Source organism: Miniopterus schreibersii (genome assembly GCF_964146895.1).
Source record: "Miniopterus schreibersii genome assembly, chromosome: 18".
NCBI classification, from domain to species: Eukaryota; Metazoa; Chordata; class Mammalia; order Chiroptera; family Miniopteridae; genus Miniopterus; species Miniopterus schreibersii.
Genome location: NC_138121.1, coordinates 837,976 through 906,100, shown reverse-complemented (window position 1 = coordinate 906,100; position 68,125 = coordinate 837,976). Strand labels below are relative to the sequence as shown.

At 54.0% G+C, this 68,125-nt stretch overlaps 4 protein-coding genes across 11 annotated transcripts; 3 read left to right on the top strand and 1 right to left on the bottom strand.

Annotated features, from left to right (window-relative positions):
- Positions 1-13,588: 13,588 nt before the first annotated feature.
- On the bottom strand, positions 13,589-17,016 carry LOC308548229 (class I histocompatibility antigen, Gogo-B*0102 alpha chain-like). Of its 4 annotated transcripts, none has more exons than XM_081119416.1 (8): positions 16,811-17,016; positions 16,430-16,714; positions 15,883-16,158; positions 15,015-15,290; positions 14,787-14,891; positions 14,348-14,398; positions 14,166-14,213; positions 13,589-14,014 (listed from the first exon to the last, which is right to left on the bottom strand). In XM_081119416.1, the coding sequence occupies exons 1-8, from the start codon at positions 17,010-17,012 to the stop codon at positions 14,010-14,012; spliced, it is 1,248 nt and encodes a 415-aa protein (XP_080975542.1). In that variant the 5' UTR covers positions 17,013-17,016; the 3' UTR covers positions 13,589-14,009. The 4 variants fall into 4 exon arrangements, with proteins under 4 accessions (XP_080975542.1, XP_080975543.1, XP_080975544.1 ...); XM_081119417.1 differs by having other exon boundaries at positions 14,348-14,380; XM_081119418.1 differs by lacking the exon at positions 14,166-14,213 and having other exon boundaries at positions 13,924-14,014.
- Positions 17,017-26,132: 9,116 nt separating this feature from the next.
- Positions 26,133-38,239, top strand: ZFP28 (ZFP28 zinc finger protein; the record flags this gene model as incomplete). The annotated part of the gene is made up of 8 exons (XM_081118995.1): positions 26,133-26,319; positions 26,592-26,683; positions 28,924-29,050; positions 29,200-29,295; positions 30,818-30,981; positions 31,739-31,850; positions 32,144-32,239; positions 35,688-38,239. The coding sequence occupies 8 exons, from the start codon at positions 26,133-26,135 to the stop codon at positions 37,391-37,393; spliced, it is 2,580 nt and encodes an 859-aa protein (XP_080975121.1). The 3' UTR covers positions 37,394-38,239.
- A 5,790-nt stretch (positions 38,240-44,029) lies between these two features.
- Positions 44,030-52,782, top strand: ZNF470 (zinc finger protein 470). Of its 3 annotated transcripts, XM_081119295.1 has the most exons (5): positions 44,030-44,232; positions 45,872-45,952; positions 48,676-48,802; positions 48,976-49,071; positions 50,715-52,782. In XM_081119295.1, the coding sequence occupies exons 2-5, from the start codon at positions 45,896-45,898 to the stop codon at positions 52,583-52,585; spliced, it is 2,151 nt and encodes a 716-aa protein (XP_080975421.1). In that variant the 5' UTR covers positions 44,030-44,232; positions 45,872-45,895; the 3' UTR covers positions 52,586-52,782. The 3 variants fall into 3 exon arrangements, with proteins under 3 accessions (XP_080975421.1, XP_080975420.1, XP_080975422.1); XM_081119294.1 differs by lacking the exon at positions 44,030-44,232 and having other exon boundaries at positions 45,800-45,952; XM_081119296.1 differs by lacking the exons at positions 44,030-44,232; positions 45,872-45,952 and adding an exon at positions 48,436-48,590.
- A 98-nt stretch (positions 52,783-52,880) lies between these two features.
- On the top strand, positions 52,881-63,331 carry ZNF71 (zinc finger protein 71). 3 transcript variants are annotated; one of them, XM_081119300.1, is made up of 4 exons: positions 52,881-52,945; positions 58,098-58,165; positions 58,759-58,885; positions 61,174-63,331. In XM_081119300.1, the coding sequence occupies exons 2-4, from the start codon at positions 58,133-58,135 to the stop codon at positions 62,637-62,639; spliced, it is 1,626 nt and encodes a 541-aa protein (XP_080975426.1). In that variant the 5' UTR covers positions 52,881-52,945; positions 58,098-58,132; the 3' UTR covers positions 62,640-63,331. The 3 variants fall into 3 exon arrangements, with proteins under 3 accessions (XP_080975426.1, XP_080975424.1, XP_080975425.1); XM_081119298.1 differs by lacking the exon at positions 52,881-52,945 and adding an exon at positions 56,159-56,200; XM_081119299.1 differs by lacking the exon at positions 52,881-52,945 and adding an exon at positions 57,802-57,900.
- The last annotated feature ends 4,794 nt before the right edge of the window (positions 63,332-68,125 follow it).

The following is a 68,125-nucleotide window of genomic DNA, read 5'->3' as shown; positions in this document are numbered from 1 at the left end:
ACTTTATTTCCCCACAAGGAAAGACCTATGAATCAGGGTCTAAAATGACATGCGATGAGCCTAATGGCAATATAACTAACAATTGTAATACATCCCAACACTGATGGCAGCCACGGCAGCAGATATAGAAGTGATGTCCGTCTAAATCTTTAGGGTCAAATATAGTGATAAAATTGGAATAGATAAAAAAGCTATCAATTAACACCACTAAAGTGTGAAGGACATTTTGGTGGTTTGGGGGTGGTTTAAACCGCTGGTATTTGGGCAGTTCCAGTATGTAAACCTCCATAGTGCTGGCTTTCACTTAGAAAACATGCTTGAAACTTAGATGCCAAGAAACATAGTTTAAAATACTATAAATTTTCAGCACACACATGATCCAGAAATATTTTTCTTTAATAAAGATCTCACATGTTATGCGTTTAATGGAAAACAATTATTGAAATGTTATGTAAACAGTCCAGTAAATAAATTTTTAATATTTGCTTCAGATCATATAATTTTTCTTCAAAATCTGTGCATCTTCCCGTGACGCTTTCACAAGTAGATCTTGATGTGAAGTTCACTGAGCAACGGATCCGACAGGATAAGCTCTAAAGGATTCAGATTCCGATGCAGCAGCACCTGGAAAGAAAAGGGAAACTATATTCTTTATCTACACCGCCACTAAGTGTAAGTGTTAAGAAGAATGAAAACATCTGTACGTGACGACAGTGCACAGCACAAGGTTGCTGTGGCCTGTGGTCTGCCCGCGATGCACACGGGGTGAAGGGCCACTGTGGACACAGCCGCCCTGTGCTGGCTGCCGGAGCGGAGGGGTGGGGGCGCAGGGGGGCCTTCACATACGGTGACGGGGGAAGGTATGACTCTGAGTGGGGCACACAGAGCAATAGGCAGATCTTGTGGCAGAAACCCAGCCCTGACACCTGTGTGTTCATAGTAACCAATAAGTTTAATGAAGTGTTATATATAAAACCAAAGCAAAACTAAACTAAACACAACAGAATTGCTATCACGGCAAAGTAGCAGGCGCCTGGCTGCCTTGAGGCTCATTCATTGTCTCAGCAGCACACAGTCAGGGGCTCGGCCGGCGCTGGGGTCAGGGGGCAGCTGCTCAGGCCGGCCCTGGACAGTCACCCGCCGGAAGCTGGACGGCCGGGTGAGCCTGGCGGGTGTAAAACAGGCCCCGGGCCCACCGAAGGCACACTCCAGCTGTGCGTCAGTGTGGCTGGCCTCGGGGGGCGGGATGTGTAAGCTGACACCCGAAGGACACGGGAAACCTGTGCCAGAAAGAGAAGGGCGGCGGGGCCGAGACTGGGGGTGCGGGGGCTCCTGCGGGGCCGAATCGCCCGTTTGCCAGACGCTGAGCAGAGGGGCGGAGGGGGGAAGTGGCGCCGAGAGACAAGTCGGAGCTGTTTGGCCAAAACAGTGGACTTGGTGTTTTTCCTCCACGCAAAGGAACCTGGAGATGTCCCTGAGGGTAGAGGGAAGTGACTGACAGTCAGCGGCGCAGATCTAACCGTCGCCCGGGGGGCAGCCGGGAGAACCAGCTGCTGCACTGGGTCCTGGTCCCTGGGGAGCCTGAGACGTGGGTGACGCCCAGGTTTCTGGCACAGTTCCAGCTGACATCCATCAGCATCGGAGGAAAGGCCGGGGGTGGCCAGAAAGGAGAGACGCGCGGCCGGCTGGGGGCTCAGCTGTGGGACTGTCCCTCGCAGCTAAAGGTTGCGGGTTCGATTCCCATCAGGGCACACACCTAGGTGTCCGGTTTGCTCTCTGGTGGGGGCAGGAACGGGAGGTAATCAATCGATGTTTACCTCTCACATCGATGCTTCTCTCTCTATCTCGCTCTCTCCCTCCCTCCCTCTCTCTCTAAAATCAGTAAAAACATCTCCTCGGGGGAGGACTGAAAAGAGAGAGAGACGCACGGACTGTTGAGGTCCCTAAAAGCTACGGGACGCGACGAGCAGATGCAGAATAAGCGGATCTTCCTCACGCTGCGCTTGCACTGTTCACTCGCTTTGGACAAGAAAACACGCGGTGCAGTCAGCGCCTGTCACCCGGACATGGAAAGCGCCCTTCCCCACTCACAGTGTGTTTCAGAAATCAGTGCTGTTTCAATTTCATTAGCAAATTTTGGCAACATACCTTCTTTTAGTTTTCTAGTTAGATTTTTCAAGCTCCTGCTGCATCTGCAGGAAGTCAAATATATTTATACGATTTCCGTTTAATAAGAGACATTATCATAGGAATGAGAAAGAGCTTATGAAATGCGTCCTTTAAATAATGCTTTCAGAGACTAGACCTAACTTGGGATTGCGTAAACAGAAAAATAATCACATAAATAAAATGGGGAAGAGATGCAAACTGTCCTGGACTAACATTTGATAGACAAGTTCATTTACTAACATAATTTTCCAAAGTTATACTCCTTAGTTAGCTTCCATCCCTACTAATCTCATGAACCTGGCTTGATAAAAATTATGCTTGAGAAACTAATTATGAGGTAAATTTATTTTCTCTGATTTTGTGTCTTGACTTACTCGAGTCGTTGACGTGACAGTGACTTTGTCCATTGGTTTTCTCTCTGGTGGAGTTGGTCATATTTTTCGAATTTGGAAAGTTCAGATTCCAGCTCTTTCATTATGAGTTCTAACTCCCTTATTAACGAAGCTTTGGTATTCTCTCCTAACTGCTGTAGATTTTCTTGAGGTAATGATTGCATCTGAAGCAAATAAGAAAGATACATTTTTTAAAAAGCATAATTTGAATAATTATATTTGTTTCCTTTCATTTTGAGTCAATAATTCACAGAGCAGCTTTTAACATGAAAGTAAGCTGGTTTGAAATATTAGGTTAACTAAATTAAATCTAAATTATAAAAAGAAAGTTAAATCTTTCTTTTTTATTTAAATTTTATATTGTTAACACTACTGTAGATGTCCCCCGTTTGCTGCCCCTTTGCCGCCTCTAACCAGCCCCCACCCCCCTCCCACCTTGGCCATCACCACAGTGTTGTCTGTGTCCATGGTCTATGCATACATGTTCTTTAGCTAATCCCTTAACCTTCCTTTCTCCAGGCCCCCCGAACCCCCTCCCCTCTGACCTCTGTCAGTCTGGTCCATGTATCCACGCCTCTTGTTCTATTTTGTTCGTCACTTTATTTTGTTCATTAGATTCCACTTATTAGTAGCGTCATATGGCATCTGTCTTTCTCTGACTTCCTCATTTCACCTAGCCTAAAATCTTTCTTTTATTAGTACTCATGTATTCTGATAACTCAAGAAATATTAGAATCAATTTACATTTTTAAAAATCGAACAATAGAACTTATAATAGTATAATTTTTAAATCAAAATTTTTACTTTTCTTCCTTAGAGTCTTGATTTACATCAATTGGTCTTAAAAATAAAATGATCCTCTAGTAAGAATCCTTCTGAATGGTCAATTTAGTGATAATAATGATGGAAATTAAAATACTGAAATGAGAAACATGCCACCTTCCTTCCTGAAATCTACAGAACAAATTGCTATTAAGGGAAGTGGAGAAAACACATACAATGTCTATGTCCAAAGTAAAATTTGCAGTGAAATGAAATAAAGCACATTAAAGATCAAGAAATTAACCTGTAACAACAGATGGGCTTGTTTTAATTTTTCGTTTAAATGCTGTACTGTTTTCTCCCCAGTCGTCTGTTCATGCTGTTCTGTTTCTGACATCTTCATTTCCATTTTTTTTCTGAGCACTTTTGCTTTTTGTTTCCACTTCTGTTTTTTATCCTCTAGTTTTTCACATTTCTTTTGAATTGCTTTCACTGATGGTAATGTCCGTTGACGTGTATTTTCTTCATCCAGATGTGCCCATGCTGAAGATGCAGGTTCCTCTATTGCTATGAAATCATCAGTCTGCGTGAATGAAATAATATAGTTTGGTTATGAAGCTGTGGACTGAGAATAGTCTTAATTCAACACCAGTTAGTTGTGACATTTTGAAATGAATTCAGTTGCAGTAAAATGTTATCCGTACTGTAGAAGAGTCTTAGAATGTGGAACCTTGGATTACTCAGAATCAAGACCAAAGTTAAAACAACCAGGAGTCACAAACATATATTTGCTGTCATCATATTTGCCACACAGAGTCTGCAGTTGATTTTATACTCTTTTTTTCTGTGACTGTTTCATGTCTTTCCTCCACAAAATGACTCTATGTCACCTCTTAGGAGAAAGCCTCTTACCTCTTCCCCCACCTTAACTCTTCATAATTTTTGAAGAAGTGCAGGGATATCCTTTTGAGGTATTTAGGACTGAGTCAACAAATGCATCCCAAAATAAGACTTTCAAAATGAGACTCTAATTAATGAATCTTCTAAATATGGATTCTAACGCCATAAGTCTTGTATTGACCTACAAACGGTTGATGCTCATTTGAATTGCATTCCAAGAAAAAATGATCCCATGGATTGCGGAGAAATCACACCTCTCACTGTAAAAGTTTAAGCGAGATGAGCCCTAAAAAAGTGGGGCTTCAATCAATAGGGAAATATTGAAATTCTTTGTTACTTCCCACAAAACAAGGGACCATACTAAACAAAAAGAACAGCAGCGTCAACAACAAACCTGCTGGAATGTCAGTGATAGTGGGAGGAACAGCTTCCTTGGAGACGATGAGTGTTTGCTAAGACAAGGCGAGCGAGGCAGTTACTGAAACATGTCTGCAACTAACTCCTTTGCACTTCATGAAGCAGTGCTGGCCTTAGTCACTGGTTTCTAGTGAAGAGGATGTGGTGGACCTGCTGTGTGGCTGCTGTGTCTGGTGACACAGCTCCCATCTGATATACGGCCGGGGCCTCCCGTCGGCTGGGGCTGGGGCGGGTCCCGCAGGTGCGCGGGTCTGGGAGGGAGGCGGGTCCCGCAGGTGCTGCGGGTCTGGGAGGGAGGCGGGTCCCGCAGGTGCTGCGGGTCTGGGAGGGAGGCGGGTCCCGCAGGTGCTGCGGGTCTGGGAGGGAGGCGGGTCCCGCAGGTGCTGCGGGTCTGGGAGGGAGGCGGGTCCCAAAGGTGCTGTGGGTCTGGGAGGGAGGCGGGTCCCGCAGGTGCTGCGGGTCTGGGAGGGAGGCGGGTCCCGCAGGTGCTGCGGGTCTGGGAGGGAGGCGGGTCCCAAAGGTGCTGTGGGTCTGGGAGGGAGGCGGGTCCCGCAGGTGCTGCGGGTCTGGGAGGGAGGCGGGTCCCGCAGGTGCTGCGGGTCTGGGAGGGAGGCGGGTCCCGCAGGTGCTGCGGGTCTGGGAAGCGAAGCCCGGGCTGCCTTTTAGATCCGGGAGGTGGCGGGTCTGCAGAGCTCCCCGACTCCTAGCTCCCCCAATGCTCGCTTTCCACTTGGAAGCATCGAGAGCAACCCCCGCCTCGTCTTCCTCCCCTGTCCCATCTCCCCCACTTGAAGGCTCACTCTGAGCAAAAGGGGGGCCTCCGGGTCACCAGGACCCAACGTGGGGCCCAAAGCAACAGGCCCTGTGAACGGGAGAGGAGAGATGGAGCGTGTGGGACACACACGCACACGCACACGCAATCCTAGGAGCTGTTCCTGTTTGGGGGGTTATGCAAGATGCAAACAGGGACCCAGACAGCTTTCCCTGCTCCTTCCCGATTCTTTATTTCTTTTTATCTTTTCAGTTCTCAGCCGAGGATATATTGTCCTTGCTTTTCGGAGAGTGGAAGGGAGGGAGGGAGGGAGAGAACATCCATGTGAGGGACACACCAACTGGTTGCCTCCCGCGCTCACCCCGAGCCTGCGACCGAGGTGGGTGGGCTCGGACAGAATCGAACCAGGGGCCCTTCAGCCTGGGGGCGCCCCGCTGACCCCTGAGAAACCGGCCAGGGCTCCAGTCCTTTAACTAACGAATGACTGAGAGAAGGAACCCGGTCCTGTGTCTCCCATCGAAGCCACGGCTCGGCATCGACACACCCAGGGATCCCGGTGACCAGAGAACACAAGTCTCTTGAGCAGTGAGAGTGGACTGTACTTACTGCTGCAGATTAGTGAATCCCAGGTGACACACGACCTTGTACTAGTTTCAGGTGTGCAGCAGAGTGACCGGACAACCGTGCACGTCATGAAGTGACCCCTGGATCGTCCCAGTGCCCACCGACACCACACGTAGTGATGACACTGTTATGGACCAGATTCCTTGGAAAGCGGCACGGAGGCTCCTCAAAAAATAAAAAAATAAAAAATAGAACTATCTTACGACCCAGAGATTCCACTTCTGGGTACTTATCTGAGGCAATCCAAAACGCTAATTCGAAAAGACGTGTGCATTCTGTCTAATTCTTAGGCCTTTCTCCGATGGCTCCCTGGTTGCCCCTTTCAAACGGCTTGTTTCAATTAGAAACTGCCGATGCCACTGGCGGGCCCTGCGCTGGACACAGTGGGGCCCTCAGGCCAGGCTCCTGGCTCCGGGTCCCGACTTGGGTGGGGAAGGTGTCAGGTCTCCCATGAAATGGCTTCACGGGGCGTTTCCCGGGGCTGCGAGAGGACAGGCCCACTTCACTGGGATTTTATCTTGTTGATTTATGACTTTTTCAAAGCCAATTTATAAAATAAGCTTTAAAATACCACCCCCCCCCCCAAAAGAAAGGTTGAACAACATAAACGAGTGAACATTTACATCCACTGTGCTTGTCACACTCAGATTTCTCCGGGAGCCTCGGTGGCCGCCAGGGTGCCCGGGAACAGCGCCCCCTCCGTGCTGGTCTTTGGGACCCGAAAAGGGTCTCCCCAGCCCGCTGAGCCCTTGATAAAGAACTCACCCCGACCCGGCCGTCTCCCCGGGGTCTCCGCTCTCCGACCTTGGTTGCCGGCTGCCCTCCAGCTGGTCCTCAGTGGGTTGCTCAGGAAGGTTTTCTGCGTTTTGGGTGAAAGTCCAGTTGGTCCTGGGAGAGGGTCAGCGCGGCTTCCGCTCAGTCCACCGCCATCTTCGAATTTCTTTCTTCTGTGTCGGTTTATTTTTGAATCTGCTTTTCAGTGGCAGTTTCCGCGCAGCGTTGCTCCTCCGCTCGCAGCCTCCTCCAGCGCTCGCTGCTCTGGGCGGCTCCCCGGTGCCCGGGAGGTGCTCCCCCCGTGGCCTGTGGCTGGGGGGAGGGCTCCCTTTACCCCGGGGCGGAGCGGTTTGTCTTTTTAGTATGTTTTTTATTGACTTCTAGAGAGGGGAGGGCGAGGAGAGAGAGAAACATGGATTGGTTGCCTTCCATATGGGACGCAAAGGACTGGAGAACTTTTAGGACATTAGAGGGGCACCTCTGTCTCAGTGAACAGATGGACAATTCTGCCTTCATGAAGCTTACACTGTGCTGGAGAAACACCTGAACGATCAGGATAGTGTATGAGATGGTGACATCCCCGAAGAAGGAGATCAGTTTCCTAAGAAGGGCCTCCCCATCTGAAAAACAACCACAACAACTGGAGGAAAGACCTAGTCGCTGGAATGGAAGCATAGTGCTGGTCCTCCTGGTCCCCCAGCGTGATGGAAGCAGAAATGGCAGGGTCTCGAGTCCTGGGTGAGGGTAGGAAGAGCGAGTGGGGGAGGTGGGCCGGCAGGAGAAGCCAGGGCAGAAACGCCCGAGCGAGGCCAGAGCGAGCCAGGCTGAGGCTGAGGCTGAGGCGGCATTTGGTTGGCTGCTCTGGACTCTTGGTCAACAACTGTCTGCTGTTTGCCCACCAACCCGTCAGAGCTCCAGGCCTAAACCAATCAGTCCCGTGCCCACTGGACGAATTCAGAGCAGGCTTGGCGGTCACGGCTTCTCTCAGACGTCGGTGTGTCGGAGGAGCCGGACCAAGTGCACAGGAGTCGGCTGACACAGTGGCGTCCTTCGCCCTGGGCTTGCTTTCTTTCTCCCCATTTTGGTTCTGCCACTTAGTCCTCAAGATAAGAAGAAACAGGCTCAAAAGCAAAACAAAACAACAGGCACACGAACAAAACACCCAGGGGGAGCGGTTCTCACCACACGGGCCTCTCCGGGTGGACCTAGGAGGTCCCCTTCCGAGAGGAGGAGGTGGCCCAGGACCTCTTCATGGCAGACTAGGGAAGGGGAGCAGTTTGATTGACTCTGGACTTCATTATTTTTTAAATTTTATTTATTGATTTGAGAGAGAGACATCAACTTGTTGTTCCTCTTACGTACGCGGCGTTGGTTGATCCTTGCATGGGCCCTGACCTGGGATCAAGCCTGCCACCTTGGCGTTTGGGGACGATGCTCTGACCAGCTGAGCCCCCGCCCGGCCAGGGCTGACTCCTGACTTTGTACGGCCGACGGAGCTCGGTGACTCTTTGGGGAGTATATTTTTAGGTCACCTCTTCAAAGGTTCAGTATCATGACCCAGAAATCAAATCTGGGGCTCCTCTTCTATCTGGCACATCGGTGAGGGTCTCTGTGTGGGTTTATGGTCGAAAGGCAAGGCAAGGACGCAGTCGGCGTCCCCCGCCCCACGCCCGCGGGCTCCCTCCCTGCCCGTCTTCCTCGGGTGAGATCCAGGCCCGTGAGGGTTCTGAAGGCGCGGGTCCTGGTCCTCGGTGCTAACCACAGGCTGACCCACCTGAGCTGGAGCTCTAACGACCTGCGAGTTCCTTTGTCCATGGTGATTTTTAGAAACTTGAGGCACTCAGCAAGCAACCTCAAGTATCTGTGGTAAGTCTGTGGCTTCCCAGGGCTGCCCCCAAGGCCACCCCTTGGTTTGAGGAGTCATTGGGAGAACAGGAGTCAGCACGGCACCACGGATACGGAGGAAGATGAGCAGAGGGGAAACACATGGTGTAGAGCAGGGATTGTCATGTTTTATTTTTATTTATTTTTTATTTTTTAAATATATCTTTATCGATTTCAGAGAGAGGAAAGGAGAGGGAGAGACAGAGACAGAAACATCAACGATGAGAGAGTCATTGATCGAGCCTGCAACCTGCGCATGTGCTCTGACCAGGAATCGAACCCTGATCGCCTGGATCCCAGGTCGACGCTCAACCGCTGAGCCACGCCTGGCGAGGCTCATGTTTTATTTTTAAATTGAATTTACGAGGGTGACATGGGTTAATGAAATCATGCAGGCTTCAGGTGTACAGTTCTATCACATCATCTGCACACTGCATCGTGTGTTCACCTCCCCAAGTCACGTCTCCTTCCACCACCATTTGCCCCCTTTTCCTTCCTTCTAGCCCCCTCCCCCCTTCCCTCTGGCAGTCACCCCACTGCTGTCTGTGTCCAGGAGTCTTTTTTTTCTCTGCTTAATCCCTTCACCTTCTCCTCCAGCCCCCAGGCCCCTCCGCTCTGACAGCTGTCAGTCTGTTCTTCGTGCCCATGTGTCTGTCTCCACTTTGTTAGTTTACTTTGTTCACTGGATTCCACATATGAGTGAGACCATATGGGACTTGTCTTCCTCTGACTGGCTTATTTCAGCTGGCATAATACTCGCCAGGCCCACCCATGTTGTCACAAAAGGTAAGATTTCCTTCCCTCTTACGGCCGCGTACTATTCCACGGTGTAAATGTCCCACAGCTTTTTCATCCACTCGTGTACTGATGGGCACTCGGGCTGCTTCTAAATCTTGGCTATTGGAAATAACGCTGCCATGAACACAGGGGTGCACATGTTCTTTTGAATTAGTGTTTCGGGTTTCTTTGGATAGATTCCCAGAAGTGGAATTGCTGGGTCATAAAATTTCAGAAGCATCGGGTGGGGTGGAGGTGGTAAAACACAGATTCCTGGAACCCCTCCTCTGAGATCCGGCAACGGGGCGCCGGCTCGGACGTGGTGCTGGGCCTGGGCCGCACTGTGAGCTGCGCTGCCTGGGAGGCCACCCTGCCTCTGGACGGGCTCAGGCCTGGGGAGACGTCGGCGTCTGATAGAGGGACCCGAAACGCAGACCCCTCCACCCAGGGTCACTGCCTGTCCGGCTGGCTCTCCGACAGGTCGCGGTCGTGTGGCCCGGCCTCCGCGGCTGGTGGCCGTCTCTGTCTGGAACTCGGCAAGAGCTCCAGTCTGCGCTTCCTCGGCCTGGGCGACAACGATCTCCGATATCAAGGTGAAGAGCTTTCGGAAGTCCTTCCACACGTCAGCGTGTGCCCTGGGGAGCTCTCGCAAGTCTCTCCCTTTACCAAGTATCTGCAAGTGTGAGTGGCCTGGAGTGAATGTTTCGAAGCCTTGGGGCTCCCCGCTGTGTTTACCTATCCTGGGGACACACTTCTTTATTTCTTTTGGTTTGTTGTTGTTAATCCTCAGCTGAGGATATTTTTGTCCTTGATTTTTAGAGAGTGGAAGGGAGGGAAGGGGACGGAGAGAGCGAGAGGCATCCAAGTGACAGCGACTGGCTGCCTCCCCCGCGAGCCTCGGCTGCGCCCGGGGATGGAACCTGCAACCCAGGTACGTGCCCTGCACTGGGAATCGAACCCGCGTCCCTTTGGTGCGGGCCGAGGCCATAACCACGGAGCGACGGTGGCCACGGCGTCTTAGCCTATTTTAGGCGTCGACACAGGGCCGTTAGCTGTCCGCTGATGCCCAGTCCCGGGCCTCCAGACCTCACTGACCCTGCGAAGCTGAGACTTTGCCCCGTCCGACCAGCATTCTTTTATTTTTGCTTTTACCATGAGGAGGGCACAGGCTCCTCCACCTGCCGCCTGAGCTGAGGCTGGAACCGGACGCACGCAGGGCCCTGGGCACGTCGGGGGCCAGGGAGGCACCGTGGAGACTGGAGGCGCCCAGGCTCGTTCCTGGGGGGGGGGGGCCCTCAAAGGTCCTGCATGTGCTCCTGGTGGGACCGGAGGCAGCTGGGGAAACGATGGCGATAAGAGGGGCACTGTCCCATGGGCAGGGGCGAGACCTGCAGGACGCTGTCCCCTACGCCGTTCACACCACTTCTCACCACGTCAACCACATGGCGACAGAGGCTCGGTGGCGCTGATCTCCCAGGACAGCCCGGTGCCAGCCTCCCCCTGCGGACATCCTGTCAGGTCCCCAGAGGCCCTGTCCATTCTCAAGGACGTGGGCCACCCGGAGATGGACCTGCATATGGACGAGCCTGCTGGGTAGTGACTGCAGGCAGCAGGGGCCGGTGCCGGTCCCCTGGCCAGTTTGCTGTCGGGAAAGACGGCTCCAGGCTGCCCCTTCCTTGTCTCATCCGGGCCACACGGCGGGACGGCCACGTGGGCGCTCAGGAAGATGACGGACACGCTCTCGATCCTGCCGATCTTCTAGGAAAAGAGGCAGAACAGCCATGGGGTTGTTCCCGACCCTGAGGACAGATGTCCGGCTGTGTCCCCAGGTCAGTCCCGGGAGAAAGGAGGCCCAGGGTCAGCTGCAAGCTGGGGCCTGAGGGCCTCTCAGCCGGTCCTGGGGCTGCCGGGCGGCCTTGGCGTCCACGCGCTTCCCACGAGGCCACAGGGCAGACCCAGGACCAAATCAGCCCCGGACCCTGAGACCCTCCCTCCGCCCGTCCTGCCCACAACCTGCTGGGCATGGATCCCGACCGCGGCTGGGCCCCGGGAACCTCAGTCAGGTTTCCCCTCAGTGCTGTCTGCTGACTGCGTGGAGTCCAGCGCTCTCTCTATGAAATTCCCACACTGTCCACAGAGAAATAAAAAGATCACGTGAAGTAATAAAAGGTCAAAATACACTGGAGAAAAGTTTGTTTGGGGGGACAGTGTGGAGTCAGCATAGAATTGCACACCCATGGTCCCGCCACCCCGGTCAAGGCAGAGTGGCCCAAGGGACCCTCGGAGCCCCTGGGAAAGCGGCCCTCAGGTCCCACTCCTTCCCCTCTGTCCCCCCACCCACTGCTTCCCCCCATTTCCTTACCTCAGGGGGCACAGGTTCCTTCTCTAACCCCCTCTGCTCTCAGACTCACAGGTGTCCCCTGGGGCGATCAGGGACTTCCCCCAAAATTCGGAGGAAGGCGAGGTCCCTGGGGTCTCATAAAGTCCTGTCCCTTTTACTATTTCGAGGGGGGAGCAAGGAAGTGGGTCTCCTTGCATAATGTTCCCGGCTGGACAGCAGGTCTGTGGCCCCCACCTGTGAGCATCGGGAGACCCTGCCCCTCAGAGCCAGCAGGGATCTCCAGGTCAGTCCATCTGTCCTCCTGACGTTTTGTGTGTTTTTAATTCCTCCACCGAGGATATTTTTTCCATTGCTTTTCAGAGAGAATGAAAGAGACAGAGAGAGAGAGGAACATGGATGTGAGAGACACACAGGGCTGGTTGCCTCCCGCACATGCTGCCACCAGGGCCCAGGATGGAGCCTGCAACCGAGGTCCTGCCCTTGTTGGAATCCACCCCTCAGACCTTCAGCCTGGGGGCCGACACTAACCACTGACCCAAACTGCCCAGGGCCCTTCTGGCTTTTGACTCCCTGCCCTCTCATCTGTGTCTCTGTCAGTCTCTGGTGTATGTAGTGAGTCTGCCAAAGGGGTTTCAAAGTATTGAAACCACGGACTCTCACACTAGCAACATGAGAGGGGATGAGTCCAAGTTCCTGCTGACAGCTGATTGTCTGGCTTCGTAATTTCCCCAGCCTGGGAGTTGAGCAGCGATGTCACATTATGGCTTAATTTTAATTCCCCCTCTGAAACTGCTGGGAAACTTTCATAAATGAATGGGCCACAAGACATCCTCAATAGGACGATGACTGGACTCCTGGTCATGACTGGGGGGGACCGAGTAATGTGCCAGCGTCTCTAACTGTTGTGACACTTTTGCTATTGACGGATCTCTGGTCAGAGGCCTGGGGGATGAGAGGAAAGGTCTGGTCTTGGCCCCGGTTCCTGGCACCCAGCTCCTAAAACCTGGGCATCTCCTGAGGGACAGGTGACTCTGGGATGCTACTGAGATGGCTCCTGGCTGAGGGACCTGGAAGCTTCAGGATGGGGCTGGTCCCAGGAAGACCAAGCTGGTCAGAGGGAGGGAACTTTCAGGCCCTGGAAGGAGGAGAGCAGGATGGGCCTGAAAATCCATCTCCAGACACCAGACTCACGGTGCAGGGACCGTGGGGCCTTGTGGACAATGACAGGGAAGCGACCCTGTTGCTGTCAGAGGGGAGGGAGCCACCAAGAGAGCGAGACCAAAACTCACACAAACAGTCACAGGCGGAATCTCCACAGAAAAGAGAAACAACAAACACCCAGAAGATGGGGCTGAGGGGGGCCCAGGCCTGAGTCCAGGCTGACCAGGCCCCTCCCGCCCACACTGTCCAGGGTCCTGGAGATGAGCTTCACGAGGACGAGTGACAGGGCCTGGGATGTGTGAGTCCCTGTGACCATGGGTCCTGGTGGGACAAGGTTCCCTGAAGGCACAAGGTCAAAGCAGCAGAGAGGTGACCCAGCTGGGCAGTGACCACGTCAAAGCCCACGAGGCCCTGGGTGCCCACTGGGCACAGGCCCTGACCTCACTCGGTCCTCACAGCCTCTCCCGTCCCCCTGCCCAGGCTCAGCACAGCACACACAGGGCTTCTGGAAAGTCCTAGGTGCTCCCCTGTATTTCCTCTCAGACTTTAGGGCCCTCTCCTCTAATTACCCATCAGCCCTCATGGCAAGAAGTCAACAAAGTCATAGCCAGGGTCTCATTTCGTTGGATTTTTTTTTAATGTTTGTACTGATTTCATGGAGGAAGGGACAGGGAGAGACAGAAACAGCGATGAGAGAGAAACATTGATTGGCTGCCTCCTGCACGCCCCCAACTGGGGATCCAGCCAACACCCCGGGATGAGACAACTGGGAATCAACCAGAGACCTCCTGGTGGACGGGAGACATTCAACCACTGAGCCACACAGGCCGGGAGGGGTCTCATTTCAATACAGGAGTAAGAAGCTGCAGATCAGTGCAATCGAAGGGGGGGGGGCAGCCCCGCCTCTGCTGGACAGGGAAGTGTGGGGAGGGGACCTGGGGGCAGGGCCGGGACAGCCTCCCAATCTGAGGTTCTTGAGTCACCAAGTGGGAGCCTGAACAGATCTTCCATCACTCAGGCCCCACAGGCAGCTGCCTCACGCTGTGGAAGGAAACCATCAGGAACAAGTTCAGGGCAGTGGCTCTAACTGGTCACATTCTCAAAGGTCCACTTCATGCTCACAATGTCCACAGAGTCCCTGTAACCCAGTCCCGTCCCCTCTGCCCCAAACCCTCCCCATTCAGGGTCTCACCTTTAGAAGCCGAGAGAGACACATCAGAGCGCTGGGAGCTGTCACTGCCTGGGGTGGACACAGCAGGACGTGATCAGAACCAAGGACAGGAGGCTAAAGGAGGGACTATGGGGTGGCGGGGTCCCCATGGGCTCCCGTCTGCACTGTCTCAGGGTCTCAGGGGGCACCCCCTCCATACTCACTGGCAGCCTGAGCGTAGCTCCCTCCTTTCCCACCTGCAGGAAGGAAACATCCTGTGAGAGACCAGGGAGGGGGCAGGGCCATGAGGTCCTAAAGGAGCCTAGTCCTGGGCCCAGAGAAGTTCCCAGAACCCTGTGTCTGTACAGACCCAGGGCAGGGTCAGGAGACCTGAGGAAAGTGCATGTGCAGGGACTGGACCCACCTCCCTCCTGCAGGTCTGTCCTCAGCAGGGACTTGCACTCTTCCCATCACTAGACCCATCAGGTGACGCATGTGTCCCTCAGTGTCACACCTGCCTCACTAAACAGGAGGTCAGCACACAGGGCCCCACACTGGCAATCCCAGGCCTGGGGACGGTGCTTCCCATGAATGAAGCAGGACACACGTCTCCCTGGGATGACACCCCAGGGGGACACGAAACTCACACCCCCCCTTCCCCACCTGAGCGCCTCCTCGCCCACATCACAGCTCCAGCCACCACAGCTCCGAGGACAACCAGGCCAACAACAGCGCCCATGATGATGAAGGGGGTCTGAGAGGGAGGCTCTGGGAACAGAGGGGAAGGGAGGGTGAGGCCCCGACCCCCAGGCCTCAGCCCTGAGCCCCCTGGATCCCCCAGAGGCCCCTGCTTCCCTGGGAAGAGGCTCTGTGCCCACGTCCCCTCCTCACCCCATTTCAGGGCCCGGGGCCCTGGCAGCCCCTCGTGCTGCACAACACAGGTGTATCTCTGCTCCTCTCCAGGGGGCACCCCCAGGGACGCCCACTTCTGGAAGGTCCCGTCCCCCGCGGGCCTGGTCTCCACAAACTCCATGTCCTGGGTCTGGTCCTGCCCGTCACGCTGCCAGGTCAGGCTGATGTCCGCAGGGTAGAAGCCCAGGGCCCAGCACCTCAGGGTGACCTCATGCTCAGAGAAGGGGTGGCGGGTCACGTGTGTCTCTGGAGGGTCTGAGGGAAGGGGGAGAAGATTCAGGACCTTTGTTTCCACCCTGGGACCCTCCAGCAGGGCTCAGGTGACCATCCTGAGAAGGGACAGGACACTGGGGTGGGGGAAGGGACACAACCCAGACACCAGCCTGGACAGAGGCAGGGGGATGACCTATTGGTCTCTTAGGAACTTCCAGGGTCAGAGCAGCACAGCCCAGGGCGGGAGGGAGGCAGGTCTCTGGGGGCAGAAAAGGCATTTCTGGTCCTGACCTGGGGGGAGGCCAAGGACTCAGAGCAGCGGGGCTCAGACCTCAGACAGGGGGTGTGGGGCAGGGAACAGGCCCGAGAGAAAGGCCCCCTGGGGCCCAGAGCCACCCCAGGGTCATGGGAACCGCTGAGCGCCTGTTTCAGGGGTGGTCTCCCCTGCACCCCCGGAGACTGCACCCTAACAGTCCCTGAGAGGAGGGCGGGGGTCCCTCTCTGGTCCCTGACCTCAAAGCCCGGGCGGACTCCCTCCCTGCACCTAAAGCAGGGGTGTCTGACACGGACCCCATTTCCCGTCTCCTCGCGGGAGCCCCACCCGAGGGAGAGGAGGGCGCCGCGGGCCCTGTACCTGTGCGCAGCAGGGTCTCCTTCCCCTTCTCCAGGTAACGGCGCAGCCACTCCACGCACAGGCCCTCCAGGTAGTTCCTCCATCTCTCCGCATCACCGGCCGCCTCCCACTTGCGCCGGGTGATCTGAGCCGCCGTGTCGGCCGCGGTCCAGGAGCGCAGGTCCTCGTTCAGGGCGATGTAGTCGGCGCCGTCGTAGGCGAACTGACTGTACCCGCGGAGGAGGCGCCCGTCGGGTCCCAGGTCACAGCCGAACAGGGTCTGGAAGGTGTGAGACCCTGACCCCGCCCCCGGGTCAGCCCCGCCCACTCACCCCGCCCGGGTCAGCCCCGCCCACTCACCCCGCCCCCGGGTCAGCCCCGCCCCCGCCCCGCCCGCGGGGACTGAACCTCAACTGAAAGTGAAACCGGGTCAAAGTCCCCGCGGGCCCCTCCCGGGTGGGGGCAGGGCGGTTCCGCAGACTCGGGGTGAAGCTCGGACCCCGACACTGGGGGCGACCCGGCCCGTCCGTGGGGATGGGGGTGGTGACGGGGCGGCCGCGGGGCTCACCGTCCTCGCTCTGGTTGTAGTAGCCGAGGGCGGTCTTCAGGTTCACTCGGAAAGTCTGTGCATCTTCCTTGCTGATCCGCGTGTTCCGGTCCCAATACCCCGGCATCTCCTGCTCCACCCACGGCTGCTCCATCCACGGCGCCCGCGGCTCCATCCTCGGATTCGCGGCGTCGCTGTCGAACCGCACGAACTGCGTGTCGTCCACGTAGCCCACGGAGAGGAAGCGGGGCTCCCCGCGGCCGGGCCGGGACACGGCGGTGTAGAAATATCTCAGGGAGTGGGGGTCTGGGGGGGACACGGGAGACGGGGGGCCGGTGGACACGCGCTTCCGGGTCCCGCGCTCCTCCCCGCACAGGCCGCGCCCTCCGACCCCGCACTCACCGGCCCGGGTGCGGGTCAGGACCAGGGCCCCCGCGAGCAGCAGGAGGAGGGGTGGGGACCCCATGACGCGCACCTTCGGGGTTCGGGGAGGATCTGAGTCCGGGCGGGTCCGCGGAGCCTTATAACCGGGACGGGCGGTGACGCTGATTGGCTGGTCCAGGAACCGCACAGCCAATGGGAGTGAGCAGTGTGTGCGCGTCATGAGTATCCGGGCAGGAGGCCCCCGCACAGGTTGGGAGAAGGGAAGTGAAACCGGGGAGCTGGGGACTCCCCAGCCCTGAGCCCCGCGCCCCAGACTCCGCCCTCGGGCTGAGACCTGAGAGCCAGGCCTGGGGGCCCGGGGCCGAGCCCTGACCCTCCCGCAGGGGGCGCGCTGATCACCCCGTCGCCCCGAGTCCCGGCCCAGGGGCTGTGTTCTCAGCGACTCCCCAGGTTCTGGGTTCGGCACCTCTGTCCCGTCTTACAAATGAGGGGGGACCCCAAATTAGTGCTGTTTATGGGGTGACAGCTGTCACACTGGCCACACAGGCATCAAACAGTCTGAACAATTATTAACTCAGTTTGAACATTAATAACCTATGACGTGTTAGCAGAAATCATGTTTTCATGAAAAATGACTGTTTCCCAGATAAGGTGACAGGAAGGGACCTGCTCCCGTTTCACATCCTCGCGGGTCTCGGCTCTGGTCCCGTCACTAGAAGTCCACAGGGTTCATATTTGTCTGTGCATTTAATCTCCTGATTGGGTTGTGGGGTATAAATATGCACAGCTTCAGGGACCATGGAGAGGGAGCATTTTCATAACCTTTCGGACCGTTGTTGACACTCGTCTTTGATCGTCCACTGGAACCACACGAGTGGCACGTCCCGAAATGCTCTGCACAGTGAAAGCTGGCACAGGACTGAGTGTGTCCTGCCCGGCTGTGTTGAAACCCTCGGGCTGTCCTGCGAGGGGCTCTGGTGCTCACGAGGGCATTGAAAGGGGTGCGTTGTTTCTCTGAGTTGGGGGATCTTCCTGTGGGGACGCATTTAATACATGTCACCAAACACTCCCGTCTGTTAATATCACCGCAGATGCCACTAGAAAAGTCTCAGAACTGGGGCGCTGTGTAGAGCACGTGGTGGGGCCCGAGTTTTCCAAAGCCCTGGTTTTCTCTTGAGAGTTTACATTTTATCAGGAAACCAGGACTGTCTTTCACCAACGGTCGGTTCATTTTTCCTGAGGTAGAAGCTCAGGTTGGTTGTTGAGAACGTGAACGTCAATCCTCCAAATCTCAGTAACGGCAGTTTCTGTACAAACACGGTATCCCCCAAAAAAGAGGCTGGCTCCGCCCCCACAAAGCACTTTCCTGGCACATAATCCTCTGGAAAGTAGCAGAAGAGGTTTTGTGGACTTCCCAGGTCATCATATGAGACTTTTTTTCTTCATTTTTATTAAGGACAGTTAAGAAATTAATCCATCTGCATAATGAATTCAAGGTCTATATAAAAACATCTCCCTTGAAAACTGTATTTTATTGTTCAGTTGTAGTTGATGTGCAATATTACGTTGGTTTCAGGTGTGCAGCCCTGTGATGAGACATTTATGTCACAAAGTGGTGGCCCTGGTGAGCCCAGTGCCCGGTGACATCCCATGCAGTTGGTACATTATTGACCCTGTTCCTGTGCTGCACTGGACACCCTGGTGCCTACACTGAAGCCACCAGCTTGAGCTCCGGGATCCCTTCACCTTTCTCGCCCAGTCCCCCAGCCCTCCTCCCTCTGGCAACTGTCAAAATGTTCTCTGTGTCCATGGGCCTGTTTCTGTTCTGCTGGTGGGATGGTTTGGTTTTGTTTTCAGACCCACATGTAAGTGACCTCACCTGGCATTGGTCTTTCCGTGTCTGACTTATTTCACTCAGCACAGCACCCTTAGGGCCCATCCAGGTTGTTGCCATGGCAAGAGTCTGTCCCTCTGTGTGGCTGAGTCACATCCCAGAGCACATCTTCCCAGTTCTTTTTCTTACAGTCCACACCCCAGGATATTTTCCATGGATTTTAGGGAGGGTGGCAGGGAGGGGTGGGGAGAGAGAGAGGAGCCTGAGACACATCCCTGGGAGAGAGCCCCCTGAATTGGTTCCTCCCCCAGGAGTCCCAGCCAGGAGGTGGGGGTGGGGTGGGGTGGGTAACCTGCAGCCCAGGGACTTGTCCTTGGCCAGGACTCCAACCCTCAACCCTTCCCAGGGGGGCCGAAGCTCTGACCACACTGGCCTGAGCCCAGCACTTCTTCTAATTCCAGGCGCCTACTGATGGACACTTAGGTGGCTCCATATCTTGCTCCTGAAAATGATGCCGCAGTGAGCACGTGGGTGCCTGTGTCTCTCCCACTAGTGTTGGGGCTTCTTCAGACAAGTGCCCAGGAGCAGAATTGCTGGGTCCTTCTCTGTCTCCTGTTGTACGGCCTTTGTCTGAAAATCTATGTTGTCTGCTCTAAGTATTGCTACCCCTGGTTTCCTTGTTTGTGTTTTGTTTCCATTTTCATGAAACACCTTTTTCATTTCCTGTCTGTCTATGTGTGTCTTTTAAAGTAATTATTTTAAATATATATCTTTATTGATTTCAGAGAGAGGAAGGGAGAGGGAGAGAGAGAGAGAGAGAGATCCAAACGTCAATGGTGAGTCATTGATCCGCTGCCTCCGGCACACTGTGGACTGGGGATGAAGCCTGAAATCCTGGCTTGTGCCCTGACCGGGAATCGAACCGTAACCTCCTGGATCCCAGGGTGATGCTCAACCGCTGAGCCACGCCCGGCCGGGCATAAAGTAATTTTGATAGATTCGTGTTTATTGCTGTTTTATTGTTCGTATTTTTTATTTTTCGTCTTAAAGAAGACCCTTTGACATTCCTAGTAATTTGGGGGGTGGCGGTGAACTCCTTTAGCTTTTCTTGAGTGGGAAGCCCCTTTTCTGTTCTTCAATTAAAAATGATAGTTTTGCTGGGTAGAGCAACCTTGGTCGTAGGTCCTGGCTTTTCACCACTTTGAATATTTCTTTCCAGTCTCTTTTGGCCTGAAAAGTTTCTGTTGAGAGACAGCTGACAGTCTTACGGGAGCCCTTTGTAGGTAACTAACTGCGTCTGTCCCGGTGCTTCTGAGATGCTCTGTCTTGGCCTTTGCGTTTCAGCGATGCCGTGTCTTGCTGTGCACCTCTGCGGTTCCTCCGTTGGGTCTCTGCAGTCCCGGGCCCTGGGCGTCCGTTTCCCTGACCAGGTTGGGGAGTTTCCCATCGTTACTTTGCCACGTTGGGTGTGACTCCCCTGCTCTCTCCTCCCGCCCAGCCCCTCGCCCAGGTGATGCGAATGCCGGTTCCCTTGGCGCCGTCCCGGAGGCGCCGGGTTCTGTGGCTGTTTTTGGTCCTGTTTCCTTTGTGCGGCTCTGACTGTGCTCTGCTCCCTCGCCCTCCCCGTGCTGGCTGGGTCCTGCGCTGTGGCTGCTCTCCCGTGGTCCCCGTGAGGGATCCTCCGTCCCAGTGACTGTTGTTCATTTCTCACTGTTCTATGTTCCCGTCTCTTTGCTGAAGTTCACACAAAGCTCTTCTCTCCCCTCAGATCTCTGAGCATTTTCATAACCAGTGTTCTGACCTCTGCGTCCGGGCGATTGCTGGTCTCCATCCGTTTAGTTATTTTCTGGGAGGTTGTGCTCTCCTTGCACTTGGACCTGTTTCTTTGTCTCCTGGTTCTGGCCGTTGCCCTGTGTTTGCTTCTGTGGGGTAGGCAGAGCTGCTGCGCCCTGGTCTCGGCAGAGTGGCCTTATGTAGCGAGTGTCCTGAGGGCCCAGCGCTGCGGCCTCCCTGGTCCCCCAACCTGGGCATTCCAGGTGCACCCCTGTGGGCTGTGTGCCCCCCCCGTTGAAGCTGAGGAATGATTTTTGTTAGCCATGGAGGACGGTCCCCAGCCAGGCTGAGGAGCTGTGAGGCCTGGCTGTGACCACCCTGGAGGCCCTGGTCCTGCTGAGTCTGCCCCTGGAGTGTGTCCATTGTGGGTTGTCTGGGTCGTGCTTTGCTGTGGTCTGAAGCTGTCCCCCAGGTCCACTGCCTCTGGGGCCCCTTGGGAAGTGCAGGCCAAGGTCAACCGCCACCTGTGCCCTACCCGGGCCACCTGTCACGAGCAACAGAGTGACCTGCAGGTGGCTGTGACTTGTGCCTGACGTGGAGGTGCCTGGGAGAGGCCAACCTGTGAACCAAGGCTGCCTGCCCTGAGTGCCGGGCCTGGGGCCACGGAGCTGCAGGTGGAGGGCATGGGGAGGCCAGATGCTGCTGGTTGGACAGATTTTAGGAAAGTCCACAGCGTGAGTCAATACAGTCCGTTTGTGTGAAAATAAACTACAGGGATGGAAACAGCAAGGGTGGGTCCAAAACCTGGGTGGGGCAGGGCCTCAGGGAATCCCTAGGGTGGCCAGGGCCTCAGGGAATCCCTAGGGTGGGCAGGGCCTCAGGGAATCCCTAGGGTGGGCAGGGCCTCAGGGAATCCCTAGGGTGGGCCAGGGCCTCAGGGAATCCCTAGGGTGGGGCAAACAGTGTGAGCCAGGTGGCTGGAGACTCAGGTGGAGCCTGGGTGCTGGCTGTGGGGAGGGCTCAGCAAAGGGACCTGTGCCTCAGCCGGCACTTCTGCCTGGAGACCGCGGCCCCAGCCCAGCCCAGCTCTTGACCTGATGCCAGAGGCGTCAGCCCTCCCTGGGGCCCTGGCTCCTTTCAAGCTGCTGCTGAGGCCTGGGGCTCAGAGGGGGGGTCTGACCCAGCCTGTGCCCTGGCCCTTTAAGAGGAGCACCTGGGCCTGCAGCAGCCTCGGTCTCACTCAGACTCCCCCCCCCTCCAGTATTTTACAGCCCCAAGTGGTGGGGACTCCTCTTCCTGGCACTGGAACCCCGGGTGGGGGCCTGTGACCTGGAGCCCTCAGGGGGAGCCTCCGCAGCTGAGATGTCCCTCGGAATTTTCCCCCACACCCGGGTGCGGGTGGGACCCCCTGTGCCATGTCTCCGCCCCTCCCACAGTCTCCCGGTGGCTGCGTTATATCCCTGGTGGCAGGACTGCTCTGTGCAGCCGGATTTCAGGAGCTTCTGAATGATGGTGGTTGCAGTTCAGCTGTATTTTTGGTGTGGTCGTGGGAGGACTCGAGGACCCCGTTTGCCTACGCCACCCTCTTGACAGAACCCCAAGGTATCCACCGCCTCTCAGGGAGCCCTACAGGTGAGGCTGATGCTGGACTTTGTATATTTTTAAACATCTTAGAGATCATTTGAAGCTCTGATGTCTTCCTCTTGATAGTGTTTTTTAAAAAATGTTTTAAAAATAAACTTTGTTTTTTTAAACAGTTTTATATGTAGAGAGAATTGAAAGGTGGTATAGAGAGCACCACATATGGTTTCTGGTTATTTACATCTCACATTCGTGTGGGATGGTTGTTACAATTAATGAAGGAAATTGATTCATTATTATGAACTAAATCCGTGCTTTGTTCAGATTGCTTTCATTTTTATTTAATGTGCTTTTCCTGTTCCAGAATCCTATCCAGGATATCATGTCACATTTATTTATTTGTTTTTATTTTGATTTATTGGTGTGTGTTTTTTAAGAGAGAAAAAGAGAGAAACATCCATTTGTGGTGCCACTTATTTATGCATCATTGATTGACCTTTGTATGTGCCGTGACCAGGGATCAAACCCGAAACCTCAGCGTATCGGAAAGATGCTCTACCCACCCCAGCTACCCAGCCAGGGCCAATGTAGGGACAACTTAGCACTTCAGCTTAGAGTCATATGTGGACATGAGCATCGGTCAATCAAGAATGTATCTGTGGCCCTGGCCAGTGTGGCCCAGTTGGTTGCAATTCGTCCCATGCACCAAGAGGTCGCTGGTTCGATTCCTAGTCAGGGCACCTGCCCAGGTTGAGGGCTCGATCCGCAATAGGGGGTGTGTAGGAGGCAGCCGATCGATTGCCCAATGTCTCTGTGTCATCAATGTTTCTCTCTCCCTTCCTCTCTCTATAAAAAATCAATTTTTTTTTTTTAAACAAAGAATGTATTTGTGTCATTTCAGGACTTGGTGACATTCAAGGATGTGGCAATAGACTTTTCCCAGGAGGAATGGGAGGGGCTTAACCCCACTCAGAAGAGTTTACCCAGGAGCATGATGTTGGAGAACTATCAGGGCCTGACATCCCTGGGTGAGGACCTTTCCCCCTGTGCATAACTCAGAATCTACCCGTAGGGACTCTTTACATTTTTTATTAAAACTTTTTTTATTCTGTAGGTCAGAAGAGATTCAGGAAATAAAGAGGGTATTTAGGGATTAATGGAAATTTCAGATTTCGTCAGTGAATTTGATATCTATCCAATATTCTATGGTATGCTTTTTAAGCGGTTGGAACATAGGCCACCATGTGACTCTTACTGGTCTCCTGTGTTCCCTTGTTATCACCAGTAGGCAGTAACAAGGTTCACCAAGAATATAGCTGGATGACTATAAATTCAGAATATTGATTTTAAAATTAGTATCTTTTTATTAATATGCAATAAGTGAACCACTTAAGCACAAACTATGAACGTGGCTCCAGCTTTTATCAGGGAAACTAACATGGACCCCCCTTCTCAGCTGCGGGACCATCTCCTTGGGTAGATTAGTTTTCTGTCCTCTAGAAGCTCCTCCTATTCTGCGTATGGTTCACTGAGCTTCTGGAACTAAATTTATGTCTTTCATTAAAGTTGAGAAATTTGTGGCCATTATATTTTTGAGTATTTTTTCAACTCTCTCCACTTCTTCTGGGATTTTGATTTCAAATATGTTTGATATTGGGCCCAAGGAGCTAAAAATTTGTTTACTTTTTAAAATCTTTTTCTCTATTTTTAAAATTAGATAATTTCTTTTATCTTCAGGTTCACTGACTATTTTCCTGTCGTCTTTAATATCTTGTTAAGCCCATCTAGTTAATTTTAAAACTCCAGATACTGCACTTTTTAATTCTAAACTTTCCATTTGGTTCTTTTTTATAATTTCTCTTTACCTGCTGAGACATTACAACTATGTGTTTTTTATATTATTAGATATAGATACAATAGCTGTTTTAAAATCTTGGTCTGCTAATTCCAACATCTGTATTATCACAGGTTGGGATCTCCACTTATTGCCTTTTCTTCTGAGTATGATTCACTTTTCTCTCTTTCTTCTACTGTCTAGTAATTTGAGTTTTATCCTGGACACTATAAATAATATATTGTAGAGCCCTGGGATTCTGTTATATACAGAATATATATATGTATATGTATATATACACAGAATATATATATACATATACATATATACACACATACATATATATATATATATACATATATATATTTTTTGGCCTGGCCAGCGTGGCTCAGTGGTTGAATGTCAACCCAGAAACCAGGAGATCACAGTTCGATTCCGCGTCAGGGCACATGCCTGGGTTGCTGGCTCAATCCCCAGCAGGGGGCGTGCAGGAGGCAGCTGGTCAACGACTCTCTCATCATTGATGTTTCTCTCTCTCTCTCTCTCCCCCCTCTCTGAGATCAATAAAAACATATTTAAAAACATGTACATTTTTTTATCGACTTAATAAAGAGAGAGGACGGGAGAGGGAGAAACAGAAACATTAATGTGAGTGCTGAAAATCAGTTGGCTGATGGCAGTCCAACTAGACTATGGCATAAACTTTATGTAGTATGTCCTAAAAATGTGCTGTACTTCTTGATGTAATCATTCCTAGTATGTTATTCCGTCAGTAGTAAGGAACTGGCGTATAATCTGAAATACCCAAAACATGGCCAATTTTTATGTCTTTTTTTTGCACGCAGGACTTTGCATCTCTAAGCCCTATGTAATCTCCTTACTGGAGCAAGGGAAGGAGCCTTGGGAGGTCAAGAGTGAGAGGACAAGAAACCTATTTCCAGGTGAGTGCAGGAGAACCAGGTAGGGGAATCCTGTCTAGGTAATGGCCCAGCCACTCTCCAAGGTCACACCTCTTCACTTATGCCCCTTAGAAGTCTTCTCAGGCCTTCCAGGCCCTGGGGGAATGGCTGAAATGTTACCACTTAGCATGGGCTTTCCAAATCTCTTTTCTTCTTGACTCTCCTCTCTAATAACTCATTTAAAAAAAAATCTTGACCCAGCTCCTTTCTATCGCCTCTTTCCTTTTGCCATACAGACATATATAAACAACTTGGTTCCTTAAATATTTCTTAATATAAAATTAGGTGCTGCTTCCAGTTATTCTCTGCTGCTTTCAACCTCTCATTGGTTTCCTGTTATCTCAGCCCCTGTGTGATCAGTGATTTTCTTCTTCTCCAACCTTACCCTTGTCACGAGGTCACGAGGGTGGTCTCTGGGGCGGGAAGGTGGGCAGCGCTCGCCTGGAGATGACCAGCGACCGGCACAAAGGAGCTCCCCGGGGGAAACAGTGCGAGCCAAATGAATGATACTGGTTTTTAAATTCAGGCCACCTGCAGAATTGCCATGGAAATAAAATCACCCGTAATCCGGCCGCTGATAACGTTTTGGTCAACGTATCTGTATACAGAGCTGTTCTTTCTATCAAAATGAGATTATACTATATTTCTTTACATATATATGTATTTTTCGAATTTAACATTATGGGTTACTTTAGATGTCAATAGTTCCACGTAATTATTAGAAGAAGAAGAAAAAAGATTGCTCAGACCCGGGACCTGCGAGTACGCGGCGGCCGCCTTCGCAGGGTGCGGCGGGCGGGAGGAGGGGCCCCCTGGGGGCAGGGGTGCGCTCCGGGCACCCGAAGTCACACTCACACCCCACTGGAGTCGCAGCCTGGTCCCTGGCGTGGCCCAGAGCTGCTGTCCCCACTCTGTTGACCGTGACGCCCCGCGGGAGGTGAGCGCGGAGGCCTGCGGCGCCCGGTCCCCCGCCCGCGCCCCGCGCCCCGCGCCCGGTCCCGCGTCCCCGCCGTCCGCCCAGCAACCCCGCCCGCTCGCTCCAAGCCCGGCGCCGGCTGCAGATCCCAAGGGCGCGGCTCCGCAGCTCCAGGTGGCCTGTACTTCCGGTCAGGCCCGGCGGACCGGCCAGCCCCGGGCGTCTCGGACGGACGCAGCGTGAACCCGGGGTGGGCCCCCGCCCTTGGCCTTCGCCACCGCGGCGGAACTACATTTCCCAGAGGGCGCAGCGGCGCGGACACGCCCACTTCCGGCGACGGCACTTCCTGCGCGGCGGGGGGCTCGGCGTCGGGGGTCCGCGCGGGTCACGAACGGGGCTCCTGGGGGTCGGAGTCGGGGGTGGGCGGGGGTGCCCGCGGGGACATGCGGGGGGCAGCGAGGGCGGCCAGGAGCGCGGGGGCCCCGGCGCGGCGAGGCGCCCCCCGCACCGCGCGCCGGCCGGGCCGAAGCCCCACAGCGGCGAGCGCGGCCCCCGCTGTCCGCCGGCGCCCGGGGCGGCCGCGCTCCCGGGGCCAGCGACGAGCGGCGAGCGCGGCGCCTGAGGACAGAGGTGAGGGAGGCGGGCGGCCTCGCGGGGCGGCGGGGGCGGCTTCACCCCTCGGCTGAGGGCCCCAGGCCTGGGCGCGGCGCCCGAGCCGGAGCGTCCCGGTGCCCGCCGGGGAGGAGACCCCGCCCTGCCGCGGCCGCCCCGCACGGCCGGCCTCGTCCCGCGGGCGCCGAAGCCCGTTCTCGTCGCCGCTGGAGGAGGGTCCGCGGTGGCGGCGTCGCGGGGCGGGCCTTCCGGAGGCGGCGCCCACCTGACCGCCTCTCTCCCGCCCCCAGCCCCGCCTTCCGGGGACGCGGCCCGGCTCCAGCTGCGGAGGCGCCGGCTGCAGGCGCGCGGGGCCGGCCGCGAGCGCCCCGCCGCGTCCCAGGTGAGTCCCCGGCTCCTCTGGGCGAGGCAGCCTTGCTTTCCAGGCCTGCGCGATGCTGCTTTTCCTTTGCAGTTGCCCAGGTTATTTATTCATTTCATTTTTCACTTACAGCTGGCACGGCATAGTATGTTATTTTCAGGCGTACACCACAGCGATCAGACATTTACGTGATTTGCGAAGCGATCCCCCTGATATTTCCAGGGCCCACCTGGCACCATCCGTAGTTGTTTCGTATTATTGACTGTATGCCCTGTGCTGTACTTGACATCCGCGTGCCTTTGCCGTAACTGCCAATCTCTACGCCCTCCACCCCTGTCCCCTTTTCACCCAGCCTCCCACCCTCCCATCCCGCAGCCATCCGTCTGTTCTCTGTATCTGTGAGTCTGTTTCTGTTTGTGTATTTTGTTCGTTAGAACTCACATATAAGTGAAACAGTACGGTGTTTGTCTTCCCCCGTCTGACTCACTTCACTTAGCATAAACCCTTTTTAGGTCCACCTGTGCTGCGGCAAGTGGCAGGATTTCGTTCTTTTTCATGGCTCGGTAATATTCCATTGTGTAAATACACCACAGCTTGTTTATCCACTTGTCCATTGAGGGGCACCTGGGTTGCTTCTCTATTTGGGTTATTGTAAATAACGCTGCAGTGAACACAGGGGTGCTCAATGTTTTCGATTTAAGAGACCTGTTGTGGGAGCTGCTTCCCTTTCCCCCATGTCCTGGTGAGTGGTGGGCTGTGGGGATAGCCTGGGGCCTCCCTCCCGGCTGCCGGTTGGTCCCATGCAGTGTTCCTCCACCTTGGTGACTCAGTTCTTCCCTGTGCCACTTGGCTTAGAGGGACTCTGAGGAAGCCTTGAGGAGGGAAACAGGACCACTCTTTATGGTGCTCTTGGTTTCTTTGGTGTCCACTTCCTGCCAGTCCCAAGACAAACAGAGGCTTGAGCCTCAGCACAGCCTGGTGGTGGGAAATGTGGAAGCAGAAAGGTTGCAGACTGCAGGTGCTTGGGCCAGTCCTGTGAGGTGGGCTAGAAGGAGCTCTTGGCTTCTGTGTGCCGTGGGGGTAGGTTAGGGAGTGTTTACTGTGGGATATTTTGAGCCATGTTTTGAAGGGAGAGGTGATGCTTGGCGGACAAAGCGGGAAGGACAGCATTTCCGGCACAGTTTGAGAGGGTATGCTTTTCCCGCTTGATTATGTGGCTTCTTAAAATGTTAATAGTTTCGTTTGTTTTTTGTCAGCTGTGTCTCATAAATATATATGAACCAGGTTCCAGTTGTCCCACCCAAGCTGCTTTTAAGGAGGTTACCTGTGATCTCCACGTTACCAAATGCAGTTCTCAGTTTTTAGTCTTTTTGTACTCTCCTTGGTTCTTAAAATAGCTAAGGGGTTGGCAAGCTTTCATGGTTTAAGGCTAGGTAGTAAATATTTTAGGCTTTGCAGGCCACTCCTCTCTGCCTCCTGGAACTACAGCAGCCACAGACGGCAGGTAAATGGATGGTGGGGTTGTATTCCAATAAAACTATAAAAACTGGTGGCTGTCAGTCCTGGCTGGGTCATCCCTGGGCCTCCAGTGGGGGGTTAGTCGTGCTTGTGTTTAAGGTTCGTGCAAGGTTAATTTCCCCGTGCTTGTGCTGATTGACCTAGGCCCCTCGAGTGTCCTCATGCTGAAAGATGCTCTGAAACCTATTGTGCACAGAATAGTTTACCTTGGTTGTTCATTGTTTTGAATTGACGTCAGAATTTTTTTTCTTTCGTGTCCCTCCTTTTACCCACATAGATTGTCTAGTTCCCCGAGGGCCAGGGCTGTCTTCATCTCTTTTTCTTTGGAGTTTATGACATTAAACTAGATTTCCACATCACCAGGTAGTATTCCTTACAGGTATATTCTCTTACCCCAAGTGAAGAGAAGGTAATCCTTAGATCCCTATGTCACTTTGTGAGGGCTTTCATGACAAAATACCAAAGATAGGGGGACCCAAACAACAGGTTTCTTTTCTCACAGTTCCGGTGGCTAGAAGTTCAAGATTAAGGTGTCAACAGGGTTGCTTTCTCCTGAGGCCACCTTGCTTGGCATGCAGATTGCCCCCCTCTTGCCGCTTCTTTACATGGTCGTCCCTCTGCCCCCTTATTCCTGGTGTTACTGGGGGTTAGCAGTTCAACATATGAATTTTGGGGACATAGCAGCCCCCAGTCATGAGGGGCATGAGCACTGGCTGAGCAAGAACGTGGTTTTGTCTTTGCAGAGCTTGGTGACGTTTGGGGACGTCGCCGTCGATTTCTCCCAGGAGGAGTGGGGACGGCTCACCTGTGCTCAGAGAGACCTGTACAGAGATGTGATGTTGGAGAACTACAGGAACCTGGCAGTGCTGGGTAAGGGTGTCCCCGCTGTCTCTTGCACTTTCCCCCCTCATCCGCTGCCGTGGCTCAGAATTGTCCCCCTTTGGCACCGTTTCTCCACCAGTCCTCTCCCCTCTCGGGCCCACAGCATGCCCACCTCCCATTTCTTTTTATGTATGTAGGACTCTGCTCCTCTAAGCCCTATGTGATCTCCTCATTGGAACAAAGGAAAGAGCCCTGGATGGCCAAGAGAAAGCTGACAGAAGGCCGGTGCCCAGGTGAGCGTGGGAGACCCAGATAGGGGGAGCCACTGCAGGTCACATCTCAGCAACCTCAGACATGCAGGATCATCAGCAGGCTCTTCCTGAGTCTGGGCTTGGGGAGCAGATTAAGTCCTCCTGATAATGGGCTCCCCAAGTGTTCATCTCCCTGTCTCTCCTCTCCAGCTTTGCCCTGCTTCGTCTAAACATAACTTCATTCCTCTGCTCTGGGTCCATTTATTCCCAGCTCCCCCTCAGACCCTTTGACATTCAGACTCACGTGGTCATTTCCGATCTTTAAAACATCTTTGCCTGATTCTGGTGTCATTTTTACTATCTTATTTCTGCTTGATTAAATGATTGATTTAGGGACTTTTTAAAACCAATTTTTACTGAGTGTCAGCTTTGAGTATGGCCACTGGGTGCTGGTTGGTAAGATAGGGGTCTGCCATTAAAGCGTTAACCATCTCCTAGGGGTGACAACACATACCTGTATGCAAGTTAAATGAAGTAGAAACTGCCATCCTATGTCTGATCTGATAAGTGCAAATAGGGACTTAAGAGGAAGAAGAAATTCACTCCCAGTTTCAGGCCAGGGAAATGAGATTAGAGCCTGTAGCAGAAACATTAGAATTAGGTTAGGAGGTGAGTTTGGATTCAGCAGGAATTAATTTGGGGTTCACATGGGTTGCCCTGTGCGGATAGGCGGCAGGCAGTTGGATGGTTACTCCCAGAACAAGAGAGCACTGGCTGATTTGATGGGACACTCTCACAGATCCCGCAGTGCTCTTTATGCCGCTAGGGAACACAAGTTTCAACCACAGCATCTCTGGTACAATAAATTAATCAAGTGAGACAAGGAATCAGAATTACAGATCACTGTTGGAGGTTACTGTAATAGGAAATGGCGAGAATTCCCAAGGACTTGAGGATTTTGTAAGACCTCTTTGTGAGGTCATACTTCAGAAGAACAGGTGGTGCTGACAGGACAGGGTGCACAGTTACAAATGACAGTGGCTCATGTGGGTCGTCATGTGGCATAGGAGAGCTAGAATGGTGTTTTCCTGAAAGTTTTCCATTTAACATTCATGTTTAATCCCATTTTATTAGTAATAGAAAAGGAGGCCTACTGAGCTAGAGAAGACATTTTTGCTGGATAAAATGGAGAAAGAGTCAGAGGTTTACTGGATAAGCTCAAATGAGGATTATAGGGCATTTTCTTCTGTGGCCTCCCTCCCTCTTGGTCTGTATTCCCACTGTGTCTGAGATGCCTGAGTTCTTGAGCTCGCGCATCTGAGCTCCGTGTCTGTCTGCAGTCTCCTGCTGACAGCATAGTGTGCGCTGCTTGGTCAGCATTTAGGTGAGAAAGCTCATATGACGTGTGGGGTTAAAGCTACACACGTTGAGCAATGTGAGGTTGGTTAGTCAGGAAAAATCTTCCAAAACGGTGCTTTCCTGAAGACTTTAATTCACGTGGTTACGTTGTTTTCTTCATACTGATCCACAATGAAGTGACACTTCCTGTCTTGATGCCCTTCAGACCCGGAGGCTGTGCCAGAGACCCAGGAGGCCCCTGCAGAGGACGATGTGTTTGAGGAGCAGTTGTCCGAGGCAGCGCTGCTGGGCCGACTGGCCGGCTACCGTCTTCATTGTTCCATGTTGGGGGAGAACTGGGATTATGAGGCTCTGCTTGAGAGGCAGCCGGTAAGTCAGGCCACGCATGGAGGGCAGAGGACATGTCTGTGGGTAACAGGCACGAGGTGGAGTTTACAGAGGCAGAGGAGGGAGTAAACTTCCCAGGCATAGCTTCCTTGTTTCAGTAGCACAGGGTGGTGGGCAGGAGTCCAACTGCAAGAAGACAGCATTCTATGGTAAGAAACTCGTTCTTGGGGAAAGAGATCGTGTCTACCATGAGTGTGGGAGAAGCTCCCCTTGGAATGTAGTGCCTCCTGCAGGCAGGCTAGCCCAGAAGGAGCGTGCAGGCGTGATGCACAGAAAAGCAGGGTAAATTCAGTTGTAACAAGTCACAGACAAGTCTTAAGGCAGAAACATTCGACATGGAAGGGATATGAGGAAACCTCGCGCAGGTTCCTCAACCCTTACTTTTCATCAAAGATTTCACAGGAAAACCCTGCAGACTTATCAAATAATGTGTATTGAATGTGGGGAAGCCTTCAGTCAGCATTAGAAAATTCATACTGTGCGTAAGTTCACTCTCCTCTTCAAAATTACAAATTCTCCATGACTGAGCCAGGTTCTCCTGCTTTTCTCTTTCCCCAAAACACATGCACTCCAACTAGGCCCAGTAGTCATATGACCTGGATCACTCGGAACTGAAGAGAGAATTCTTGGGACAGAACTCTTAATAGTGTATGGGCACGGCCCCAGCCCCACCCCCCGCCAGAGCCATTGCAGGTTCACGAGTGTGGTTGGGTCAGAAAATGTGTTTGTGCCATTTCAGGGCTTGGTGACCGTCGCGAGCATGGCCATTGACTTCTCCCAGCAGCTAGACCCAGCTCAGAAGAGTTCCTGTAAGACTGTGACGTGGGAGAAGCATGACCTGGAGGCAGCAGGTGAGGCCGTCTCTCTCCCAGGTCTGAATTTGTCTTTCCTCGGATTCGAAGTGTGTGTGATGGCGGGTCTTCCGCCTGTTGGGCTGAGTGTCTGCTCTTGGTTCCTAAGGTAAGGGCCTGCCGCCCGTAGAGGTGAATGTGGGCATCTTCACTGCGCTCTCTCTGCCGTCTGTCAGGCACTCCTCGCTTTTCTTTCTGCTTCGTCTTGTAATAATACTTTTCTCTCGAAACCAAGGAACTGTTTCTCAGGAAGGCCACAAGCGTGACGGACCCCTGTTTTTCCCCATACACAGGACGCTGTGTTTCCAGGTCAGATTTGCTTTCCCTGCTGGACCAAGGGAAGGAGCCCTGGCTGGTGAAGAGGCAGCCGGCAGGAGGCGTCTTCTCAGGTGAGCGCCGGAGGCCGGGCGTGGAAATGCCATCACAGCTTAGGTGTAGCTTTCCCAGACGCCGAGTTCTTGCTAACATACAGGGGAAGTTTCACCAAGTCCTCTTGTGCTTGAGAGAAGTCTGAGGTCTGTCCTCCTCCTCTTGGCGGTGACTCATGCCAGGTAGCGCTGCTCGTATTTCTGGCCACTCGGACGTGCATTAGCCATTTGATTCCTTAAGTGACCTTTTCCTGACCCGATGTGCTTTTGAGCTGTCTTCCGAAGGCTTACTGCTCCACAGTCGGGGCCCGTTCACTTCATTATGTGTCCTTCAGCTCCCTGCATCCGTTCCTGTGAGAACCCTGAATCGACGGCTATTTGAGGGGCCCCTGTTTGGCATTGGCAGCGGTTGGAGAGAGAGGGAATTTGCACGTATGTTAGTCAGTGGGAGGATAAGACACATTTATGGGTAACTGGCATGAGGTAGAATTTGCAGAATTGCCAGCAAGGCATTGCAGAGGCAAAGGAGAGGATCCCCTACGGTCCTTGTAGTTGGACAGGGTGGGCGGAAGTCGGTGGCAAGAAGGTGTCAGTGGAGGGTCTCTTCCTCGTTGGATTACAAGGGAAGGAAAAGAAACTTCTTTCACAGATAACGGTTTGTAGGAAATGTAATCCTATCACCTGCTTGGATGACTCTGTAAACAACATGTTAGCAAGGCAGCTCTGGCCCCTTTCAAGTCATGATAAACACATATTTTTAACATAGTGGGAATTATGTTAGGTTACTTCACATCTCTTGGTATGAAAAACATATACAGTACGTATCTTTATGTAAGTGAGAGCTATGCATTTTGGGGATGCTGTATCCCTGGATCTGAACGTCTAGGCTCTGGAAGTTTGCTTTGCTTTCAGCAACTCTTGCGGTGACTAGAAGTATGGGTCTAATTGTGTCCTCAGAGCCTTGGGTATTTTCATGGAAATGTTTGCCTATTATTTGGAGAGAGATTACAGCCTACTTTTTTTTATTTATTTATTTATTATGAAAGAGGTTGACTACTTTCCCTGAATTTGGTTATTCTCCTTATCCTTTTGTAAAATGTTTCTCATTTATACCCATTTCTCTATTCACGTCTTAAATGTTTTAACAGTCTCAGTGACTTTTTTATATAAACATACTAATTCTTTGATGTATTGTCTTAAACTATTTTCCACATGTGGCGTTAAGAATTTTTGTTTTAAGTAGACCTTTTAAAATTGTGACATGTAAAAACTTTGAAAAATTTTATATAGTCTCTTCTATTACTACTTTTACGATTTCTCCTTCTGTTTGTGTTCTTAGAAACTTGATTCATATAGTTCTTTATTTTTTTAATGGCTGTCTAGTACTACAAAATATAGATATACCGTAATTCATTTAACTGACTTACTATTGAGGACATTTGAATATTTAGGTCTTTTCCAGTTTTTATCTTCAATAAAAGTGGTCCAGTTTGTACAGACCTCTTTGCATGATCAAAATATACATAATTTTAAAGTTTCATGGATGTAGTTCCATGCCATTGGTGAATAATATATGAGAAACCCTTTCTAGACATCTTCACCAATAGTATTTGGTTGATTGGGGGATTTTTTTGTTTTGTTTTGTAATTTTTGCAAGCTGTTGGGTGAAAATTGAGTTTTATTTAATATTTATTTTCCAGAAACTTGTGATGTTGAGAATGTATGCAGTTAGAGTTCATATTCTGTTAATGGTGTCTTTATACTCATCACCCACGTTTCCGTTGGGTCTCAGTCCCTTGCCTTTATGTAGTATGAATATAAATCCTGTTTTGTGAACATGATATATTTTTTCTGAGTTTTGTGTGGGCTGTGAGTTTGCATGATGTTTCTTGCTGTACAGTGTTTTAAATTGGGTGGTATCTTCATTTACTTTGTTGACTTCTTTCACTCATGGTTTTTCTTTTTATTAATAGATGTATCAAATGATATGTTCGGTCTTGTTTCTGCTGCTTATTTAATTCTTTCTTGCTCTTTTCCTATCCGTAAATACATTGTTAAATCCTCATGTCCATGAACACAGGGTGTCTTTCCATTTATTTAGGTCTCCTTAACTTTATTCAGCAGTGTTTTGTGGTTTTCAGCGTCAATCTTGCACCTCCTTGGTTAACTTTATTCCTAACTAATTTCTTCTTTTAATGCTATCTTTTATGAAGTTGTTTTCATCACTTCCTTTTCAGATTGTTCATTCTGAGGATATACCAAAAAAATGCAGTGATTTTTGTGTGTTGCTTTTGTGTCCTGCAATTTTGATGAATTAACTTATTAACTCTGATACTTTGTGAATTCTTTAGGGTTTTTCATATATGAGATGATGTCATCTGCAAACTTGGATGCCTTTTATTTCTATTTTTAATTGTGCGGCTATCACTTCCAGACCAGTGCTGAATAGAATTTGTGAAAGAGGCATCCTTGTCTTGGTTTGATCTAAGAAGGGAAGCTTTCAGTGTTTATTTGTCATTTTAAAAAGAAGTTTTCCTTTTTCCTTTTTTACCATCTTTTTTTTTTTTCCCAGACATTTGTCTCTCTACACCATCTCCCAATACCAATTTCATCTATGTATATTTTTTATATATGCAAAATTTTGGTATATGCTAACTGGTTTAGCAAAAGGATTTCAGGCATATACACTCCTCAAGCTTAAAGTCTGAGATAAGTTGGATACTTTTCCAGTAGTGTATCTGAACATAATTATAATATTAAGACTCATCGTTACTACAAAAACAGCCTCTTCAACATGAGAAATTAAGTTGCAAAACCCTATCCTTAATAAATCACCAGGAAAGAAGTGAAGATTTTGTCAGGCTTATGGGAACAAGCAGGTAAACAAATGTAAAAATGATTCTATGGGACTACTGAGCTTTGGCTATCAATTAGCAATGTAGCTTTTGCTGAAATTACTCAAATAAAATATGGTTTACAGAAGCATCATTTTCTGTTCATAGGGAAATAATTGGGCTTTCAGATACCCCTAATGAACATTGTAGAGTACAGTCTCTTTTTTTGTGCTTTGGCATGTTTCTTGGAACAACTTTTGGGATGTGATGACTGCTGTGGCACCCAAAGCAGGATGGACAGAGAGTGAGAGAAATTAAAGTCAGTGAATGTCATAGCATGTATTTTCAGTTGGTGTGATTGCAGAACATTTTTTTTAACTCATTATTCTGATATGTAACCAATTCCACATACAGATTATTTTCTACTCAAGTCTCCTAAGGTTCCTGTATGAATTCAGTCTGAGGTCTCTTTTACAAAAATCATAGGCTGCATGTTTAAATGCAGTAGCTTTTAGAAATGTACAGTTTATGTGGTTTAATTCATCATGTAGTGAATCCATTTATAATTTTCCTTTTAGCGTATTTTTTTTCTAGTACATGATAAAGGAAATATTTGTTTTCTTGATATGTTTCAGGCCAACAATCTGTACATGAGACCCAGGAATTATTTCCAAAGCAGGATTTATTTGCTGAAGTGGTAACAGACAGAACTTTAAGCAGTAATCTGGAGTATTCCACTTTCAGAGAAAATTGGGATTCTGAGGGTATGTTTGAAAGGAAGCTGGTAGGTCAGGAGACACAATTCAGGCAAGAGACAATCACTAATAACAAAACCCTCTCTAAAGAAAGAGAGTGTACGTATAACAAATCTGGAAGATGGTTCCCTTTGGACGTTTCAGAAGAGAGCGTTCATAGTCACGATTCAGTTAAGAAAAGTTTCCCCAAAAATACAGTGATAATAAAACATACAATAGTGTATGCAGGAAAAAAACTTTACAAATGTAATGAATGTAAGAAAACTTTTACCCAGAGCTCATCTCTTACCGTTCATCAGAGAATTCATACGGGAGAGAAACCCTATAAATGTAATGAGTGTGGAAAGGCCTTCAGTGATGGCTCATCTTTTGCCAGACATCAAAGATGTCACACTGGCAAGAAGCCCTATGAATGTATTGAATGTGGAAAAGCCTTCATACAGAACACATCCCTTATTCGTCACTGGAGATACTATCATACTGGAGAGAAACCCTTTGAATGCGTCAACTGTGGGAAAGCCTTCAGCGATCACATAGGACTTAATCAGCATAGGAGAATTCATACTGGAGAGAAACCCTACAAATGTGATGTGTGTGACAAATCCTTTAGGTATGGCTCATCCCTTACTGTTCATCAAAGGATTCATACTGGAGAGAAACCGTATGAATGTGATGTTTGTAGAAAAGCCTTCAGCCATCATGCATCACTTACTCAACATCAAAGAGTGCATTCTGGAGAGAAACCTTTTAAGTGCAAAGAATGTGGGAAAGCTTTTAGGCAAAATATACACCTTGCTAGTCATTTGAGAATTCATACTGGAGAGAAACCCTTTGAATGTGGGGATTGTGGCAAATCCTTCAGCATCAGTTCACAGCTGGCCACTCATCAGAGAATTCATACTGGAGAGAAGCCCTATGAATGCAAGGTTTGCAGTAAAGCCTTTACCCAGAAGGCTCACCTTGCACAGCATCAGAAAACTCATACGGGAGAGAAGCCATATGAGTGTAAAGAATGTGGGAAAGCCTTCAGCCAGACTACACACCTCATTCAGCATCAGAGAGTTCATACTGGAGAGAAACCCTATAAGTGTATGGAGTGTGGGAAGGCCTTTGGTGATAACTCATCCTGTACTCAACATCAGAGGCTTCACACGGGCCAAAGGCCTTATGAATGCATTGAATGTGGAAAGGCATTTAAGACAAAGTCATCCCTCATTTGTCATCGCAGAAGTCACACTGGAGAGAAACCTTACGAGTGTACTGCATGTGGCAAAGCCTTCAGCCATCGTCAGTCCCTTAGTGTACATCAGAGAATTCATTCTGGAAAGAAACCATATGAATGCAAGGAATGCAGGAAAACCTTTATTCAAATTGGACATCTTAATCAACACAAGAGAGTCCATACTGGAGAGAGGTCCTATAACTATAAGAAAAGCAGGAAAGTCTTCAGGCAGAGTGCACACTTTGCTCATCAGCGAATTCATACTGGAGATCCATCAACACGCCCCTCTTTACCTTCCTCATCAAGTCCTATGGATCTGTTCCCCAAATATCTCTGGAGTCCACCTTCTCTCCCATCGCCATAGTTGCACCATCATTATTTTAGCTAAACTGCTCCAGTAGTTTAAAGAATGGCTTCCCTGAGCTTGCATTTTTGTCCTGCACAGGTCTGTTTTTGACATGGCAGCCAGGTTAGTGTAAGTACGACTGTAATTCATTCACTTTCCGTGGAAAGACTTACGTTGAGGTCCTTTACACTGGTTAATGCCTAGGATGCTCTTAAAACAGTGCTTCGTCTGTACAAGTGTTGAGTAGTTTTAGCTCCTTTAAAAACAGTATTTTGGGACATTGAAGTGTTACCATAGTTAGCTATGAATAAAAATGATGCATAAAACGAGACCAGGTGAAACGAGTTTTGATCAGGAACAGGAGTTTCAGGGTAGTGAATGAAGCTTTGCGTATGTCGGTTTAAAACTTGATTCCATTTTTTTGCGTTAGTGTTGTGGTTTTCCACCTTATCTGCATAAATGTAAAGTGCGCTTGGTGAGAAAATTCAACTTTGCATCTGACAGCAGTCTTAGAAAGTATAGGGAATATGGTTGAGTAGGCCACCTACCTGGAACAATCAGGAAAACGCAAGTGCTATTAGGAAGTCTGGCAAGATTTGATCCACTTAAAGTCGCCTGGACCCACCGATGAATTCTATTAAGCATTCAAGGAACTATTAATCTGAAGTACAGTCATCAAGAGTAGGGATCAGCAAACTGACTCCTGGCCAAAGTCTCACTGATTGTTTTTGTATGGCCCATGACCTAAATTTTTTTAAAATGTTTAAATGGTTGAACAAGTGAAGAAAATATTTTATGACATGAATATTATATGAAATTTTAATGTCTGTAAATAAAGTTTTATTGGCTCGCAGCCACACTCAATTTTTTATTATGTCTTTTGCATGTTGCCTATGGCTGCTTTTACTCTATAAGGTCAGAGTTGAGTACCTGCAACAGAGACAATATGGCCTACGCATCGCAAATGTTTACTATCCTTTTAGAGAAAATGTTTGCCCACCCCTGCTCTAGCACAGGGAAGTAATATACAAAAGGTTCTAATTATTTCTTCAAGGAAAATAAAACTATCACATCAATAAGAAAAACTGTCAAGTGATTTATAAATAGAGGTGAAGGGAAACTATGAAACCATACTGAACAATAGGAAATATGTCAAACAAATATATTTTTCTAGATGAAATACTCAATACTATTAAAATATTTGTAAATTGTTTTTCACAACAGAGCCCCAGTAGAATGTTTACTTTGACAGGTTTTTTTCAAACCACAGGAAGAAAGATAATTTGACAAGCATAGCTAGATATTTTTAAATAAGTTTCTTTGCATTTGAGACTTTGGTGTATATAAAAAGACTGTTTTTTATATTTTGGGAAATGACGTTTTGACAGAGAAATATGATACAATCGTATATAATACAGTTGGACTTACTAAGTAGGACATGGAGCCCTAGAACACATAAGGAAGATAGTGAGTTGACCTATATAAAGATTTAAAATTTGAGGTGGTGAAAGGCACCAAAAAGACGTAAAAGACAATTGACAGAAAACGTGTACAATTTCTATGAAAAAAGCTATGTCATTTAGGAACAAAGTGCTATTGCACATACAAAGCAGTGGGAGGAAATTGACCGCTTACCAACAGGCCTATCATAGTTGAGGAATTCAAGTGAACAACAACAACAAAATTATTCTTAGCCTCAGTAACCAAAAAGTTACAAATTAAAAAGAATTGTCTTGCCTCTCGGGTGGATCAAAACCTAAAACTTGGATAACATCCCGTACTGGTAAAGTGTGGGAAAACGGACACTTGTTCATCATTAGCTGTGTAAGTTTGCCTCAGACCTTTTTGGAAAGCAATGGGACATGACCTGTCAACATTATAAATGTGTATTTCTCTTGAAACCATAATTCTGGATCTAGGAGTTTTATCCCATTGGAATAAACAGGAAGCTGTAAATAACGTTTATGGCAGCATTGTTTTCATTACGCTAAATAGGATTTCAGTGTCCTGCCAAGCAGAGTAAGTTGTAATTATTCAATACTGTATTGTCCAGTCAGTAGAAAGAGGTTAGCTCTATGTGTGCTTCTGTGGAGAGTTTTCTGTCCACAATATGTTAAATGAAATATGTGATTTGCAGAACCTTATGTGTAAAATGATCTTGTCATAGAGTCAAAATTTGGAAATATATATCTTTGCATGTGTATATACCTGCATGTTTGTGCATATATTTTTCAATATATATGTTGAAATCTGTTTTTGTCTTGAACACACACACTTTTCCTGGCTCTTGGTTGGCACTTTCACTTCATTCTGTACTGTTCTGGTGAACTGCCAGCCACATGGCTTCAGTGAAACCTACCAGATTTTTCATTCTTTGTGTTCTGATGGGAGACACAGGGACAAGAGTAGGGTCAATATTCAGCTTCACTTATGGCCCGAATGTATGTTTTCTCTCAGTCAGGATTCATTTTGAATGGTTGGACCCACTGTTAACTATATGGGGTATCACTCCTGGACTGGAAGTAGTTGTAATTGAGCCATCCTTTGGCAGCAGCCTAAAGATTCCTGCCTGTCTACCTATCACTGCAATCCATTAAAATGATTTCTTTGTTCTTACATCCTAGTTTTGTTCTGTTCTTTAAATCCAAAAGGCCCCTGGTATTCTTCCAATATTTTAACTAAGACTAGGAGTCGGGTTGTGTTTAATGTTTGATGTAGTTATAAGTGCCAGAGGCTTTGGTTTCTTTTTGTTTCCTTGCCTCCTCTCCCCGCACTGTTATGTTTGGATTTCCCTAAGAACTTTTTCTTAAATAGAATGTGTGTCTGAGAGAGGGCCTCAATTTTTAGGTGATATGTTTTGGATCAGTCTCCAGCTGAATCACTGTGAGACTGCTAATGCTAAGTTAAGTTGTTGGTGTTTTGCTTTTTAATGAGCACTTCCTGTAGTCATGTGCTGTATAATGACATTTCGGTCAGCGATGATAGACCCCATATACAACAGCGGTCCCATAAGATTATAAAGGAGGTAAAAAATCCCTATTGCCTAATGACATTATAACACAATGCAAAACTCATGTGTTTGTGGTGATACTGATGTTAACAAAGGAACTGCACTGCCAGCCATATAAAAGTAGAGCACATACAGTTACATATAGTGCATGATACTTGATAATGATACTAAGTAACTATGATACTGTTTACGTATTTACTATACTTTTTATTGTCCACTTAGGGTATACTTTTTCTATTTGTAAACAATGTTTGCTGTAAGACAGTACGCTGTGTTGTGCCAGAGCAGCCTCATGCTCACTGTATGTCTTTTCTTCTGCACTTAATTTAATCTTGTGTTGTGTTGTGTTCATCATAGCCCCTAAGTGTACCAAATCCACTGCTGGTGTTCCCAGTAAGAGGCCACGTTGAGCGACCGACCTGGAAACGAAGTTAAAAGTGATTAAGGACTATGAAGGTGGGAAGTCAGTGATGGGGACTGCCTGGCAGTCGGACATGTCCCACTCTACCATAGCTACCATCTTGAAGAATAGGAACAAAGTGATGGATGCTATCAAAGGATCTGCTTCATTGAAGGCAACGAGACTAACAAAAACCTGAGAAGGGCCCATATCCGACATGGAGAAGCTCCTAGTGACCTGGATTGAAGACCAGGCACAGAAGTGTAGCCCTCTCAGCACCTTGATGATCACGGCCAAAGCAAAAGGTTGGTTTGCAATGTTGAAAGCAAGGGCTGGACCTGACTACAATGTTGAATTTACTGCAAGCTCTGGGTGGTTTAAAAGATTCAAGAACCACTATTCATTACATAATGTGAAAGTGAGTCATGAGTCGGCAAGTGCTAACAAAGGCAGCTGAAGAATTTTTGGAAACTAGATCAGCTGATCGTGGAGGAAAAGTACTTGCCAGAGCAAATACTCAATATGGATAAAACTTCACTATTCTGGAAACGGTTGCCTGAGAGGACTTTCATCCATAAGGAGGCCACACTGACACCGGGTTTCAAGGCTTTTAGGGACAGGATAACAGTCTTGCTTGGGGGCAGTGTTGCAGGCCACAAATTGAAACCTTTTGTGATCTGGCAGAGTGGGAATCCCAGGGCCTTGAAGCACATGAGTAAGCACAGGCTGCCAGTGTACTACAGCAGCAATAAGAAGTTAGGGAAGACCCAGCTCCTCTTCCAAGATGCCCTCCTGAACTGCTCCACCAGTGAAATGAAGGACTGTCTGGAGAACAGCTTACCGTTCAGGATTCTGCTCAATTTGGTAATGCTCCTGGACATCCTCTTATTGGTGGTCTTCACCCCATCAAAGTGGTGTTTCTACCTCTGAACACCACCTCTTTGATCCAACCAGTGGATCAAGGAGTTATAGCAGCTTTTAACGCCAAATACTGAGGAGGGCTTTTGCCCAGGCTGTTGCTGCAGTTGAGGAAAACGCTGAGAAGACGCTGATTCAGTTCTGGGACGATTCCGTCTGTGGCTGCATCAAGAACCTTGCTCGCGCTTGGGGTGATGGCACCAGGGAGTGTATGCGGCATCTGGAAGCAGACACTCAAGAGGTTTGTCCAGGACTTCAGAGAACTTGCCAAGGGTGAGGGGACTGCAAAAATCAGCAGGGCCGCGGTTGAGATGGTCAACAACTGTGACTGGGCGGGGGGAGGGCGGCGGTGAGGAGCTCCTGGGCCGGGTTCCCGGGGGACTGACTAACGCTGGGGGTTGGGACCGAACAGGCACGAACGGCTGAAGAGGAGGCGGGAGAAAAGACAACTGCAGAAGAAACAGAAGGACCCTCAAGAAAACTCACAGTGAGGGGTTTAGCAGCAGCTTCCGCAGACCTCAGCGGGCCCCTTACAACGTTTGAAAACCTGGACCCCGACCCCGAAAGGTTTGCATTAATAGAGAGGAATGTTCATGGTGCGCTGTCTGCTTACAAGCAAATCTACGATGAGATGAGAGATCAGACCGCCAGGGACAGGCTTCTGTAGAGACCCTCCTCGGGGAGCCCCAGGCGCCCTGCAGGCCGTGCTCCATAGGGGGCGCTGTTCCCGATGAGCTTCTGTAGAGGGACCCTCCTGGGGAGCCCCAGGCGCCCTGCAGGCCATGCTCCATAGGGGGCGCTGTTCCCGATGAGCTGCTGTAGAGGGACCCTCCTGGGGAGCCCCAGGCGCCCTGCAGGCCGTGCTCCATAGGGGGCGCTGTTCCCAATGAGCTTCTGTAGAGGGACCCTCCTGGGGAGCCCCAGGCGCCCTGCAGGCCGTGCTCCATAGGGGGCGCTGTTCCCAATGAGCTTCTGTAGAGGGACCCTCCTGGGGAGCCCCAGGCGCCCTGCAGGCCGTGCTCCATAGGGGGCGCTGTTCCCAATGAGCTTCTGTAGAGGGACCCTCCTGGGGAGCCCCAGGCGCCCTGCAGGCCGTGCTGGGGGCGGGGGGGGGGGGCGCTGCCCCCGCGGGAGGCGGCCGGCGCCTGTTGGTGCCCGAGGCCCTGCCCTGGGCCCCGTGCGGAGGTGGAGACGGGTGTTGCTGCCCCTGGCCCTGCGAAAGGCCTAGGCCATGTGTTGGCGCTTTAGCTTTTAACAAGTAAATGTTTAAGAAATAAACATGAAAAATTTGAATAGAAAAAAACCTGTAAAGTAAAGATGTAAAGAAAACTCTTTTTGTACAACTGTACTGTGTGTGTGTTAAACGGAAAGTTTTAAAAAGTTCACAAAAGCAAGAAAATTGCACCAAACGAAGCTCAATTTATTACTGAACATTGAGAAATACTTTTTATAAGTTTAGCGTGGCCTAAGTGGGCGCATATGAAGTCGTAGCACAGCGGGGTCCCGCCTTCGCCCCTCAGCTCTGACCGCCCCGGCCCCTCCGCCCGCAGCCCCTTCGGGCCACGCGCGCTCCCGGCGTCCGCTGTCCACCTGCCCCGGCGCGCTGCGCCCCCAGACCCCTGGGCTGGCGCTGCGGGCGCGCAGGGGCCCGGCGGCCTGGGAGCAGCGGCTGCGCCGGGGTCCGGGACGCCGCGCCGTCGGGGCGCTTTCCCGCCGGGGAGGACCAGCCGCGGCGGGCCGGGGGCGCTGCGCGTCCTCGGAGCCTCCTTCCAGCGGGGCGGGCGGGGCGGGCGCCCGAGACGGTACCGCGCGCCCGAAGCCGCGAGCCGGACGCTCCCGCCCCGGGGCCCTTCCCCAGACCCGCCAGCGCGCAGGGCTTCCGGGCCCGCGGAGGCTGCGCTCCTCGCGCCCGGCCCCCCACCCGCCGGGGCCCGAGGCCCGCGGCTCAGCCGTGGGAGCCTGCCCTTCGCCCGCGCACCAGCCACGGTTCCCAGAAGCCCCCGCGCGTGCTTCTGGGACCAGAGTCGGGGCTGAGAGGCTCTAGCGGAGCCGTTCCCGCCCAGGAGCACCCATGGGAGACGGAGGGCGGGGTCACCAGGCGGGGAGGGGAACCGTGTCCCACGGCTTCGCCGCCCGCCCTCAGAACTGCGCCCATGCCCGGGAGGGACTACATCCCCCAGGGGGCGTCGCGGCTCGAGGACACGCCCACTTCCGGCGAGGGGTAGGGGTGCGCAGGCGCGATCGAGTCTCGGGGGGCGGGGCTGACGGCGGCGCGTGCGCGCAGGGGTGCCGGGGCGGGGGAGATGGAGCGGGGCTGACGGGGCGGGGCTGACGGGGCGGGGTGACAGGTGGGAGCCCGGGCGCGAGTTCCCGCGTCTGGCGCCCCAGCGGCCCGGGAGGACGCGGCGTCGGCCCGCAGCCCTGGGGAGACCACCGTCCGCAGGCCCCGCCACCCCGCAGCCCGCGCGGCCACCCTGGGGCCTGGGCCGCGGCTCGGACGGGCCCGCGCGTCCCCGGCTGAGCGCCGAGGTGAGGGGCGGGTGGCGCGGCGCCGCGGGCCCGGGGCCAGGGGCCGCACCGGGGCATCGCGAGCCTGGGCGTCGGCGGGGCGGGGAGCGAGCACCCCGCTGCCCGGCGCAGCGTCAGCCCCGCGGTGCGCTCGGGGGACGCGGCGTTTGCGCGGCCGGCGCGGCCCCAGGAGGGCAGGCCCGCAGCCTCGGGGCGCCGGGAGCCCGCCCCCCGAGGCGGGGAGGTTCCCGCCGCGCCCCCGCTCCCTCGGGCCCCCGAGCCCGCGGTGCGCAGCTGCCCAGCCCCCGCCGCCCGCTGCAAGGGGACCGCAGGGAAGCCCCGGCACGCGCGGAGTGGACGCCGCCGGTCTCCGTCCACAGACGCGGACGTGAGGCGCGGAGAGGACGGCGACGGCAAGAGGAGGTCCGGGCGCAGCCCCGACGCCCGCCCCGGGACGTCCCTCCGCGGGGGGCGGCGCCGCCTGACCGCCGGGGCCGCTGGAGAAACCGGGCCCAGAGGCGCCGGAACCTCGGCTGGAGCGACCCCGGCGCGGGGCGGGGCGGAGCGCGCAGGGGCGGGGCCGAGGGCGCAGGGGCGGGGCGGGGGCGCAGGGGCGGGGGCGCAGGGGCGGGGGCGCAGGGGCGGGGGCGCAGGGGCGGGGGCGCAGGGGCGGGGGCGCAGGGGCGGGGGCGCAGGGGCGGGGGCGCAGGGGCGGGGGCGCAGGGGCGGGGGCGCAGGGGCGGGGGCGCAGGGGCGGGGGCGCAGGTGGGTGCTCGGCGCGGCCCGCGTCCCTCCCTCCCTCCCTGGAGCGCGCGGGAAAACCCCCTGCGAGGCTTAACAAGAAAAGGGTGAGACCCCAAACCCCTCTGGGCTTTTCCGCTTTCATTTGTTATTATTCTTGTTTTTAGAGAGCGCGGAGCGGCGCGTGCTGTCCCGCTCTCTTGTGAGGTCAGCGCCTGGTCCCCCCCCCCCCCCCCCCCCCCGCGGGACCGGGCCCGAGCGGACGGCGCCCGCCCACAAGGCCACCCCGCCGTGGCCGCGCGTTGTGTGTTTTTAATTTTTATTTTTAATATATCCTTATTGATCTCAGAGAGAGGAAGGGAGAGGGGGAGAGAGACAGAAACATCAGTGATGGGAGTCACTGACCGAGCCCGCACCGGGGCCTGAGCCCCGCCGGAATCGAACCCCGACCGCCTGGGTCCCAGGTCGAGGCTCACCTGCCGAGCCCCGCCGCCAGGTCAGAGGGCTGATGTGTGCGGCCCCACATCTGTTGTGGACGATGAAGGGGTGGCTCTGAGAGGGAGGGGTGGGCTCAGCCCGACCCCCGAGCGGGCGGAGCTCCAGGGTGACGGCGAGGTGGCCTGGCGGCGCCTGGGCCGCGGGAGGCTGCGTGGGCGTGAGAGTGGAAACGGAGCCCGGCGGCGCGGCTCAGCGTGGACCTGGGACCCAGGCGGTCGGGGTTCGATTCCGGCGGGGCTCAGGCCCGGGTGCGGGCTCGATCAGTGACTCTCATCATTGGTGTTTCTATCTCTCTCTCCCTCGCCTTTCCTCTCTCTGAAACCAGTAAAGATATATTTAAAAAAAACACACACAAAAAACCAGGGAGCTGAAGGCCTGTGCTTCTCCCAGCTCAGTCTCCCACGCGCCTTTCTCCTCCCAGCTCGGCCCTCGGTAAAGCCCTCAGATGAGGAGCCAGGCGGCGGCGGCGATGGGCGTTGAACTTCTTGAAGCCGTGTCCCGGGTGAGTCCGTGTACCCCTTTGCCCCGCACACACAGCTTTGCTTCTCAGGGTTTGGTAATGTTTGCTGCCTTCTGAAAGGTGTCCGCCTAGAAGCTCCACCCCGGGCCCTGGGTCCTGTCTCCTCCCTTCCTGATGAGAGGTGGGGTCGCAGGGACAGGCTCAGGCGGCCCAGCATCGTCTCAGAGCTGGTGCTTCTGTCTACTTGGTGATTATTGTTCATTCAAGAAACGACCCGCCTGCCCGGCCGGGCGGGGCTCAGGGGTTGAGTGTCAACCTAGGATCCAGGCGATCCGGGTTCGATTCCGGTCAGGGCACATGCCTGGGTTGTGGGCTCGATCCCCAGCGGGGGGCAGGAGGCGGCTGACCAGCGACTCTCATCAGGATGTTTCTATCTCTCCCTTCCTCTCTGAAATCAATACAGACATATTTTCAAAAAAGAAAAGAGAAATGACGCACCGGAGCCCTTCCCTGCGCTCAGCCTTTGTGTGAGCCTATGACTACCCAGAAATACAGTCCTTAAGGAAATTTAGGAGCCACAGCCTACCTAGTTCCCAAGACCCCATCCTGGCTGGCGCTCAGAGGGCTTGCAGCCTGTTGGAGAAACGAAGAGGCGGCAAACATTTATGTCTACAGCGTGACTAGTGCTGCCCGCGGAGAGTGGCTCCTGTGGAGCCGTGGGCAAGGGTCATTAATAGCCCATGTAAGCACCTTTGGGTGCCTTGGAAAAAGGTGTCCCTTCCTCTGGACTGCTGAAGCTCTGTGACAGGTCACAGTCTGGCAAGAGGAAATCTGCTTCACTTTAACTCCATTTTGCCTCCTTGGGGAGGGGGTGGGAGGACTTGAGTCGCAGAGGAAGCGACTCCTGAGTTGCTTCCTGAGGAGATGGAGGAGTCCAAGTTCACCTAGGGCAGTGAAACTGCTGTATCTTATATCGGAGACGCCACAAGCGACTTCTGTCGTAGCCCAACACCTTTCCTTACCAGATATAACGCCAAGGGCACGCAGCACCAATGGAACTTGTTTCTTAGCGCGTTTGAACATTCGAAGGAAAAGCATGATTGTTGTCAGAGGAAAGGATTTTAAGCGTGGCAGAGTATGGCATGAAGGTTGGTAACGTGGACTCTGGAGCCAGACTGCCTGGGTTCAAACGCTAGATCCACCGGATGTGTCACCCTAATCCCAGCGTCCTCAGCTGTAAGGTGGGAAGGGTCGTAGTGCGAATTTATGGACGGTTGTGAGGATTAATGAGTTCATATGTCATCAGTGTTTAGAGCAGTACCTGGTGCACAGTAAGTACTATTTAAACATTAGCTGTTTATGCTGCTGTTTGCCTACGTGCCCATGTAGTTCTTCAAGCATGTGTGCACACACGCTCACGCACACATACATACACATGCACACACATGCACACATACATACACACGTTCACATGCTCACGCGCGCATACACGCACATGCACACATACATACACATGCACACACATGCACACATACATACACACATACAGATACACACACACACAAGTTGAACTACAATATGATGTTTGATGCACAGGAAGCACTGAACATGAGGAGGCTTTTTATTTGCAACGACATGAATTTTTAAAAATAATACTTTACACCAAATTTGGGAGTGTCCTTGTCCTGGGTAAGAGGGAATGAGCACTCCGCCCTGTCTTTCCCACTGATGCCGCCGTAAAACCAGAACAGCCTGCCTGGAGCAGCGGTCTGGAGTACCACCAAGTATGTGGCATGTTTATCTCCCCTCCCCAATAACTCCTACCATAAAACCCGGAAGTGAGTATTGGCATGACTAGAAAGAACTACAGTAGGTGCTAAAATTAGTCCCATTTTTCAGGCCGGTACAATGAGGCACGGGGGAGTTAATTAACTTGGCCAAGATTACCCAGCTAGTCGGTACCAGTCTGAATTCTTTAATCTGACCTTTTATTCTGGTGCTTATTTAAAACTTATTCTTAGATGTCAGTAGAAGTGAAACCACAAAAGAAGGAAAGGAAAATTTGCCAGCAACCCCAGAGTGGATGAGTGGGCATCGCTTGCTAGCTGGTCCAGAAATTCAGCCCAGGTAACCAAACACATGCTGCTTGACATGTGCCTGCCTCAGATGCTCTCTCCTGACACTTCTCAGCAGACCATCAAAAAATAACTTTCCAAATGTGCTCTTCTCATTCAAATATGTATTTTTTTCAAAATGAGTGTTGCTAGGCATTTTTTCCTTTCAGTTGTTCAGGCACAGCTCTTAACCTCTTAGGAACACCAAGGTTTCTTAGAACATGCCGTGTAGATGGAGATCACGCTCGTCAGGTCAGCATCCTTCCCTCAGACGTTCCCCTGCCGTCCCAGAGCTCTTTAATTTCTCCACGTAGAAAGGCAGTCTAGCTCCGAACGATAGGTAAAAATAATTTAATACTTCATGATATTGTTTTGAATGCAGTCAACATTTTTTAAATAAAGGCTCATAAATTTCATAGAATTGTAAAAGCTCCAGGAGCAGAGAGTGTGTCTTATATTTTTTATTTTTCCTAATATGTACAGTATAACTAGGCAGAAAAGTTGCCCAGTAACCAACTCCCACACCTGCATCAGTTAGATCCCCAGTGCAATTACTTACACACGTGGTAAGTAAACAGCATAATCCTTTACCCTAGAGCCAGCTGAGTGACGACGTGACCACTGAGCAGGATTATGTTTGTGTCACTTCAGGAGGTGGTGACCTTCACTGATGTGGCCGTGGGCTTCTCCCGAGAGGAGTGGGCATGGCTGAATCTTGCCCAGAGGGCTTTGTACAGGAAGGTGATGTTGGAGAACTACAGGAGCCTGGTGTCAGTGGGTGAGTGTCTGCCTCCCTCACCTCCCCACGGGAACCTTTCCACCTCCGTCGTCCCTCGTGCCTTTATCAGCATCTTCCCACAACGTCCCCCTTCTCCCGGTGCCATTCGGACTTGGTCCTCGTTCTGGAATGGCCACAGCATAGGCGGTTATCTTCTCTTTTCTCATGCGCAGGTCTTTGCGTTTCTAAGCCAGACGTGATCTCCTTGTTGGAGCAAGGCAAAGAGCCCTGGGTGACGAATGGAGAGACGACAGGAGGCCTGGGCCCAGGTAAGTACAGGGTTCCCAGAGCTGGGGAACCTATTCTCAAAATGTTTCTTCCCTGTAAGTGCTGTTGGAAAACACCTCTCAAAATCCCTCCCAAACTGAAACATCTTGTTCCAACTCCATTTTTTTTTTTTAATTGTATTTATTGACTTGAGAGAGGGAGAGGGAGAGGAATACCGGTTTGCTGTCCCGCTCATTTATGCATCGGTGGTTGACTCGTGTCTGCGCCCTGACCAGGGATTTAACCCGCAGCCTTGGTGTGTGGGGACGATGCTCCAGCCAGCTGGCCTGCCTCCGACTCATGTTTCAGTCCATCTTCTGTCCCTCGGTGGTGTGAGTGCCGCCTTCCCTCCACTGATCTCCTGCCAGTCCCACCGTCTGTTTCCGAACTGTTACGTGCCACTTGTGTTGACCTAGTTTCGCTCAAGCACCACATTGTTATGATCATTCCTGACTTGCAACATTTCTGAATTCTTTACACAAATTGTGTTTAGTTTTTTGAATTGGTCTAAACCCTTTCCCTTTCTAAAAAATGTGTCTGTTGGGCTAAGTATCATAGCTGTGTTCTTCCTGCTGCTTTTAATCAGTTTTCTTGGTTGTTATTAATTCTTCTTGCTTTGTTGTTTACATATGATTTGTCCTTCCACACCATCCCACCCTTTGAATTGGAAAGGTTCTTAATCCCAAGGTTGTTACTTTTATGTCTTTATATATTTTCAAATCTGTATTTTAAACTTTACCCACTTGAAACTCAGAACGTCATCCTTTGATACCCATATGAAAGATGAAGAAATTAGCTCACTAACGTTGCCTCCCGGCTTCTTTATCATCTCCCACTTTTATTGTAGTCGTTGGGCTTTCTGGCCCAGTTTATTTTCTTCACACTTAAATAAGTATTTTTCCATGCCTTGTGTGAAAGCTGTTTAGAAAACCAGTTAACAGAGTATAGATATATATTGCAGGGAAATGAGCTTCTGTGAGGTGGTTTCAGTTTGTTCTGTGGCTGTAGTGTGGCCTTTTCCTACTTTCAGTTCTCATATTTCCAAGCAGAGGATTGTTGCCCCAGCCGGGTGGCTCAGTGGGTTAGAACATCGACCCCATACACCAAGGTTGTGGGTTCGATCCCCAGTCAGGGCACATACAAGAATCAATCAATGAACGACGCATACATAAGTGGAACAACAAATAGATGTTCTCCCTCTCCCTCTCTCCCCCAACCGCCTTTCTTCTCTCTCTAAATTCTATAAAGTCTTTAAGGAAAAATATCATCAACGTTGGTTAAAATGTTTTGTGATAGCGAATAAAAAGAACTTTGAAAAAATATGTTTATAAAGACAGCATAACATTTTATAACAAATGTTACCATTTATCTTACCAAAATAGCATCCAAAAAGGAAATTACAGACAAATCTCAATTATGGATATTGGTATAAAATCTTAAAAGTCATCTTAAAATAATATACTGTAGCCAGGAAGGCTTCATTCCAGAAATGTCCAGTTAGGTTGCAGTGCCTAACTTCATCTAAGAACTGTCAGAAACATTAACCTCTGCGGGCTCAGTAACTGTTTGATTCACCTGGTTTCATTTGGGAAGTTTCTGTTCTGCTAGCATTAAAGTAGACATTTGCTTTCTTAATGTCTTTCAGACTTGGAGTATGTGTGGATGACCAAAGAATTATCTCTAAACCAGGACATTTATGAAGAAAAATTATCCCAGGTAATGATAATGGAAAGACTTACAAGCTGTGATAAACTTGAATGTTCCACATTAGGGAAAAAGTGGAAAGGTGAAGACCTGTTTGAGAGGGAGCTGGTAAGTCGGAAGCCACATTTTAGGCAAGAGACAGTCAATCCTCTGGATGCACTTATTGAAAAAAATGACCACTCTGACAAATCTGGGACAGTTTTTCATCTGAATACATTATCTTATATAAAACACATATTTCCCATTGAAGAGAGAATATACAATTTTGACACAGATAAAGAAAGCTTAAAAACATATTCATTTGTGAAAAAATACAAGCAAATCTATGGAGAAAAGAAACTCCTGAAATGTAAAGACTGTGAGAAAACTTTCAGCAAATTCTCAACCCTTACTCTTCACCAAAGAATTCATACTGGAGAGAAACCCTACGAATGTACCGAGTGTGGAAAAGCCTTCAGCCAGAGTGCCCACCTAGCTCAGCATCAGAGAATACACACGGGAGAAAAACCCTTTGAATGTACTGAGTGTGGGAAAGCCTTCAGCCAGAATGCTCACCTCGTTCAACACCAGAGAGTTCACACTGGAGAGAAACCGTATCAGTGTAAGCAGTGCACTAAAGCCTTCAGCCAGCTTGCACACCTCGCGCAGCATCAGAGGGTCCATACTGGAGAGAAACCCTATGAATGCATTGAGTGTGGGAAGGCCTTTAGCGATTGTTCATCCCTGGCCCATCACCGAAGAATTCACACTGGAAAAAGACCCTATGAATGTGTCGACTGTGGGAAAGCCTTCAGGCAGAATGCTTCTCTTATACGTCATCGGCGATATTATCACACGGGAGAGAAACCCTTTGACTGTATCGATTGTGGGAAGGCTTTCACAGATCACATAGGACTTATTCAGCATAAGAGAATTCATACTGGAGAGAGACCTTACAAATGTAACGTGTGTGGGAAGGCGTTCAGCCATGGCTCATCCCTGACCGTCCATCAGAGGATTCACACAGGCGAGAAGCCTTACGGATGTGCGCTCTGTGAGAAGGCCTTCAGCCATCGCGGCTCGCTTACTCTTCATCAGAGAGTTCACACCGGAGAGAAACCTTATGAGTGTAAGGAATGTGGGAAAGCCTTTAGGCAGAGCACACACCTCTCTCATCATCAGAGAGTCCACACTGGCGAGAAACCTTACGAATGTAAGGAGTGCAACGAAACCTTCAGCCAGAACGCACACCTTGCACAGCATCGGAAAATACACACTGGAGAGAAACCTCATGAATGCAAGGAGTGCGGGAAAGCCTTCAGCCAAGTCGCACACCTTGTCCAACACCAGAGGGTCCACACTGGCGAGAAGCCTTATGAATGTACTGCATGTGGGAAGGCCTTCAGTGACGGCTCCTATCTCGTCCAACATCAGAGACTCCACACTGGAAAAAGACCATACGAGTGCCTCGAATGTGGAAAGGCATTCAGACAGAAGGCGTCCCTGAGTTGTCACCAAAGGTGCCATACCGGTGAGAAACCTTATGAATGTAATGTATGTGGAAAGGCCTTTAGCCACCGTAAATCCCTTACTCTGCATCAAAGAATTCATACAGGAGAGAAACCTTACGAGTGTCAGGAATGTAGCAAAGCCTTCAGCCAGGTTGCCCATCTTACGCTACACAGGAGAATCCACACTGGAGAAAGGCCCTATGGATGTAAAGAATGCGGAAAAGCCTTCAGGCAGAGTGTACATCTCGCTCATCATCGAATTCATACTGGAGAGCCATCTTCAGTCCTTCCCTCCTCTCTCCCATACCACCAGGTCCTCTAGATTCAGTCTCCTAACTACTTCTAGAATCCATCTACTCTTTCCCATTACATGACCCATCGTCATAGTCCAAGATTTTTGGAATAGCATTATAGCCATTTTCCTTCTTGCTCCCCTCAAGTGCATAGTTTTAACACTGTGGCCAGCTTAATCTTTTGAAAATAAAAGTCTGCACTCATGTTATTTTTCCATTCAAAACATGTTTTGAAGACTGTGTTAAATAATGCACATAATTAGTGCCATTAATGCAAACGCTGCCTTACAGTTATGTTCAGCTGCAAGTAAAATGAACCAGATTAAGGTCCAGATTAAGAAACCTGCAGATTTCAAGAGCAAACAGAGGACTCTTTACTCTGCCTGTAGGTATGAAAAGTGAACACAACCAGAGTTGAAAGATTCTGGATACACAAGGTAACATGGTGGCTTATTGCTCCCTCCGTGAACAAATATGAAAGCACAGCATTGCTGACGAGGAACCCTCCTCACCTGGCACTTAGAAGTGAGAATAGGCCAATTAGGACAAAAGCATTTGGTAGAATGTAGGACTAGCCAGGGGACAGTATTAAAAACAAGTCAATAGACAAGTTGGAAAACTCAAATGGGTTCATAGCCATGAAGTAAACTGAGAAAGGTAGCTCAACACTGACCTGTGGAAACGCACCACGGACGATTCCTGAGATATTTATGTTGTTCTAGAGCGTAAAATAAATACAAAGCTTCCCATGAGACTGAAACAGAAAAACATATACTGCAATTAGCTTATACATGTATATGTTAAAATGTAAACATTTATTTTTTTAATATATCTTTATTGATTTCAGAGAGAGGAAAGGAGAGGGAGAGAGAGAGAGATAGAAACATCAATGATGAGAGAGTCATTGATCGAGCCCACAACCTGGGCATGTGCCCTGACCGGGAATCGAACCCCAATTGCCTGGATCCCAGGTTGATGCTCAACCGTTGAGCTACGCCCGGCCGGGCTAAACTTATTTTTTAAAGCTAGACATGTCTCTGTACAGAAAGACTCAGTCTGGTAAAGATATTTCTCCCCACGTTAAATATGTAAATTCAGTGGTGGTCCAATAAAAATCCCAATGTATTTTTAAGTTACCAAACCAATAGAATTGTGGTACAGTGAGGAATGTCGTAGTACGTTGGGGATGTAGCACTCATTCGATTAATGTTAACTGAGCAGTTACTAATGTGCCAGGCACTGTTTTAGATGCTGAGGATACAGCTGGGTGCAAAATGTACGAAGACTTTTTGCCCTCACAGATCAAGTGGGGGAAGACAAAACACTGAAATACTATGTAATAAGAATGTGGTATGTACCATGATCAGACATGACCTAAAGAAGGAGCTAGGGCCTGGCCGGGTGGCACGTTGGTTAGAACTCGTCCTTTCAAGCCGAGGTGCGGGTTCGATCCCTGGGCAGGGCACACACAATGATGCATCTATAAGTGGGACAACAAATCAGTGTTTCTCTCTCTCTCCCCTTCCCTCTAAAAAATCAACAAAGTAAAAGGAGCCAGGGAGGTCTGGGAGGAGGCCTTACTACCCCCGGGACCGTGGGCATTAGAGGTGGGGGGCGGGGGGAGAACAAGGGGTAACTATCAGACACAAGGGGCAGAAGGGGAATAGTCGTGATAGTCCCACGGCTGACAGTTATGCCTCCGAGTGTTGCAGGAAGAGAGAACTGGCGGTCTCAGGATCGTGAGAGCTCGTCTCCCTCTGGCAATAGTGGTTTGGAGGCTGGTGGAGGCGCCTTTCTAACAGCCTCACTGAGGTACAGTTCCCGTACCCTGCAGTGCACCCCCGAAGTACAGGGTTCAGTGACTTACGTCATGCTCGGAGTTGTGCAGTCATCGCCAGGTAACCTTAGAGCACTTTCCTCAGCCCGGCCCTTGAGTAGCTCCTGCCAGCCCCGGAGGGGCGCGCCCACTGGGGCATCAGGGCGCCTGGTCCCCGGGGACTCCCGCAGGGGGAGCGTCAGGGCGCCTGGTCCCCGGGGACTCCCGCAGGGGGAGCGTCAGGGCGCCTGGTCCCCGGGGACTCCTCAAGGGGGAGCATCAGGGCGCCTGGTCCCCGGGGACTCCCGCAGGGGGAGCATCAGGGCTCCTCGTCCCCGGGGACTCCTGCAGGGGGAGCATCAGGGCTCCCGGGTCCCCGGGGACTCCTGCAGGGGGAGCGTCAGGGCGCCTGGTCCCCGGGGACTCCCGCAGGGGGAGCGTCAGGGCTCCCGGGTCCCCGGGGACTCCTGCAGGGGGAGCGTCAGGGCTCCCGGGTCCCCGGGGACTCCTGCAGGGGGAGCGTCAGGGCGCCTGGTCCCCGGGGACTCCCGCAGGGGGAGCGTCAGGGCTCCCGGGTCCCCGGGGACTCCCGCAGGGGGAGCGTCAGGGCGCCTGGTCCCCCGCGACTCCTGCAGGGGGAGCGTCAGGGCGCCTGGTCCCCGGGGACTCCTGCAGGGGGAGCGTCAGGGCGCCTGGTCCCCGGGGACTCCTGCAGGGGGAGCGTCAGGGCTCCTGGTCCCCGGGGACTCCTGCAGGGGGAGCGTCAGGGCGCCTGGTCCCCGGGGACTCCCGCAGGGGGAGCGTCAGGGCTCCCGGGTCCCCGGGGACTCCCGCAGGGGGAGCGTCAGGGCGCCTGGTCCCCGGGGACTCCCGCAGGGGGAGCGTCAGGGCGCCTGGTCCCCGGGGACTCCTGCAGGGGGAGCGTCAGGGCGCCTGGTCCCCGGGGACTCCCGCAGGGGGAGCGTCAGGGCTCCCGGGTCCCCCGCGACTCCTGCAGGGGGAGCGTCAGGGCGCCTGGTCCCCGGGGACTCCTGCGGTGCCGCGCACTGTCCAGGCCGCGCGAGGGGCTCTGACCCTGGACGGGCGCGTCCGCTTCGGCCCAGAGGCTGGGGCGCCGCGGGCGTCGCAGGGGCGGAGGCCTCAGACCCTCCCGTCTGTGCGCCGAGCCCCGGTCACTGCAGCGGGAGACGCGGGTCCCCCGCACACTGCCGGGCCCCGAGTCGGTGGGCGTGCGAGGCACGGGCACAAGGCAAGCAGGACGCTTCCATAGCCTTGGCTTGGGGCGAAGGCGGCGCAGAGCCAGGACCCGGCTTCCAGGCGGAAAACGTGGGGTCAGAACGGAGAGAGCGCAGAGGCTGAAGGAAACGCTCGCAACCAGCGCAGCGAGACGCCCGGCGCCCCCCCGCGGGACCGCGCGTCCGTCGCTGTCCCCGCGCGGCCCGCTCGCGAGGCCGAGGCCGTAGGTCACCTCGGGGGACGGCGGGGCTGGCGGCGAACCCCTACGCGGGGCGGCCCTCCCGCACCCCCGCGCGAGGCTGCCGCAGGCGGCGCCGCCCCCCCGTCTCCCCCGTCCCCCCCGTCCCCCCCACTCCCTCGCGCGCCCCGATCCCCACGAGCCCCGCCCCTCGACCACGGCGCCGCGGGGGCCTCTGGGAGATGGAGCCGCGCCGCCGCGTCCCGGGTTCGGGTCCTTCCGCCTCCCGCCGGCGAGAGGCCCGAGCGGAGGCGGCGCGCGGGCTTCTGGGGATTGTAGTCGGCCCGTCCGCGCAGGCGCAGTGCGGCCGGGCGGGCCTGCCGGGCGCGGGTCATTGTCCAGACGGCGCGGCCGGTGAGTGTGGCGCGGGCGGGGCGGGGAGAGGGGGCGGGGCGGGGCCGGGCGGGCGTGCGGGCCGGGGAGGGGGGCGTGCGGGCCGGGGAGGGGGGCGAGGCCCGGGGCGGACGCGCAGCTCGGGCGGGGGCGGCGGCCTCGCCCCGCGGGCCTGGTGCGCGGGAGGCGCGAAGGCGGCGCCGGTGGCCGCGCGGGGCCGACGCCCGGGCCGTCCGCGCGGTGTCTGGGGGCCTCCCGGCCCGGCCTTGGCCCCGGCCCCGCGGGCGTGGGCCGCCCGGTTGGCCTCCCGGGGCAGGGGCCCCCGGGCCCGCCCGTCCGTGTGTCCGCCCGTCCGTGTTCCCCGCGGGGCGGGGCTGCGTGGGCGTGTGGCTGCGTCCCCCGTCCCGGCTCCCGTCCGAGCCCGCCTGGGGTCGGTGCCGGGCGCCCCGAGCGTTAGTGAGGGTGGCGGGCGCCTGCGTGGCCCCCACGCGCGTGGGCAGGGCCCTGGGGCCCGCGCAGCGAGAAGCGGGTCGGGACGTGAGGTCTGCGGTGTGTCGGACCGCGCGGCCCTTGAAGTGACATTGAGTGACAGCCGTGGCTGCGGTGCCGCAGGACAGGCGGCCGGGGCGGGATTAGAGCCACTTTCCTCGCCGTTTCGAAAGGGACGGAGGCATTTTCGAGGCCCCGGGCCCAGCTGGGGCGCGCCGCTGGCCCCCGCGCGCCCGCAGAGGAGCATCTGTGAGCGTGAAGTTCTGTTTCATCACGAAGTGGCTGCGCCCGGGGCGCGGTCAGAGGCGGGCGAGGGGCATGGGCCGCACCCTTCCCGCGCCCGCGCCCATCATCCAGGGCCTGGGGTGCCCGGCTGGCCGCCCCTCGCTGCCCGGGGGGCCTGGGCCCCCTCTCCCCCACCCTGTTACTGAGGGAACTGCTTTTGTCGCCAGGGCTCGCTGGTTAGTGTTTTGCTTCCAGGAACAGTGGTGCCGGGACCATCGTTTGTCCACCTGTAGCCTTTCACGAGGGGCCTTTATGGCCACGGGCAGAGCCGCAGGACCAGGGCTGCTGGGTGCTGGGTGCTGGGTGCTGGGTGCTGGGTGCGTCCACTAACAGCCCACTTTCCGGAAAGGCTGCGGGGCTGTGTGGGGAGGCCCCTGTCCCTGCGCCTCCGCCAGCTCCAGACGTTGGCTCGTTTGTTCGGTTTGTCTGACCTGTGAGCGCCTCCTGTGTGCCACACACTGTCCTGGGTCCCGGAGACAGATGGACACCTCAGTTCTGCCCCTGAGAGCCCCGGGGTGCCTGTGTCCCACTCTTTGGACCTCATTCGACTAAGGGCAGCAGTAATATCAACACCAGATACGGACTCAGTTCTTACTGGGTGGCGCCTGGTTCCAGGCTCCCTGCGTGTGTCCCTTGAGCCTCACGGTAACCCCAGGAGATCTGGGGGAGCCCCGGAGGGTGGGGGCAGCGTTGGGGTGTCTGCGGGGCCTGGGGCCAGCACTGAGACCCAGGGAGGGGGCAGGGTCCCATTCCTCCCCCAGGCTGCAGGCCTGGCAGTGTGCATGCTCACACGGGCGTGTTGGGGGCGTGTCGGTGGGGGGTGACGGGCACTTTGAAGGCAGCAAGCATGTGGACCAGGGGGTCCTCAGCCCAACTCCAATCCCAGCTCTCATCTCGGGCGAGTGGCTTATCTCTCTGGGCCTCAGTTTCCTCATCTGTGAAACGGGGTGAGTGGGAGTAGCATGCGTCTCGTAGGGTGTTAGGAGGGTTGAGTCGGAGACATGTCGAGTGCCTTGTATGCCACGGGCCGCACATGAGAGGGGTGCATGTCCCTCTCCGCCTGTCTCCCGGTGGGAGTGTCCGTCTGTCCTGCGCCTCGGCCTGTTCTCTCACTGTGCCTTTCTCTTCCTCCCTCTGTGCACAGCCTGCCCGTCCCTGGTCACCGTGGGCAGTGGACGGATGGCCGCCCAGCCGCTGACCAGCGAGGCCCCAGTGAGTCATGTCACCCTCTCGTACACCCTTCCTAAGGGTCAGGCTCCTGAGCAGGGACGACCCTCTACCCTCCCAGACCCCCTCAGGGCCCAGGGCCCAGCCCGGTCTCCTAGGGGGGCTGTGTCCAGCCTGAGGAGGGAGGGAACGGCCCTGACATTGGCTTCCGTCCACTGCAGGGGACAGGGCAGCTCAGGAGCGACCTGTCCTGCCCTGGGGGCCCTCAGGAGACACCAGCGGGCACCTGGGAAGTGATGGCTGAAGCATGTACCATCACACGTGGGAGGAAACCAATCTGTGTCTCTCAGTGTCAGTTCACTGGGTCAGGGTCATTTTGGCCGTTCATTGCTTCCCTGTTCCCCAGCTCTCTGTCTGCTCTGAACAGTCCCATATTTTACCTGGCTGTCAGAGGACCATCCAGTGTACTTAGGCACCGGGGACACTGAGTGGCCAGGCCCTCAGACCTCTGCACCTTGTGGAAACCACGTCAGACACATCCTGTGCGCCTTCCCTGACCCTCTGGGCCCTCCTGGCTGGCTCCCTCGACCTCTGTGAGGAGCGGCCTGCGGTGAGCGGCTGTGGGTGTCCTCTTACAGGAGTCAGTGACATTCAGGGACGTGGCCGTGGACTTCACCCAGGAGGAGTGGCAGTGGCTGGAGCCCGCCCAGAGGGACCTGTACAGAGATGTGATGCTGGAAAACTACAGGAACCTGGTCTCGCTGGGTAAGGGGGCAGCCTCGTCGAGTTACTCACCACCTGCCGGCACCGCGGGGTGACAGGGGAATAAAAAGGACTTGACAGATTTGACTGAAAATGAAGTTGGTAGGGGATGAAATGGGGAATAGTATTTAACCACATGTCTGACAGTCAGAGGATTATAAATATATAAAGAGTTCCTAGGAATAAACAAGAAAAAGACTGAACGAATGATAGACACGCGGACCAAAGGGCAAGTGGGGTGGGTGGCAGAGAGGAGCCGGGGAGCAGCAAGGCGTGGACTGACCCCGGTGCACTGGGAAGATGCTGGAGGGTTTGGTCTGACTCCTGAGACCCTCTCCCTGGGGGGTGGAGAGTGGTTGCAGAGGCGGAGGGAGAGGCTGTGGTCACATTTTGGGCAGGAAGCTCCGGGTGGCCACCAACGGTCACCTGTTGTGATGCCTGGATCCTGCCCTGGTCAAGCGGGTTTTCACGTCCGGCGGCTTCTGTTAATGTCGGGACAATGGGAGGGAAGGGGTGAGTCAAGGATCACTACTGAGTCTTGTTTGCTTTTTATTAAAATGTTTTTAAATTTTCTAAATGGTGGCAAAATATACGTAGCGTACAGTTAGCCACTTTAACTGTCCTTAGGTGCGCAGTTCCGTGGCGTTGAGAACGTTCATGCTGCGCAGCCATCCCCCGCCTCTCTCCGGGCCTCTTTCCTTCTTTCTTTTGAGCCTGAGCCCGCCCTGAGAGGGGGCAGGGAGGCGAAGCGCGACGCAGGAGCGCCCCTTGGTGCCTCCCGCAGTGCCCCACCCGGGAGCGGCCGCCACCCTCTGGGGTACAGGGTGACGCGCCACCAACTGAGCCACACCTGCTAGGGCTCCAGAAATCTTTTTAAAATATCTCTTTATTGATTTAAGAAGAGAAAGGGAGAGACATCGCTGCTGAGAGTCACGGCTCGGCTGCCCCTGCGCCCCGCCGGTGCCGCGACCGGGTGGAGCCCGCCTCCTGATGCCCGGTGGACGCTCGTCCGCTGAGCCCGGCCGCGCAGTCTTTCCACGCGCGGTGGGCCGGTGCGGCCCGGCTGGCGGCGCCCCCGTGGCGAGCGTGCAGGCCGCCGCCCAAGGGCGCTGGGCTCGCGGGGTGCCTCCCTTCTCCCTCCCTCGCCCCAGAATCAGCTGTTACGCAGCAGCTGCCCGCCGCCTCGCCTTCTGTCCGAACTGGCGCCTCCGGTCGCCTCGCAGGAGCGTCGGCCCCTCTGCCTGGGTCTCCCAGGAGCCTCCCTTCCCTTTCATTACTTGGGGCTGGAGGCTCGGAACCCGGCTCCGCATCAGGAGCGCTGGGTGCGCGATGTCCGCGCGGCCGCCCAGCGGGCCCCCGGTACCCCCAGCTGGCTCGGCGGGCGGGGGCGGGGGCGGGGGCCGCCTAGGAGAGGTCAGCGCTCAGGGGACCCTGAAACCCCGCTGCCGGCTCGGGGGGGGGGGGGGGGGTGTCTCAGCTCGGCGCTGCGGGGCGGCCACCGCCGCGAGCCCTCCTGCCGCCGAGGGAGGCGGGCCTGGGGCGGCTGAACCTGCCCTTCCTCGCTGAGATTTCCGGGTAAGATCGCACAGTGTTTAAATGCCCTGAGCTGTAGTCCGGAGCTCAGGGGAGCCCCCTGGGCCCGAAACTGAGAAATTCACGGGACTGGCGCGCAGAGGGCGGCGGGGCAGCACGGGAGGGGGGCTGGGCAATTGGGGGGCTGGGTGGCGGGGGGTGGGGGGCCGGGCAATTGGGGGGGCTGGGTGGCGGGGCAGCGCGGGAGGGGGGCTGGGCAATTGGGGGGCTGGGCGGCGGGGGGTGGGGGGCCGGGCAATTGGGGGGGCTGGGCGGCGGGGGATGGGGGGCCGGGCTATTGGGGGGCTGGGCGGTCGGGGAGATGGCGGAGGACCAGCCCCCCACGCGGGCGCCCGCCCTCAGTTTGTCGTTTCTAATGAAAGGGGTGCTCTGGGAAGCGGAGCCGGTGGGCGCGGGCAGGACGGGGCGCGCAGCGACTGCTCGCGGGGTCTGCGGCGCCTTCCATCCGCCCCTCCGGCCGCCGTCCTCTCTCGGGTGCCCGTCTGCCCAGCTCTGCGCTCTGCTGCCCGCCTTTGCGCCCACGCCCGAGGGGCCCTTCTCGCCCCCCAAGCCGCGCCGTGTCGCTCGCTGCCTCCCTCCGCCCTCCCGGGACAGGCCGCCACCCGCGGGGCGGGGCGGGGCGGGGTCGTCCTGGCGGCTCCTCCGCCCCAGCGTTAACTCCACGTTAACTCCACGTGTCTTCTCTTCCCTCCCCTCAGACCTGGAGACCAGACCTGACACGAAGGAGCCGGGCCCCCGGGCGCACGGTTCGCAAGACGGGCCAGCCGTTGGGGTGGCGGCGGCGGGACCCCGGAGGAGCGGTGCGCGGGGTCCCGCCTGTGGAGGAGCAAGGACACGGGGCGACCGCGGGGGGCCGCCGCAGGGGAGCGCAGGGGCCTGTCCGGGGCCGCTGGACCCTTCCCAGGCGCTAGCCCCGGGACGTCGTGCATCTCAGGCGTTCGTCCGCCGAAGCGCCGCGCCGGCCCCGCCGGGATCGGAAGGACCGAGAGGAGCGGGGACCCTCGCGTTTGCCAGGCGCGGGAGACACTCGGAGACTTCAGGCCCCCGCCCTCCCCCCGAGCTCCGCGCGGAGAAGAAGCCCCACGCGTGCGGGGAGTGCGGCAAGGCTTTCGGCCGGAGCTCTTCGCTCAGGAAGCACCAGCGGACCCACAGCGGGGAGAAGCCCTTCTCGTGCGCCGCGTGCGGGAAGCAGTTCATCGAGCGCTCGTCGCTCACCATCCACCAGCGCGTGCACACCGGGGAGAAGCCGTACCGCTGCGGGGACTGCGGCAAGGCCTTCAGCCAGCGCATGAACCTGACCGCGCACCAGCGCACGCACACCGGGGAGAAGCCGTTCGCGTGCGCCGTGTGCGGGAAGGCCTTCCGCAAGACCTCGTCCCTGGCCCAGCACGAGCGCATCCACACGGGCGAGAAGCCGTACGCGTGCGGGGACTGCGGCAAGGCCTTCAGCCAGAACATGCACCTGGTGGTGCACCAGCGCACGCACACCGGGGAGAAGCCGTACGCGTGCGCCGTGTGCGGGCGCGCCTTCAGCCAGAACATGCACCTGACCGAGCACCGGCGGACGCACACGGGCGAGAAGCCGTTCGCGTGCGGGGACTGCGGCAAGGCCTTCAACAAGAGCTCGTCGCTCACGCTGCACCGCAGGAACCACACGGGCGAGCGGCCCTACGCGTGCGGCCAGTGCGGCAAGGCCTTCAGCCAGAGCGCCTACCTCATCCAGCACCAGCGCTTCCACATCGGCGTGAAGCCCTTCGAGTGCAGCGCGTGCGGCAAGGCCTTCAGCAAGAACTCCTCGCTCACGCAGCACCGGCGCGTGCACACCGGCGAGAAGCCCTACGAGTGCCCCGTGTGCCAGAAGCACTTCGCGGGCCGCTCGTCCCTGCTCGCGCACCAGACGGGCCACAGCGGCGAGAGGCCGTTCGCGTGCGCGCAGTGCGGCAAGGCCTTCAGCCAGAGCGCCTACCTCATCGAGCACCAGCGCATCCACACCGGCGAGAAGCCCTACCGGTGCGGCCAGTGCGGCAAGGCCTTCATCAAGAACTCCTCGCTCACCGTGCACCGGAGGATCCACACGGGGGAGAAGCCCTACGAGTGCGGCGAGTGCGGGAAGGCCTTCAGCCGGAACACCAACCTCACGCGGCACCTGAGGGTCCACACGTAGCCGGCGGCGGGGGACCTCAGAATCCACGCCAGGCGGGCGGGCCCGGAGCCTGTGCGGCAGCGCGGGACTCCCGGCGTCCGAGCGCACCGGTAGCGCACCGTGGAGCCCAGTCCCGCCCAGGGGGGTCTTGGGAACCTGCTCGCTGGGGACAGGCCCCGCCCTGCGCTCGAGCGCTTTCCGGAGCATCCGCACGGCCGGCCCCAGTGGAAAGCAAGTCCCTGCAGCTCTAGTGTCTGGGAACGTGGCCGGGTTCACTGTGGCTCCAGGGCCCCTGACCCAGCTCGGGGTAAACTGTCGTAAGAGCTTGGACAACGCACTTAGCGTCTGCGTCTCCGTCTCCTCCATAGTAAAGTGGAGGAAGGGAGGGAATGGAAGAGGGGGAGGTGGCCCCCATAGTAAACAAGGGACATTTTCACTTTGTCACGCACGCCTGGATCTAGTGCAGAGGTCAGGTTGTCGCCATCTGTGGGTTTCCTCGCCCCCTCCAACCCCCCGGTTTTCTTACAACACCCGCTAGAAGGCCCCAAGCTAATGAGCAGAAGTTGCCAAGTTGTTCACGGGGAAATTTTTTTTTCAGCCTTAGGAAGCAACAATAATCGCTTCGGATGCCAAAGTTTCTCATAGTGGTCTGTTAATTTTTTTTAAAATAAAACTTTTAATTAAGGGAGATCAAAGTCATTTTAAACAATCATCAGGTGCGAAAGATACAGGTACCGATTGTCTTGTCAAAATGAGCGTCAACGCTTGTGCGGAGCGGGGGTTGGGAGGGGACCAGAACCTCAGGAACCCAGCAGGCGGGCCCCAGATACGAGGCCACCCGCCCCCTCCCAGCCCTGGATTCCTGGCTTGGGAATAGTCAGACCAGAGGCTGGGCCCAGGCCCTCAGGCTCAGAGGTGGGGGGAAGGCCCCTCCTGCAGAAACCCAGCTAGGCGGCGGGAGACCCCCCAGGCTGGGCCGTCTCAGAGTTACAGGAGAGCAGTCCTCTCTCAGATCAGACTAACCCCCCCCTCCCCATGCTGGCAGGAATTCTCATGACAATAAAGTAGCTAGGCCCTGCCAACCTAAGAGCCAAGGCTGCCTCTTAAAAATGACTGTAGTGTTTGCCCTCACCTGCTATCATCCCACGCTCCCCACAGCCCAGAGAGCTTTGTTTCTAGGCAACAGCAGGGTTTTCCTAGGCGGGTGGGTTCTTTGAAGAAGTCAGCGTTAGAGGGAGCTGTGCATTCTGCCTAGAGATTCAGCATCTGACAGGTTTCCCAATGAAGTTCAGCGCCATGGCCAGGTCTATGGGGAAAGGGGTTCAGCACCACGGACAGCCCAGCAGACAGGGCCCAGCACCACGGGCAGGTCTCTTTGGGAGGTTTCCAGCACCGCGGACAGGCCCTTTTTTAGAGACTTGTTTCAGCACCACGGACAGGGCCTCTGAAGCCTGCGCTTCGGCACCACGGACAGGTCTCTTTTCTAGCGGGCGCGTTTCAGCGCCGCGGGCCTGTCTGTGGCGAGCGCGTTTCAGCACCGCGGACAGGGCACCACCAGGAGACACGCAGTTTCCGGCTGGAGCAGCTGCAGGGGCTGCTGGAGCCCGAAATGACAGAGATGCCGCTGCCTCAGGACAGCAGGGCCTGGGACAAGGGTGCCGCCTTCCTGGAAGACTGGGTGGCGGTGAAGGTGGGGTCGTCCATCTGTGACGACCAAGACAAGAAAGGTGAGGGGCAGGGTTCCCGTGGGAGGTGGTGGGAAATGTTCTTGGCAGAACCTGGGAAAGGCGAGACAATCATTGCTTCACTCACTCATTCAACAAGTTAAATTTTTTTTTTTAATTTATTGATTTGAGAGAGAGAGGAAGGGGGGAGAGAAAGATTGATTTGAGGTTCCACTTATTTGTGCAGGCTTATTCTCACGGGTGGTTGCCGGGCAACAGACGGAAACCCCAGTTCCCAAGCACTGATTAAGCCTCTATGCAACCCAGCTGTCCCCAGGCCATTGGTCAAAATGCGCCACAGCTGGTCAAGCTCACGTGGTGAGGGCGGGCCGCCCAAGGGTGCAGACTCAAGGAGCAAGGGGCAAGTTGGAGGCATTGGGGGCAAAAATGTGCCACAAGCACCTACCGCGTGTCGGGCGCGAGGGGGTCTAGCAGTGAGCAAGACGGCCCTAGTGGGGCTAAAATTTTAGTGGAGAAAACAGACCATGAACAAGGCACTAAACAGCAGGATGTTTCTCTCTCTCTCCCTCTCCCTTCCTTGCTCTGAAATCAATAAAGATACATTCTTTTAAAAAATGGTGAGACTTCATGTGTCACTTCGAAATTTACTCACAGGCTCTGACGTTTCCGCTTCTGAGGCAAAGGGATACTTCAGCCTTTCTCTTGTCACTTCGTTGAAGCAGCTGTTCCACCCACACACCAGCCCTGTGACCCCGTTTCTCCTTCTGTTTCAGGGCCTGGTGGAGCGGCCCAGGGCCCCCAAACAGACCACCTTACTCCTGATCGTGTGCAGGCTCTTTCTGTTCCTGGTTTTAACGGGGATGCCGACGGTGTTCGTCATCTAAACCGCTTGGGAAGCCGCCCCCGCCTCCAGTGAAGGGAGCGTCCAGATGATTGTTGTTTTAAATTTATTGATTTTCAGAGAGAGATGAAGGGGGAGAGGGACATCGATTTGTCATCCCACTTATTTCTGCATCCTCGGTTGATTGCTGTATGTGCCCTGACCGGGGGTCAAACCCGAAACCTTGGTGTGTCAAGCCCGCCGGGGCCAGGACTCCTTGCCTCTATTTTTAGTACTTCATTTGTATTTTTTTACTAAATCGCCGGCTGTGATACTCTGCTTAGTCTTACCCCTGTGCTTCTATGAGCAGCCTCGGCCACGTCTTAAAGTTCGACCACTCGTGTCGTCTCAGAGACTGCACGGCTTCTTCCTAAAGAACGCTTCCAAACTCGGTGATCGGGCCTATTTAACACGTTTTGTTTTCGTGATTTATTGCACTGTGAGCAGAGAATTCGGCCTGCGGTACATTTGTTTTTCAGACCTTTTTAAAAAGCGTTTATTGTGGCCAGAACGTGTCCGATGCCTGCACGCGTTTTGCGGACATTTAAGGGGACTGCGTGCTTTCTGTCTGTAGAATTTAAGACCCTACACGTCTGTTGATTAGCTCAGTCCTGTCACTCGTGTGGTTCAGAGCGAGGTGTTACGTAATTTTGGCGACAACAGTCAGGGACCAACCAACGAGGTTGTGCGAAAATCCTTGGTAGGATTACGTTTGTCAGTATAGTTTTATAACCTTCTGGCTTCATAAACTGCGTGATCTGATGCATAAGTGCAGCACTGGGACGCCTTTGGCGACCGAGTAACACGCACACACGGTGCCCGGCGCCCAGCTCAATAAACGGGAGTGAGCACCTGACTGAGTCCTTTGTCAAGTAGAAAATGATTATCTTTTTTTAAAAAGTATGTTTTTACTGATTTTTGAGAGAGGGGGAGGGAGAGAGAGGAAGAAACATCAGCCGCGGCCTCCTGCCGGCCGGTCCCGGGGGTGGAGCCTGCGGACTGGGGCACGCGCCCTGCGGGGAACTGAACCGCAGGCCTCGGGGTGCTCGGAGCCCACCCAGCTGAGCCCGCGGGCCGGGCCGAGCGATCGTCTTTAGTCGGTTGAATCCTTTGCCTTACATTCTGCCTTGTCCGGCAGTGGTTGACTTTACCGTCCCGGTTTTTGAAATTCCTGCGCGTGTGTATCTTTGTGTCATTTTTCGACAGGACTTTCCACGGCCTCGCCCGAGTGAGCCGGTGAGACTGAGCAGCAGGAGGGACCCTTTCCCGTCCCCCTGGGGCCGATGCGCCCAACAAGCCGCAGCTGGGCCTACTAAGGGCCGATGTGCCTGCTCCGCTACCTTCCGCAGGGTTTTATCGGTTGCAAGTGGACAAGCTCGATCCAAAGGAGCTGAAGCAGAGACGAACTGGCCACTCACCTGGCACCGAAGCCCCGCTCGGACTGGCTTAATTTACAGCAGGTCCCGCGGCCTTTCCTCTCCGGGGGCGCTCCCTTTTGCGGGCGACCTCCGCTTCCCCCGCGTGGCTGGGGGGTGCCTGTTACCACCGCTGGGCTCACCCCTTCCGCGTGGCAAAGGGGAGCACCCGCGGCCGAGCCTGGGCCCCCATAGCTGCTCTGCCGCGGGGACCAGAGGGTTGGAATAAAAGTGAAAGGGAACAGCAGCTGCAAAGGCCGGAGGCAGGACCGGCGGCGAGCGGACAGCAGCCGGGCAAGGTGGAGACCCCCCGGGGGCGCCCATGAGCCCGACGGCGCCGCAGTCCCAGTGAAAATGGTGGGGTATTGAAAACAAGCACGACGCTAACTGGAGTCACCCGAGCAGGGGCCGTTCCCTTGCGCTCGACCACACGCCAGAAACCTCTCCGCACCCCCGACGGTCTGTTCCCCACCCGGCGGCCAGAAGATCCCCTCGGACCTTCGTCAGGACGATTCATAATCGCCCCCAGCGGCGCCGCGCTCTCTCCCCGCGCTCCAGCCCACGGCCCTCCCGCGCCGCCTCGGGACCTTCGCGCGCCCCGTCCGCGCCGCCCCAGCGAGCCCTCCCCACCTGCCCCTCGCGTCCGCGCGGCCACTGCTCGGGAACTCTCCTCGGACGACGCCCCGGGGGAACTGAGTCCCGGGGGGCTGAGCCGGGGCCGGGGCGAAGGGTTCAAGCTGTGCCCCCAGGAGCCCCAGGCGCCGCCCGGCTTGGGCCCCACCCTGCGCGGAAGTTGCCAGCTCGGGGGGTGAAAACCGCCCCGTGAGAAGCACTGAATTAATGCGGCTCCGCCCTTACACGGCCCTCCCCACACGCGGGAGGCCCCACGTGCATGGACACACGCTCGCCGCGGCACACGCCGCCCGGGTCAGGCGTGGGCGGTGACACGCGGGGACGGACTCACGCTGAGCCTGCGCGGCAGGCACAAGTCGCACACCTGCACGCGCACAGGGTGCTGGGGTCACGCAGGCGCAAGCCCGCGGTGACCCCTGCACGCGCCGCTGGGTCACGAAGGCAAAGAGGCGCAGACACGGACGCGCGCGCCCCCCCGCGCCCCCCCGCGCCCGCGCCCCCGCCCCGCGGGACCAGCTCCCGGGGCCTGGGCTCGGGCCAGGTCCTCCTGTCTCCGGCCCTACCAGGCCCGCGCGGGCCTCCGGTGACCCCTCGTCCCGCGGTGGCGCGGGCGTGCGGGCCGCACAGGCCAAGGCGGAGGCCACCGCGGAGGGGCCCCGGGTGCCAGGCAGGCGCGGACTGCGCGTGCGCACCGGGGGGGGGGCGCGGCTCCAAAAACTACAACTCCCAGAAGGCGCCGCGCCCGTCCGCGCTGCAATTGGGGGCCGCGGCGACTGGCTGGACAAAACTACAACTCCCAGAAGGCCTTGCGTCTGCACAAGGTGGAGCGAAGGGTCCCCGAGGGCCCGGGGAGCCCCGGGGGCAGGCGGCCCGGGGCGGGGCTTTGGCGGGTCG

Excerpts from the sequence above, each read along its gene's own strand:
- LOC308548229 (XM_081119416.1), bottom strand. The coding sequence starts at position 17,012 with ATGACGCGCACACACTGCTCACTCCCATTGGCTGTGCGGTTCCTGGAC. Across the intron at positions 16,715-16,810 it reads CCTGACCCGCACCCGGGCCG|ACCCCCACTCCCTGAGATAT; the intron begins GTGAGTGCGGGG and ends TGTCCCCCCCAG. Across the intron at positions 15,291-15,882 it reads GGAGACCCTGCTGCGCACAG|ACCCTCCAGAGACACACGTG; the intron begins GTACAGGGCCCG and ends CCCTTCCCTCAG.
- ZNF470 (XM_081119295.1), top strand. The coding sequence starts at position 45,896 with ATGAGGAGCCAGGCGGCGGCGGCGATGGGCGTTGAACTTCTTGAAGCC. Across the intron at positions 45,953-48,675 it reads TTCTTGAAGCCGTGTCCCGG|GAGGTGGTGACCTTCACTGA; the intron begins GTGAGTCCGTGT and ends GTGTCACTTCAG. Across the intron at positions 49,072-50,714 it reads GACAGGAGGCCTGGGCCCAG|ACTTGGAGTATGTGTGGATG; the intron begins GTAAGTACAGGG and ends AATGTCTTTCAG.
- ZNF71 (XM_081119300.1), top strand. The coding sequence starts at position 58,133 with ATGGCCGCCCAGCCGCTGACCAGCGAGGCCCCA. Across the intron at positions 58,166-58,758 it reads CGCTGACCAGCGAGGCCCCA|GAGTCAGTGACATTCAGGGA; the intron begins GTGAGTCATGTC and ends GTCCTCTTACAG. Across the intron at positions 58,886-61,173 it reads CAGGAACCTGGTCTCGCTGG|ACCTGGAGACCAGACCTGAC; the intron begins GTAAGGGGGCAG and ends CCCTCCCCTCAG.